The sequence below is a fragment of the Armigeres subalbatus genome, chromosome 3 (assembly GCF_024139115.2).
Source record: "Armigeres subalbatus isolate Guangzhou_Male chromosome 3, GZ_Asu_2, whole genome shotgun sequence".
Lineage (NCBI taxonomy): Eukaryota > Metazoa > Arthropoda > Insecta > Diptera > Culicidae > Armigeres > Armigeres subalbatus.
This window is the reverse complement of record NC_085141.1, coordinates 90,331,795-90,403,883: the sequence shown is the minus strand read 5'-3', so window position 1 is coordinate 90,403,883 and position 72,089 is coordinate 90,331,795. Positions and strand designations below refer to the sequence as shown.

The 72,089-nt window shown below is 42.4% G+C and overlaps 2 pseudogenes; both read left to right on the top strand.

The window, feature by feature from the left end:
* The first annotated feature begins 16,182 nt into the window (after positions 1-16,182).
* Positions 16,183-19,940, top strand: LOC134227906 (leucine-zipper-like transcriptional regulator 1 homolog; annotated as a pseudogene).
* An 8,775-nt stretch (positions 19,941-28,715) lies between these two features.
* LOC134227898 (uncharacterized) lies at positions 28,716-51,368 on the top strand (annotated as a pseudogene).
* Positions 51,369-72,089: the final 20,721 nt, after the last annotated feature.

Below are 72,089 nucleotides of genomic sequence, written 5' to 3'. Positions count from 1 at the left end.
GTCAACACAATATCGTATATGATGCCGTATCAGATGCTAAAGTGGAGGCGGTATAGGTATGTACTTCCCCATACAACATGTTCTTATATCACCTTCACTTTAGCATCTTATGTTGCATCATATACGATTTTGTGTTGACTTGGAGGCTACTTAGTGAATGTCTGAATTCCAAGTAGTTCTTGTTGTTTTCATGGGTTTCAGTTAGTTCACACGCTACATAGAGTCAAGGCTTACAGATCAACCTTCGTAACGGAGGCATTTACTGAAGAAATAACAAGTTTGTTACCCCATCTTGGAATTTGTTTGCTTTCCAAGTAGTTTTTGTAGTTGTTTTTGGTCACAGGTAGACTAAGAACTCCATAGAGTCAAGGTCTGCAGATCAACCTCTGTAACGCAGGCAGTTATTGAATCATAAACAAGTTGTGTGACTCCACCTTGGTATATGATTGCTCCCCAAGTAGTTTTTGTTCTCATTGGTACGAAAAACCGAGGAAAAGTTTAGTTTCAGGACTCTAAAACGGTAGTGTTTGGAATATGAGTCATGTTCGGGATTTGAGTCAGAACGGTATCACATTTGAAACAGGCTAATAGATGTTTAGTTATTCTTATGGCCTAAAGTTCTTACTCCATGGTTTGCTTGGATGACAATGAACATATGCAAAGGTCGTATTCCATTCTATGTGCTACAAAGGGCATACACAGCCAAAGTCGGCATCGAAGGAATCAGAAATATCAAGATGTGGAAAAGAAAATCCTTAGTAAGCTTTTTAAAAGGACCATCACAGTAGTTCAGACAATATTTTTAATACGGTACGATTTGGATCCATACGTCGTTATAGAGTCAAAGAACATTTTGAAACAGGCCAAATTATTTCTGCTTGCGTAAATCTTATGGCACTTCTTCTTCTTCTTTTTATTGGCATTACATCCCCACACTGGGACAGAGCCGCCTCGGAGCTTAGTGCTCATTAAGCACTTCCACAGTTATTAACTGCGAGGTTTCTAAGCCAGGTTACCATTTTTGTATTCGTATATCATGAGGCTAGCACGATGATACTTCTATGCCCAGGGAAGTCGAGACAATTTCCAATCCGAAAATTGCTGGGATTTGGTGATTACGAAAATATGGTCTTGACGCAGCTCCACCCCAGTACCCTGAATTCAAATAGGACACTTCCCCGAAATTCATTACCCCAAATGCATTTCAAATCTTAAGTTTTCCATAATTATTTCCAACATCCACAGATACCAACAAATCGTAGAATGACAATCTGCAAAGATATTTTTATTCTTCGTATAGATTCTGATCAACCATTTTTTTTATTTTTCTCTTAATTAACTTTTTAAAGGTTTTGTTCACACGACACCAAGGGGAAGGCTGTAGTCGGAATGTCCAACAACTTCCAGGAATTCATGGTATTGCCAGTTCCACGCTAACTAATCGATGTATAGTCTGAAGTGCGGACGACAGCCTCCAGTGGCAATGCAACTGGCAATGCAATTGCAGAAATTGGTATCATCCCGCTTGTATTGGAATACCATCAGACAATGATGTCCACTAGGCCGAAAGTTGTTTGGCCGAATATACCATTTGGGCAAACAGGCCATTAGGTCGAAAGTTATTTGGCCGAATGGGTCATTTGACCTGAAGGGTCGTTTGGTCGAAAGGGTCGTTCGGCCGAAAGGCTCATTTGGCCGAAAAGGTCATTAGACCGAAATGGTCATTTGGCCGAAAAGGTCATTAGACCGAAAGGGTCGTTTGGCCAAAAGGGTCATTGGCCGAAAGGGACATTTAGCCGAAAAGGTCGTTTGGCGGAATGGGTCATTTGGCCGAATGGGTCATTTGGCCGAATGGGTCATTTAGCCGAAAGGGTCATTTGGCCGAAAGGGTCATTTGACCGAAAGGGTCATTAGGCCGAAAGGGTCATTAGGCCGAAAGTGTCATTTGGCCGAGAGGGTCATTTGGCCGAAAGGGTCATTTGGCCGAAAGGGTCATTTGGCCGAAAGGCTCATTTGACCGAAAAGACCATTTGACCGAAAAGACCATTTGGCCAAATAGGACATTTGGCTGAATAGGTCATTTGAAATGTGAGAAATTATGAATGAGAAGAGAGATGTCTCACTTCTCACTCTTATTTGTTTTTTTCAAATTTTTTTTATGTGTTTTTTTTATGTGTACTTCTCACTCTTAATTTTTCTCTTCTCACTGTAAAAAGTGCGAAATAAATAGTGAGACGTCTCACTAGCCACTTCTCACTACTCACTTTTCACAGTGAGAAATGAGGAGTGAGAAGCAAAACATCTCACTTGACGTCGTGAGATGCGCTTCTCACTTTTTACAGCGAGAAGAGAAGCGCGAAGTGAGTAGTAAGACGTCTCACTACTCACTTTGCGCTTCTCACTTTTAACAGCGAGAAGTGATAAATAAGGAGTGAGAAGTGGGACGTCTCACTTCTCACTCTTCATTTATCTCTTCCCACTGTAAAATGTGAGAAGCGCGAAGAAACATTGGAAATAATTCCTTATATAAATGAACGCGCTCGCCCGATATAACAAAACTATGCCTATTTCTTGCTACGGGGGGAACTTACTACGAATAGAAGAGACCTTCTCATTCTAGATGCTTTTCGCCATGTCTTTTATATCACAGCAAAGGTTTACCGCCTGCTTTCCGTAAACTGCAGAAGCTACCTTTTTAGGTCTTTATTCTGTTAAACCACATGTTCCCCGTCGTAACGCTCCGCTTTGCCCCGCACACTCAAAGGACAATTTGTAACGGATCGCCGTCACGCTCCCACCGGTAGACAGTAGTTATTTTTGCATCCATCTCAAATGAAAAAAATGCAGTGTTCCTCTAAGGATTCCGATGAGAACCCTTTAGTGATTCCGACGGGAATGTCCCAGAGATTGCAACGGGAATGTTCCAGGGAATCCAATGAGAATCTTTTAGGATCTTCCATCCGCCAAGAATTCCGACGGGAATATTCTAGGAATTTCAATGAGAATGTTCCAGGGATGTAGAAGCAAATCGTCGAAGGATTCCGAAGCAAATCGTCAAGGGACTCCGAATGAATCCTCCAGGGATTCCGCAAAGAATCCTTCAGCGATTTTGGAGGGAATCCTCCAGGGATGTTAAGCAAATCTTAGAAGGATTTCGAAGCAAATCATCGAATGATTCCGAAGCAATTCGTTAAGGAATTCCAAAGCAAATCATTGAAGGATTCCGAGGCAAAACGTCGAGATACTCTGAATTAAATCTTCAAGCAAATCGTCGAAGCATTATGAGTTAAATCATCAATGAATTCCGAAGCAAATCTCCGGACGATTTCGAAACTAATTTTCGCACAACTGTGGAGGAATTCCGAAGCAAATCCTCTATGGATTCTGAAGGGTATCCCTATACGATAACGAAAGGAATCCAGTGTTAATTCTTCTGGAATCCGGTTGGAATACTTCGATGATTCTGGAAGCAATTCTTTAGAGGTTCCAATGAGAATTCTTCTCGAATTCTGATGGGAGTTACTCTCGGATCCTGATGAGAAACCTTCTCGGGTGCTGATGGGAATTGTGGAGATTATCATGCTGCTATGCCAACGGAAGTCTGCTAGAAACCTGTCACTCCAGTCCGTGATGGTTGAACACATGTCTTCGACTGCTGGCGAAAGACCAAGATTGCTTTGATGGATATTTTTTTGGCTCTCTGTTGTTGTTCATATCAAGCTACATTGATGCTTTCAAATCAATTAGATATTGCCTTCGAAAATTTATATCACTGCTAACCAACTTTTCATATCCTAGGAGGGGGGGAGGTGGTAATTTTTTCTAGGGAGAGCCAAGTCACCCCTAGCCCCCCCCCCCCCCTTATTGACACCAATGCCTGTTTTATACAGACCATACCAGTTTGATGAAACAAATCGCAACCGTTGAGTACTTGCGAGTTTTACAACTTGTCAAATAGCTATCAGCTCGGTAAATAAGTACGAATCGACGTTCAAGATTCTCGTAAAAAATTGTGTATTACTCGACTGGAGTCGGCTTGCTATTGGTTAATTCGTAAAACAAGTGTTTTTAATTCACATGAATTCTAAATAAACTTCTAATGATTTACATTTTTTTCCATTAAAATGAAGTACAAATTGAAATCATGACTGATTCGGAGTACAGGCTCATTCGGGGCGATAGCGTTCGGGGTACAGGCCCTCGAGGTAATGGTATTATGAATAATGGAATTATGATTGACGCATGTACCACTTTTGAAACATGCTGGTAGATCTCTGGTTACGCATGTAGACCTCAAGGCATTATTCCAAGGTTTCCTTGGATGACCCTTAACATATGCCATGAGTATATTCTATTCTATGTATCACAAAAAAAAAGATCCAAACTCCAGGAGCTTGTCGAACAAAATTAAATACTTGAAAATGGGGAAGAACTCCTTATCATACGGTAATCTTTCAACATCGATCCGGAAATGCCTTCAGTTGAACAGGTAGATCTGAGATTTCAACTCTATTGAGTTCTTGAATAACCTACACACTTAAACTAAATCGCCGAATTCGGTAAAATTTTACCGAAATCTCAACAGCAGAACTGTTCGGTAGATTATTTAACTGCTTTTCGGTGATTTTGACAGTTGGGCATTGGAAAAACTTATAAAAAAACTGTAAAATAAATCACCGAACACTTCTGCCGTTGAGATTTCAGTAAAATTTACCGAATACGGTGAAATGAGTTAAGTGTGAGTATACAAAGAATGGGATAAAACGGCTGAATATGTTTTAATCTATATTTATATGGGGTAGAGCGCTTGTGAGTTTGCCGAAATGCCTTCCGTGTTGGCTAGTCGATATGAGGTCAGAAATCCATGGAATTCTCGGATGACCAACAATATTTGAAAATAATGTCGTTTTCGGTTATTGCTGGGTCGAACCTAGTTCTGCCCCGGATCCGCTCTAACAGCTGTCAAAACGTTCGGTTATTCGTTCAGGTTGGATCGCGATCCGCACCAGATCCGAACCCAAATGAATGAGGTTCGCTCTGCCGATTTATCGAGATCGAACCTAGGTTCACCAATACATTCGAACACAAACTGTCAAACAGGTGTTTATGTTTACGCTAAAGGAAAATGAAAACATGAAAGACACGGAAGGGTGCGGATGGGTATTTGACTTTTAATCGTTTTTGTTTCATTTGTTGAATTTATCAATTTTGTAAATATGGATTATTTTAATTGTGTGTTGTCTTCAAGTTTCTCTGATGGTGAAATGGATTCAGATACCGACATATTTTTTTGCTGATTACTTCAGACGGTAGCTCCGTTATAAACAAAATGATGGTTAAAAATGTTGATGAAAATGTGATTGATAAATGCAGTGACGAGAAGGTAGCTGTAGCTGCTATTTATTCACTATTACGTTGTGTATTCGATTATATGCTTTAGGTATAATTGCTCTTTCAATGGGAAAATAGCGTACCGGAGTATCGGATTAGTATTTATACCGTGGACCCCCGGTAATATGACCGCTTTTAATCTGAACACTTTTTAATTTGAACCCCGTTCGTTTGAACATCGTTCAAATTAAAAATGGTTCAAACGTCATTCAGCACGTGGAATCGAGACAAGCATGGAACATCGTGATACGGAACGCAGAATCAAAACAGACCAGCAAAGAGAGCAGCCAGAAACCAGTTTTTCTGATGCAAATAGAGTAACCAGAAGTTCAAATTAATAATGAACCCGGTAATTTGAATGAGGTACCGTTCAAATTATCGGGGGTCCACGGTACCAAAATGTTCATACCAGTATTTTATTCGTTATTGCAGCTCTGTGAATAATTTGTTTAAGGTTACGGATTTGAAGAATATAAACATACACACTTTATAACGCAGTGATAACTATATTGCCAACAACAAATGATACGTTTTTCTGATTATTTACAATAGTTTTATTAATTATTCACCTTGCAGAGGGTATATTTGCTACCTAGTAACACTCCAGATGATACTTGGCCAGAAAATAAATTCAAATGTAAATTTAGGAACATTTATACGAATTGAGCATAATTTTAGAGTGGAAGAAGGATTTTTAGTTGTAATTCGTTAAAAAACCGACAAAGACATATTTACCCCGTTGATATTTATTATTTTGAATCTCCTGTTATGTAGTGGAAAATTATGTAGAGAAAAATTATTCGCCTTTCTTGTATATTTGGTTTTTGCAGTTTTGGCGAAATCGCGGTTTATCTCAAAGAATCCCCTCTTGGGAGGAAAATACAAAATGTTAGTCAACTCTTGTGCGATTTGATTCTTTGTTTTACAATAAAAGGCCCCAAATCTCAATAAATTTTCTATTGGATTTTTTACAAAACATTTCCATATTTTCTTGTTCTATTACATTTGAATGGCATAATTGATAATTCAAATGTAACAGAATCACTGTTATCCAGAACGCCACTTAGAACCAGTATAACAGTTTATCGGGAAACACGGATTAGCATAATTACCGGAAATGTTCCAGAGCGCCAAATTCCTTCACGGCAATCCACATTGCCGTCGTCATTCATCACAAGCTTCTAATCACATAAATTTATTGATGGATTAACTGTCATTTTTAAAATAAACAATTACCAGAAGAAAAACCTGACTTCCCCATTCAATTTATATAAAAAGAAACAAAATAACACTAATAACAAAATTCAAAAGATTAAATCTGTATAAAATCTGATATAATATTTATATTTCTGCCTATCAGCTGGCAGTGCGAACTGAAAACAGATGATAGGGCTTGAGATCTCACTAACACCATCATACTGACTCGATCCCGATTCGTTTTTCGTTCGGTTATTCAGAGTCGGGGTCGGACCTGACCCAGGTCTAAAACCGAAAACGACATAAGGGAGATATGCTTATATCTTATTTATTTGTCCACAAGAACCTATACACATACACACTATACACCGGCCTCGGCGAAAAATATTAAGTGTGTAGCTCTTGTTATTTTACTTAACATACATGTTGTTTATTCGCTAGACCTTTAAAATTATTTCAAGTTTTCTTAAGGCCCTATAATTTTAACGGTTGAACGTCCACCGAAAAGAATTTGGACGACTTTAATAATGAACTTTGGACTAAGTTGTAGATCAGCAAACGACCCGTTCGGCCAATAGAAATGTTCGGCTAAATGTTTTTTTTTCTGTCAAACGACCATTTCGCCTAATTACCTTTCAACCAAACAACTTCTTCGGACCATTAAACAGGTCATTTGACCGAAGAAGTAGTTTGGCTGAAAATCATATAGGAGGAGTGCACCGGTTTTGGCCAACTTATTGCCTAATTTGGCCAACCCTGAAAAATACATATTTTTCCAAAATAATCGATCAGTTGAAAGCAGCGTTGAAGCATGAGGGATATATCTCTTGTTGCAACTAATAACACCATTGCGAATTGCTTTATTTTTGGAGTTATTCGAAAAATTGGCCAAAATAGGAACATGGCCAAAACCGGAACAGTTCCCCTAGCCGAAAATTTCTATTCTAAACGATGTTTTCTGCCAAATGGCCAGTATCATTGATTTCCCTTTGAGGGTCTTTCTTTGTTGCTTTTGGAGTGGAATGCTCAAGTTAGGGTCCTCTGGCATCCATTACAACCGCTTATATCGGAACAAATTTCCCTGGCTTTTCGTTTGCCGACATTCTCTTTTCGAACTTTCCATGAAACAGTTTCGCCGTCTTCCGGTTTACATTTTTGGTGTTTCCTACTGCACTTTTTTGCTCCCATTTTTGACCAATGGGTCTGGGTGGTAAGAATGGGTGAGCGCCTTGTCCGTCAGTTTCTAAGTCGGATAACAAAATCATTTGAATAGGTTTTCTTGTCCTCAGATACATTAAATTTATTCTATAAGCCTTCTATGTAGTTGAAATGGTAGCGTATTCTCCCCAATTGACTCATTGTCACCCCCGACGACGGTACATAATTTTTTCGAGCTCGAAGCTCCACGCGCTTTTTGCGCAAAATACTCTTCCTCTTCTTCATTTTTGGCTTTCAGTAAGTTCCTTCAACAATATTTTTAACTTTCCCTCAACTGTACTCCTAAAGGCTCCGTCACGTCTGGCGGAGATGTAAATATCTGAACAGTGACTTAACATGAATAAAGTGAATCAACCAAGACCAATCAACTGAAAATAAAAGCATGTCTTGTGTAAACGTATAAACTTTCGCCCCTATGTACCCTAAAGTGCAACCTTCCGGCATTGTCTCATTATACTATCGTTATCGTTTTTTTCCCATGGGTCGTGCTAGCGGCGAGGGTGATGTCTACCAACTAAAAAGACTGCTTGGAACACCGACCCGGAACCCGAAGACGTATCACTCCGCATCCATCGGTATTTATTTCGGCCTAGTTACGGTATTATGGAGATAAGGGAAGGATCTACGGTCTTATTCGAATCTCGTGCCCATTACCTTGCTGCGCTCTGGTGCGGTGTTTTCCTGTTGCTCGTCCGAACCCGGATTGAATTATTTACCAAGCTTTACCATTCCATGGGAGAAGAAATAATTTCGTAATATTCGGAAGATTTTGGAGAATTTTCGTTCCGTAGCTAAAATATATCGATCATTATAAGCACACCTCTAAGATATTTTCCACAAAACTTATACAATATACAAAACAATATCTTTCATTTGCAAGAGGAAAAATATAGAAGATTTAATATTCTTTGTTCGTGTAATGGCTGCATAAAAAACGACCGGATGGAAGATAAATTATTTTTCCCTACCGATGTAATCAATGTGAACCTGTTTTTAGCTTTAGTGGATTAGATTTTATCGCTCACTATAAACTGCTATACCTTCTGATGAAATTAGTTTACGGACCCAAAATTTCTAGAAAAAGTGTTCACCTCCGCGAGTCAAAGACCTGAATCTGAATTTGGATTTATTTTGACAAGCCAAAAGCACGTCATTCAAATGCACGGCGGTGAGCAACATGAATTTTTAATTAATCACAATGAACTTTGCTCCGCCGAAAAAGTTTCTCCAATCACGAAATGTTTGAATTGACAAAACATCGTCAAAAACATCTCAATGTAGGAAAGCGTAGCAGAATAACACCCATTTGCTCTGTCATTCCTGTCGACATTTCTTGCTGCCAGTCGGTAAGATACGTGCTGATGCACAACACGACGACGACGATGATGATGACGATGCCTTGCTGTATTATTGATCCCTGGGGAAGGATCGAACGCCCTTTCCCCTTGTAAAACCGACATGACGATATGATTAATCACTGTTAGCTGGTTTTTTGGGGGTTCTTATTCTGAACACGTTTTCGATATTGATTGAAAGCATTGGATCCCGAAGGGCAGGTTCATAAACGCGCCACAAAACTGTGTAATAAACATGCCAAAAGGGTAATATCGTTCTTTCAATAATTATTTTGAAGCACGTACTCTTGGAAAATGCTGTGGCAATTAATAACATTTGTGGTAATTGTTTTTTTTTAACTAAAATTATCTATCCCACGAAAAACGAATACATTTCATTTAAACTTCCCGTTGCTCGAAAACGAACTTTGTGACCGAGCCATGAAAAAGCGAACCAATCTATTCCTATGCGGCAGAGGGGTGAGCGGCGGCGCCGGGCATTGGCTTTTTGTGTCCCGAACGGAACTCTTAATTCCTTTTTGTCGAGTCCACCTCCATCGGCTTCGATTCAATTTTACTGATTGATTCACCGCACAGCTGTGGCCGCTTCCGCACAATCGAATCCGATTCCGGTCACCGGGGAAAGATTTTGCTGTATCAATTAGTATCAATTCATCTTTGGGAGAGTGGGAGTTGCCCCACAAACGGTTGGATCGAGTTTCTTATTCATTTGGTCTCAATACTTCACCTGTTCTATTCTGTTTTTCGCCCTCCAAAATCAATCGTATTAATCTACGGAATTTGAAAAAGCAATCAAGTCAACCGAGTTGTTAACAGGATTAAAACTTTTACGTAGACGCATTTCAGCTCATGGAAGTGAAGAATGTAACTTAAAGATATCAGTTACTTAGATATTTCGTTATTTGCGAATTATACAACCGGAAATTACTTTAAGGGATCTGCAAACATAAAATATTGCGAAATACTCGACGCACTTAATAACTTCTTAATAACGTGTTTCACGTCTTTCAAATTCTCTTCAGAAGCATGGAACCAAGGCGAAGCGCATCCGCCCTGTCAATAATGAAGTTTTATTAATTATCCGACCGTTCGAGGGTGGCGTTGGTTGTCTGCAGTGCTGGTTATGGGGCAGACCAGATGCATTGAGTTTTGCTTTCTTGACCGAAAGCCTGTTGTTGTCAGTCAGGCGTAATCGGAAGCAGCTGGTCCTTTCATTATCGTCGTCTCTTCAGACAGCCATATTAAGCTTTTTCGTGGCGTCAATAGCGACGGTCTGTGATGCCAGTTCAGTTAATATTTCCGTTGATCAGTTGAAAAAGTAAAATTTCAACTAAGAAACGTATAATCGTGTACTTCGTTTCAGTTACGTATTGCTCAACCATGCCGCATATGGCACTATGTTGACGTGATTCAAACTGGCCAACATCTTCACCTCGGCAGATGCCAACACGTTTTGGATCGTAGTCGATCAGTTGTAATCTTCTTCACGGCGTACTGGTTCCGTCCAGATTATTTCAGACGCCTTAAACCTTGCCGAACCCTCCTCCGGCAATGAAATCAATTGATAAACTCCCTGTGATAGCGGGAACCCTCCCAGTCAAGCGATGGCTGCAATGGCTGAATGTTTCTCCGATGCCACCGCCATTGAATTCTGTCCCCTTGCAATACTGACCAACAATTTTAAACCTTCTGATACTCTACACATCATTTCAGATTCTCCCTCAGTACGTTTTTCATCTATCGATTGACCCCGATGTAGTCGCTCGCAAAGATCTTTTTGTACAGATCCTTCGACCGCTGCGGGTCCGCCTCCAGGAGGAGCGCACGGTTGCTGCGCAAACTCTCCACCAGCAGCGATACCGGCGTGCTCGCTTTGGCAGCAATATTACGACTCGGAGACCGTTGTCCATTAGTCTGGTTGAGGCACGGGTCACCGACGTGAGTTCGTCCTGGGATCGCACTGTAATATAAAGGAGCACCCGTTAGAACAATCGAATATTCCAGATTTACTGCTTACTGAATTTCAATTTCATACCTCCAAGTAAAATTTGGTTATGGTTTGAAGATTGTCCCACGTCTTGATCGAAACTGTCGTCATCTTCATCCGAGTCCATTGCTGTGCTTCCGGAATTTACAGGAGAGGAACATAAATTTTAACAAACACTGTCACACGATAAATTTGTAATCATTTCACAACAGACAAAAAGGTTTCATATGAAACGAAAGAATCAAAATAAAAAGCATCAAGTCTTGATTTCGCAGGTCTTGTTTTGAACGCTTTTCGCATCTCGCGCGCCGCGCACGTGATTTTGACGTTTTTCTTTAGATGCGTCTTTCTTTGCGAGAACAGCTGTTTCGCAAAGCATCAACCAGGGTGGGAAGCCAAAGAGAAGTCAAATATCTATAAGCGAACGGATTCCATTTTGAAGGCAGCGTTGCCAATCTCTTGAAGAGGAATGTACAAAATTTTAAATCAAGCTTCGCTGCCAGTCGCTTGTTCCGATGATCGGAATCCCTCAGAAGGGCCGGGATGCAGCCGGATAGTTCACCTGGTTGAGCGCAGGAACACGATTAATTTTCGACGAGGTTCTGAGTAGCCTTCCGGATATTCTTTGGAACTCCGCCCGCTTGGCATAGCAAATGCTGGGTAAAGCTTGTGCATTGGTACTTCGCGTACGTGAAGGAATAAAATGAACCCCATCTCGCGGTCCTTAGCCTCTTAACAACTCCTGTCCTACCTCCCCGCGGTGCTGGCCGGGATTACGAAACAACCTTAGGGAAGATCGGGTAACTCCAGTGGAACTATGGTCGTATGCTGACAGGGAAGGAAGAGTTTGCTCCTCCGGAGGTGCAAATCTTATTGAGCGTCTGTTCTCCATGTCAGGATCGACTCACAACAGCGTCTATTCTCCATGTTAAGGGCAGCTGATCATCGATCGAGTGCCAACTGAGGGACTCTAAAGTGAAAACTGTGCACCCGGTACCGGAAATAGGAGGAATGGTCCTCCAGCGGAAATTTAGGGGTTTGGTGTCAGGCCCTGCAAGCCAGCCAAAAAAAACTCGCAACGAACAATCAACAAGTACGGACCGGAACCATCGGCGAACCACTGCGACAAAAAGGACTAGCGATTGGAAACTCGGATTGGAGAACTGCAATCTCAACTTCATCAGGAGCATCGGGGCTAGGAACCTTAGCTTTCATAGTGATGGGCGACATTACAAGGCGCGGCGTGATCGGGTGGTGGCCGATCAATGAAAGAATGTGCAAGTTGAGGATCAGGCCAGTTCTTCAACTTCAGCACTCAATCAACGTCCAGCACACTCCCGGAAGTACTGATGATGATAAGGACGCATTCTACGCGCAGCTGGAACGTGAGTACGACATTTGCCCAGCCACGACGTCAAAATCATCATAGAGATTTGAACTCCAGGTTGGCCAAGAGGAGGAGTTGGACCGACTATTGGAAAGTTCAGCGCTCACCGGGTGAAGAACGAAAACGACCTACGACTAATTGAATTCGCCGCCTCAAGAATATGGCCATTCGCGGCACCTACTTCCAACACAGCCTCCCGTATCGGTACCTGGGGATCACCGCAGACAGATCACCGTCGACCACGTTCACAGTTGATGGACGGCACTTCTCGACATTGGCTATCGACGTCAGGACCAGGGAATCAATATTTCGAGCAACGCCTAACAATATACCCTTTGTCGTCAACAGAGTATGTTCGACAAACGCACCTAACGACAAACCTTTATCAAGAACCCGAACACAATATGACCAAGAATCATTTGCCTTACCTGCTCTGATATTTCCGAGAATGCTATGCTAATATTGTAATCATTGTTCGATTCTCAGATATTTCCATAAAAGCGAAGCTATGATAGCATAAAACCGAAATTTGCTCTACGTAATGAAAAATAACGGGATTAAAAGTGCTTAACAAAGTTGTCTTCTTTTTGTTGCTGTGGCCGAAAATTCGGATCTTGTCATTGTATCTCAGTAAAACAAATCTTGTCGTTAGTTCTCTTTTGTCGCTTGTTTCCATAAGCGCATTTCAGAAAAATTGATTCCCTGAATTCGGGACATATCAATGGCGCTAACATCGACTCGACCACTATCTGGTGATGGTTAAGTGCGCCCAAAACTATCATCAACAATGTTCAAAATTTACCGACGACCGCCGCCGGTACGACCTAGAACGACTGAAGCAATCTGATGTCACTGCATCTGCCGCAGCATCTCGAGCAGCGTTGCCGGAGTGTTGGAATATCAGGTAGTGTGCGACGTTTCGCTGTAGATCGAAGATGGATAAGCGGGCGCCGGTTAGTTCTAATAGTTGCTCTTTGGTATAGATTAAGGAAGTTTGTTGCTGGATTATTGTATATACCTATTGTTGAATAAAGAACTGCAGCTGCTGGCAGGGTGTCAGTCACTAGCCTGCGTGGTGAAGTGAGGAACTCTGTTGTTTTGTTCTTCTGGGGGTTCCTTGTCTGCCAACAGGTTGTGGGCCCAGGAACGATTCCCGTTCTTCATCTTGGTAGGATGTTATGTCGTCGACGTTATCGCAGTGGGATCATGGATCGGCCGCATAAGTCGCGTGGCGCAGTGGGATCATGGATCAGGCACGTAAGTCTTGGGTAGCGCGGAAGGAAATCATCAGGAGGTTGGAACTTTCGGTACAGGATGCTGGCTGGTCGCCTTGATCCCGAAGGAGCGTCAGAACATTCCAGGAGATGGTCAACAGGGTGCTGTGCAGAGCATCGAATAGAGGCCATTTGTACGGGCAACCGGATTGGACCAAGGAGGAATTGTTCGGCGAGGAGGAGCTCTGGACTAAGGCTCGGTGTTAGGAGGCCGAGAGGTGCGAGCGTGCACACCCCGGGAGGAGTGTTGGAATATCGGGTAGTGTTACGACGTTTCGCTGCTGGTGATAATGGGACGAAGATGGATGAAAGCGGGCGCCGGTTAGTTGTAGTTGCTCTTTGGTATAGATTAAAGTTTGTTATGGATTATTGTATATACTGTTGTTTGAATAAACAGAACTGCGGCTGCTGGCAGAATTATCAGTCCTGCCGTGGTGTGGGGAACTCCTAAATGTTTTGTTCTTCGTGAGGGGTTCCTTGTCTACCCAACAGGAGAATTGGCTCGATGGGGCCCTCTTGAGGACTGCTGGGTCTGATCAAAGCAGCCATTAACGACGCAGCGAACGTGGGTATATGGGTGAAAGTCGACGGAACGATTGGTTCGACGAAGTGGGGCAGATTCGGAGGAGAAAGGACGCAGCGCGGGTCGCCTGCAGCAAGGTACCAGGCAGATGGAACGTTATGAGACGGAAGCGCAGACGCAGACCCGCCTTTTTCGGAGAAAACGCCGCTTGGAAGAAGCGGAGTGCGAGAGATGGAACAGCTGTGCGTTTTCAAGATACACGCAAGTTCTATCAGACTCAACGCATCCGCAAGGACTTCGTGCCGCGAGCCGAAATGTGCCGGAAAGGATGGAGATCTTGACGGACGAACGTGTGGTGATCGAAAGGTGGAAGCACGACTACGAGGACATCTGAATGGCGCTGAGTACAGCGAGTGAAAGTCAAGGCAGCGGGGAGATGACTACGTCAGTTCAGCGGACGATGAAGCAACCAGTCCCCACTGGGGAGTTAGGATGCCATTCAACAGCCAATAAGCGGCTGGAAGGATGGCTCGGCTAGCTCATCAAGATGGCCCGGAAAGCCTTCCTGCACAACTGATAGTCAGAATCTGGGAAACCGAACAGCTACCGGAGAGTGGAAGGAAGGGGTTATATGCCATCTACAAGAAAGGCGAAAAGGCGTTTCGACTGATGCATGTAATTCCGCCTACAAAGTGATATCCCAGATCATTCCGTCGTCTGTCACCAGTTGAACGAGTTCGTGGGAAGTTATCAAGCCGGTTTCGTTGACGGCCGCTCACAATGGACCAGATCTTTACTGTAGCCGGATCCTTCAAAATACCGAGATACCGGTCCCAATTGATTCGTTGATTTCAGGCGGCATCCGACGAGTATAAGACCGCGTAGAGCATGGAAATATGAGACGAAACAGCTTCCCTGGGGCTTACCAGACTGATCAAAGCAACGGTGGATGTGTGCAAAACTGTGTAGAAGATTTCGGCGACCTCCGATTCGTTCGAATCGCGCCGGGAGACTAAGACAAGGTCTTGAGCGCTCGTGACGGCATGATCAAAGCTGCAACATTGCGCAAGAATGGATTGTTCGATTCGTCCGGAGAGCATCGGATGGTGCCGCCCTATATCCAGCCGGTGCTACGATATACGTACAAATCCTGGCTTCCCATGATATAACTGCAATGTGTGACTTGCTCCTCATTGTCGGGATGTAGCGAGAAGAGGACAAACGAGATCTCTCCTTTGCTAGAGGTATGCGAGCGTGTCGCATTTGATCCGATCATCATATTGCTCGGATACAGGTAGATGGCAATGAAGGTGCCTTACGCCCGCCTACAGAGCGTGAAGCAACGAAAGTTGGACTGGTGGTGAATACGTCAAAGACCAAAGTACTGTACTTGTGGCGGAACCGGGCGACGGGGCCCGCGGAGAAGCAGTCGTTACGGTAGACAGGGATACAACTGGTGGTCGAGAATTCGTCTACCTCGGATCCGCAACGGCTGACACAACGTTAGTCGTGAAATACGAAGAGCGCATCATCTTGGCAAGAGTCGGGCTACTACGTGACTCAGAAGAACTGCGGTCGAAGTATTCGCACTTCGACGAAATGTGTCATCGACAAGAGCAGCACTTGCATAAGACCAGGTTGTCCTCTACGGACATGAAGCATGGACAATAGCTTGAGGAGGACTACAAGCGCTCAGTTATTCGAGACGGTGCGTTGCATCTTTGGACGGTGGTAGCGAAGACGGTGTGTGGCGGCGAAGAATGACGCTCGCTCCTAAGCTCTAGGCACGAACCAGTATCGGAAGGTAGCGCGACTAGCGGAAGGGTTGCGATGGGCGGTGAATGTGCAGAATGCCAGAGCAACCGCTGCAAGATGGTGTTGCTTCCGATCCGGCAGGTACGAGACGGCGAGTAGACAGCGGCGAGATGGGCAAGCCAGGTGCAAAACGACATGACGATAAAGATTGTCTAACTTCGGATTCCCTTTGTTCTGCTGTCCAGGTTATGGTACCGACTGTCCAAATCATTAACAGATTTCATATTCTTTGACATTTAGCTCCCCTATCCTCGCCAGGTTCCGGACAGCGACGGCATCGGTAAATCGCACATCTGGCCTTCAAAGCCTCTTTGTTTATCATATCAACTGTCAAACTTCACCGGTACAGATACAGCGGAGTTAAATTGAGCCGAAAATGGTGACCGATACGGAAACGAATGACGAAACTTAATGACGGCTCTGCGCGGGTGATTAAAATGCTCGCGACTTATAATGCAAACGCGACGTTTAGTCATCCTTCTCTTGTACGCACATAATAGATGGATTTTGTTTTCATCGGAAACGCTGAAGCATTTCCCGATGAAAACAAATCCTGCGTGCAAGAGAAGATGATTAACTCAACAAACAAATGCTCTTATTCATGCAATTTACGCAAGCTGGTACTTCCGTTCGTGGTTTGAAAACCATGGTCGATGCCGTTTCTGTACGGTGACCCGTCTGTTTGTCTGCTGTATTGATCGAAAATTTGAGTATGATAGTAAATCACCTTGAATCACTACTAGATTTCATTATTAAGCACAGGAGTCTGTCTCAATTGGATAATTAAGCTGAAATTAGCAAAAAGTAGCATTTTAATAATTATCAAGGCCATTCCTGCTCATGAAGCAAGATTTAACACAGGCAGATATCGAATCATTTTCCATGTTACTATTAGGTGCTGGGTAGCACCAGCCAATTATACCAGGGTGATTTTTAATTTTCGAACTGTGCTTTTAAGTTTAGAACCTCCCAAATGAGACAAACCTTGAATCTCTTTCAATCAATGCTGCTAGAATGCCTTCGAACAAGTTTGAATCACTATTGGTTTAGTTCAATAAGCAACAAACAGCGTGTATGCTCTAAAAAAGTAGCTAGGTAAATTGCATGAGCCTGAACAGAAATGAAAAACGAAAAAAGCGCGATTCCTTGTCCGGAAGTCAGGAGCAGGAATTATTGGTTGATTTTCATTAAAATTTACGTCAATGCAAATATATGTATCTATTAAGCCCAATACGTGCTCCTGGTTTGGTGTGACGAGCAGTACCAGATCACTGGCGACTATAGCCCAACATAAATCTTTACTTCCTTACGCCTCAACTACTGCTTTGGTTGTCCGGGCAGCAGCGGTTCCTTATCGGACCGACACCAGGACCGTCGCCTAGCATATAAACAAATGAAACACGGCGCTGGTATGATGAGTTTGTTGGGGCTCAGCGCTCAAGCACACAGTAATTGCCTACAAGATACCATTTTGTCTTCAGAGGAGACAATGGAAAACTATGCGGTTTTGATCCGGTTCGAGGTGAAGGATGATCCTGGGCACAGGCATTTTCGACAGGGTATCGCCGGCACCGCGTTACTTACCATTCGGCGGTTGTCCACGGACGTCGATGTTTATGACGGGAGGATACGGGGCGACATCCATTCCAGCTCGAATTTGACTAACAAGAACGTTTGTTTGGTACAACCAAGATGGGCAAATGGACCGAGTGGAAGTTTGTCGGAAGGACGGTGCGAAATTGCCCATGGTGCAGCGGTTTACGATAACAAACTTTGGATCTACGCCGGGTACGATAGGAACGCGGTTGAATGATATGTGGACGAATTCGGTTGACCGGCGAAACCCACCAGTGGGAGGAGAACGGCAGGGGAGACTAATCCGCCGACGTGTTGCAATTTCCGGCGTGGCTCGTGGATGTATCGTGTTCTCCGGCCAGGTGGGCTGGGTACGAACACGCTATTTCGTTCAATTTTGCAAAGATAAAACGTAAATTCAGACCTCTTTTAATTGAAACCACATTTACAGGTAATTTACAATGATTAATTTTCCAGATGGCTTGGATCTCAACTGGCATATTTTGCGGGGTGCTCCTCCGCCACCAGCTCGCCGTTATGGGCACACCGCGGTCCATCGTCGGTTCCTGTATACGTGTTTGGCGGGGCGGCTGATTCTCTACCGGGCGATTTGTACTGCTACGATCTGGGCTCGCAGGTTTGGTGGGCGATTGTACCGGCACCGGAATCGCAGAATCCCGAGTGGAAGGTTGTTTTGCTGCGGCGTGATCCGGCAGTACCGTAGCCCATCTTCGGTGGAACCATCGATAATAATGTGCGCAGAACGTATATCGGTTCCAATTTTCCAACTATCGAAATGTACGCTGCGAGACGACTTTGGAATGTTTTTTGCAAAATCGTCGGACCTGCGATGTGCGGTTGTCGTTGGAACGGATTGAAGTCAAGTTCCGGCGCACATTGCGATGATCGTCAAAGCGCGTTCGCAGTTTTTGAGATCTAAGATGTTGTGAGTGGCTGCAGTGCCATTTTTTTCAGATGATTAAAATGAAGTTCCTTTTTCTAGAGCGGCTCGTGATGCAAAGCTTGCATTTTGAAAAAGCTAGCTGATTGAGGAAGTTCCTTCCATTTGAACGTCCAATATTGAGTTCAGCTACCAAACTTCCACCCCTGACAGGGCTTTCGAAATGGTTCTCAACTACATCTACACAGATCGAATTGATTGTAAGTGCATATTTTGTTTTTTTATGTTTTTATTTTGGTAGGACGAACAATAATCTGTTCTAATTTGATTGAGATCCATCTTAACAAATTAACGCCTTATGATGGACGTTTATCAGCTTATCCAATTTTACATTTAAGGTTGGGGCAACTCTGCGTGCAATATCTAGGTTCAAATCACAAACCAAACGTCTGGACGCTCTTTACAATGCTGATCGAATGGGTCTCGCTGAGTGGGATCATTGCTTTGGGTTTCATCACCAAGAGGATCACTTCTACGATATCGTCATGTCTCCGGAGTTGCTGCACTGGAAAAGCCATTGATTGTAGAAATCATCCGCAAGCGCCTGAATCCAAGCAAACACTCCACCGATATGAAGAGTACGACAAGACAATCAGGACGTCGCTGGAAAACGACATGGCAGTTTTCTACGAAGTCTGGCGGAAAAAGAATTTTGCGATATCAATCTGATCCTCGAAGGTGTTATTCAACACAAATCGATTCTCGCTGCCAGATACCTACTTCCAGAAGCCATGTTCCCGCTCCTTTGTGCCAGCAGACAACACCATTAATGTAGAGATTAATTTTATGAAGTCCCTAAAGCAGTAGCACACACCTAACAATTGCCTTTTCAATTAAATCGGAGATATCCCCATCTCAAGAAAGCGTTCCAGTTTCTCTCCTGCGCTACATCTACTACGGTGACGAAAAATGCCCCCGGAGGACTAACTATTACCTCTTTCCAAGCCCCGTGCTTCTACGGGTTTCCACCAACAACCGACGCTGGGCCTGCAAGCACCAAATCTGAAGAACAACATCACCTACGACAATGTGCCCGCAGGTCTTGGAGGCGTCCGACAAAATGAACGTTCCCGACATCAGGAACTACGCCCTGCGGATGGTGGTGCACAATTTCTGGCAGGGTCGCGCGGTTGCCGAAGATGCAGGAGCTAACGCGGGGCTGCTGCTGGACGTGATCGCCTGGCGGGGAGACCAAAGGGCGACGCTTGTTGCATCAGCCACGATTCAACGTTTATCAGTTTATATAGCGACATTTGAAGGATGGCGTTCCCTGCGGCAGTTCTCAGTATTTTGCTGGCGTGAATTTTGGAACAATAGCGAGCTTCATAGGTCAATGTTGCATGTGGCCTGTTAGATTGTCAAAAGATCTCTTTAGAAATGAAAGAACCATCAAATGGTAGATCAATGTGGAATTCAAAGTTCAGAAAACGTACTCCTGTGGTTCAAAATAATGAATTGCTAACCGATTTCCTAATCAATTTTAGTACTGAATCATTCTGGGTTATTTATTAATGTTATAGACTATGCATACTCTAATTGAAGTATTAAACGCATTCCTTATTTTATTGTAATCTAATTGTCATCAAACAATAAAGTATACGCATGTGTTAAAAGCTAGAAACGCTTACAGGTCAAGTACAAGACACTGAAGACAGGCCCGTGCCTCCGGGGAACCCACTCTGGATTTTGATTTTCTAAAGAAATTAAACAGAAACAATAACAAAATTTGAAAACAAATTTGCCATCCAACTATCAACAGGCACCCGAATGAGTGACAATGGCGTTTTGATAGTAATCTACGGCATAATTCTTGTTGCTGTTTTTATCTTATTGTTCTGTGTAATACGAAGTAATAATAAGGGGCCCTCCTTAGCCGTGCGGTAGACGCGCAGCTACAAAAGCTAGACCATTCTGAGGGGTGGCTGGGTTCGATTCCAGTGCGGTCTGAGCAATTTTCGGATTAGGTGTCTCGACTTCCCTGAGCATAAAGTATCATCATGTTAGCCTAATGATATCCAAATGCAAAATGTTCAACTTAGCTTGAAACCTCATAGTTAATAACTGTAGAAGTGTGAATAGACACTAATTGCGAGGCGGCTCTGTCCCAGTGTGAGGATGTAATGCTAATAAGAAGAGAAGAAGAAGGGCCCACGAAGCTAAATATTCGGAAGATGCTCCTGACGAACCGCTCAGAGCCCGACGCTACGCCATACCGTTAATGACGTCAAATGCCGGATGAGCAGCTGTAATACACTCAAACCTAAATCCCAACCTATAGACCGTCACGAAATTCCGCAGCCTAACCAAGGTCGCCTCAGTATCTTGGTCTATACCTTTCCCCTTACTAACTGTTGATAATAAAAGATGATATCGATTGTAAGTATCGCCAAGTCTCAGCTCCGTTAAGTGTTATACGCCTAAGCCTGTCAAATAAACGCAATGGATAAAAAATCTTGTTGCAAATGCTTCCAAAGTGAAGCTGATTTGTCACAAAAGCCCCCGCCGACGGTATTTGGTCTTATGGAGCCGATTAGGTGTGAGACCCATTATAAAGAAGGTTTGGCCAGGGCTGACATTTTTCAAGTTCCTCATATTCTCACGATCATGCAAAAAAAATCTATGGAGGAATTCTTGATTCGTTGAATTATGAAATGTTGGTCTAGAGTTGATGCAACGATGCGTGGAGGTGGAAGGCACCAGCTTCGAAATCTTTGTTGAAATGCGATCGACCCTGGAAGCCCTGTTGGATTGGATTTCATGCTTCGGATAGTCGCTTCAATCTTCTACTTCTTGATGGGGCTTCGGAGTTGATGCGACTAATGCGTCGCACCGTCGCACCCTTGGCGGGTCATGCCAAGATATTTGGGGTTGATCTGGTGTCGTAACTCTTGAAGGGGTATACTCGTTTTCCGCTATCCGCGGGGATATACGACCATAGCAGATTTTCTTGGGACCCACCCGACCATTTTATCCTCTGTTTTGCTCAAGGACAGTGGATTCATCATCATGGCATTAAGGTAATCATACCATTACCATCTACAGAGCTTTAGCAATAGATCCGGCTTGGGGCGTGGAACGCTATAGACAGAGCGGAAACAGCCAACCTGCCTTTGTCAGGGAGAAAAACGCCGCCTGGAAGAAGCGGAGTGCGAGGAAGATGGAACAGCTGTGCCGTTCTCAAGAAATACGCAAGTTCTATCAGAAGCTCAACGCATCCCGCAACGGTTTCATGCCGCGAGCCGAAATGTGCCGGGTATAGCATGGGCGCATCTTGACAGGACGAACGTGTGTCCATCGAAGGTGGAAGCAGTACTACGATGAACATTTAGATGGCACTGAGAGTACAGGCGAGTGAAAGTCAAAAAGAACAGATCAGGGAAGTGCTACGTCCAGTACAGCGGAAGATGGGTTGGGGGATGCATCCAACAACTAAAGACCAAGATTAGTAGCTGCTAAGGATGATATCGAAGCTGGAGCTCATCAAGATGGTCCCTGAAAGGCCTGGCAGCATACACAAGCTGATTGTCAAAATCTGGGAAACTGAGAAGCTACCGGAGGAGTGGAAGGAAAGGTCATATGCCCCATCTAGAAGGCGACAAACTAGAACTTTCGAGCGATCACCATTTTTAATGCCGCCTTCAAGTGATATCAGGAATCATCTTCCGTCGTCAGTCACCAATAGTGAATGATTTAGTGGAAAGTTATCAGCCTTACAAGCACTCAGGTATTCAGGAGATGACCAGCATCAGAAGGTAGCTAAAGCCGAAAAGGGTACGATGGGCTGGGCATATTGCGAGTACGGACAACAATGAAAGTAGTGATTTGGATGCTGGTCTTTGGCCACACCAAAACTCAGCGTTTGTGAAAATGATGAATAAATTAATGAAAATATTAACCTAACCAAATTTTAACACATCCGTGCAACCATCTCTTTTGCCTCACAGCGCACCAAAAACAACCGCTTGATGACCGGCAATCCGCCGAAATAGAGAACAGCAGCAATCGCAGCTACCAAGGCTGCCACAGGGAACCCAACCTGAGGCAGGAGAGTGCCCGCCTCTGTTTGCGCCCGAAAATTAGCCAATTAATCGCTGAAGGGCTCAAGTGTACATTTCGCTCTGCAGCGAGGGCGTGATATAGTGATGCCGGTCAATAGGACCACCACAAATCCGTCGTGCGAATTCCTCGGTCACTCATACTGGCAGTGCACCAGCGGCACCAATTTCAGAGCACAGCACAAGACTTGCCGCTTGAAGCCGCTGCGACAATTGTGGCGACCCATCCCATTGACAGGTGCGACAAGATGAAGGTGGCCGATCCCGGTGCGCCAGCTGTAGCGACAAACATCAGGCCACCACAAAGAAGCTGCCCAAAGAAGTTCACAGAAATCCGGAAAAAGGCTACCACCGGGCCGCCCGAAAGAACCGTGTTCCTGCAATCATCGAGTGAACTTTCCAGCCATACCGGCTCCCTCGTCGCGTGATTCCAATACTCCCATCGCTATAGCCATACTGGCAGCTGCGTCGTTCAAGCTCCTGCATCGTCGGCACCATCCGCAGCGAATGGCCCCACTCCTCCTGGGTTCCGTCAGCAGAACAGGCCGTCCACTGGAAGAATCTGCTCCGCTCTACGCTAGGAGCAATTGATGCCGATCCTTCGCGCAGCTCGCCACTCAGCTGTGCGGCTGCAAAACCCAACCGACCAGGTCTTCCTCTTAGCATGTTCATCATTGAAAATGGCTGCTAGGGTGGGCCTGGTCGATAATTGCTGCTTCCTAAAGAAACTTAAAACAATTGAGCCAGTGGTTTCTTGAGAGAAGGTAATAGACGTGGCGTTCATCACCGAAACGCACCTAAACCGGAAGTTAAAGTCAACATCCCCGGACTTTCGCATCGTGCGACTCGACCGGCCGACCAAGGGGAATGGTGTGGCCATAACACTTTACTGCAACATCAACTGTCGCCTGCTGCAAAAGCTTCCGGCTGCGCATCGTTGGAGCCATCGGTGTAGAATTTACATTTGTCAGCACAATCGCGCCCATCGCGGCGTACTGCGGCGACGGATCATCTCGCCCCCTTCGGAGGACATCATCAGGCTTACGCGGAGACAAGGTCAGTTCATCATTGCCACGGTGACCTGAATGCCAAGCATCAGGCCCAGGGCAACAGTCGCTGCAATCAAAACGAACCATTTGGACCAACGACATGGAGGAAGAGGTCACTATGGTCCTGAGCTCAGATTCCCCCACTCGGCTGAGTCGGTCGGCACCGATTTTCCAAACGATGCGGTAGTTGAGCGGATGTCATGGGGTCGCTTTGAGCATCTCGGCTGATATGCGGTCGACCCTGGGGCTTTATTCAGATTTCACATGCTTTGGATGGCTGTTTTTGAATCTCAGCAGTGATATGGAGCTTCGGTATTGGCGCGTGTTATACGTCGGATCCTAGGCGGTCATGCCGAGGTGGTGATGGCCTGGCTGGTGGCGAAAAGAGATTGTTCGGAAGTGCTCGAACCAGCGTTTCCAGCTGGTCAGTTACAGGTCAGTCAATAACTGAGAAGAGTCATTCGTCTTTCTGAGGCATCGTTGCATTCATCTTAGCCCGCTTAAGCTTCGTGAGATATCGTGGAAGCGAATGTCCCCGGTTGCAGCGGCTCTCTCCTTCGTCGGCCAGAAGTCTGTCCACGCTCGCTTGTCCCGTTGACATAAGGCGTTTTCGCCTTCTCAGGCCGCGCCGTTGACGAGCTAAGACTTTGGCTCACCTGGTTTTCGATCGCTCGCTATATTTCTCCAGGTCCTCATCGGCGATCCATTGTTTTCTGGGTGCCAGTACGCCCAGATTATTCTCGCTGGTGGCGATGAAGACATTCTTGATGGCGGTGCTTGGTGCTTCCGCTGCCACCTTCCGGAATATCTGCAGCACGCGTCTCAGTTCTTCAACGAAGAGACCGTTCTCCGTGGCATCTTCAGTCGGCGTGTGTTGTTGAAACGTGTGCGCTCTCCTCCTGCGGCGGGTGTTAGCGCAATGCGCAGGCGTATTTCACCGATGAGCAGGTGATGATCAGACAAATATCAACTGCGTTTATTCCATTACATCAAGAAGGCTCCGTTTCCATTTTCGGCAGATGCAGATGTGGTCGATTTGATTTTATGTAAGCCATCACGAAAGACCCACGTGACCTTATGAACTGATCGATGAGGAAGAGTCAATACGATCACCATGTCGTTAACCTACAAAAGTCTGCGAACAGCTCGTTTTCGCTCATTTCTTCAGGCCCATGGCGTCCCCATAATGCGCTCATGGTTGGAGTTATCCGGATCAAATCTTCGCATTGAAGTTGCCCAAACAGATCTTGATATCACCCGCGAATTCTATCTACGACGGCATTGAGTTGACTGCAAGTTCTCTTTGTCTTGCAGATCGGCAGCGTCGGTTGGCGCATAATATGATGAGTTTCGGACCCGTGTTCTAAATCTGGCAACGTTATCCTTTCATATAGGTTCCCATTTCGCAAAGCGCAGAGTGTGCCTGAGCGCTTAATGAAGCAAATCCCCGATGCCGGGGGCGTGTTCACCTCGTAAACCCAGAGTATAGCTAGGGTGACCATATGATTTTTTCCAAGGAGGACAGATTCACCCGCATTGGAAAGAAAAGGAGGACATTTGGTTGAAAAAGGGAGGACATTAAAAACATCGATCGATTTTAATATGATTGATTTTAATATGATTAAGAATATTGTATTTTACCGTTTTTTGGCTGCAGGAAGTCTCTGTTGGAAGAAGTTTTGTAAGTCGAGCAAACACAACGTCTTCTACTATTTTATTAACATAATAGATTACTTTAATAACTACCAGATGAAGCGTTTCCGTCTATTATTACAGTCTACATGAAACTAATAATAAACTACCAGTAACATATTTTTTAAATGGAAAGATTGAAGCTGCAACTAACTTTAAAATCAGTAGTGCTGAATGTTGAATATTATCTTGCTGGAATTTTCGGCAATATTAAACTAATTCTAACAAGAATCATTGTTTACAATTCTGAATACTTTATTGCAAACATGAACTGACCGAACATTGAGTTCTACAGTCACGATTCGCTGGTTGGGCCGACCTCGACGCTTCTAACAATTCTGTGTTTTAGTTGGAATTCAACTGACAGTCATTTTAAATTTTTGACATTACAGTTTGCTTTTAGTTGAGCAATGACCCAAACCAGCAGGAGACTGACCTAGTATTAAAATCCCAACCAACAAATCCCGACTGTATAGGACCCTATTAAGATGTTTAGTTGTCCAGCGATTTTTTTTCTGCAGAGTGCAAGTCTGATTTAAGGCATGTGAATTAGAATAATACCGTGCTTGATACAAAGTTCTCAATTGAACAAATTTAAACTGTTTTTCCACTCACAATTCCCAAGCTTCTGATATTTTGGCACTGTATTACTTCAGCTCACTGTTTCTATATTTACATAATTTGTTCAAACTTAAGGAAAATGTTTTGAGACAAATGAAACAACGTATGCAATGTTTTGTTATTGTTTGCATTATTAAGTTCTAATATTGTATGTCACTGTTTTCCAATTTCCGAAGATGTTTAACAGGAACGTCAGTTTTGTGAAAAGGAGGACATCCTCCTTTAAGGATTATGATCACTAATTGTTCAAAGGAAATATATTAACGGACTTCCTCAGTCCCAGGATCTCGAAGCTTCATACGGCGTTCTGGTTTTTTAGCTGTTTCAAAAATGTAGTAGAAGATGTAATCGTTCCAGGTGCTGATGGAGTCTTTTTTTGTGTCTGAAATTTCAAGTCTATACTAATGAGTTTTTTGGGATGTAAACTATTATTATATGATATAGAATAATATATTTAATTTTATCAATTAAGATGATTTGATTCTTAAAGTTCATTTTAATTCTTTTTATTTTTTTTGTAAAGTTATCTATGCATTAATTTAGAGATTCTCAAAGTTAAATTTTCTTTATTCTATTTACATCTATTTTTATTAACTAGTTTAATAGCTTTTCTTATTAACTACAACTTGGCAGATGGGATGGGTTCATAATGTCTATTATTTTGAATGTGACTATTATGATTATGGCTCCTCTAAACTTTGTTCTGCTGGTGGCTATTTGTGGTGTAGCAAGAGTTAAATCTAGTGCTTGAGGACGGGTATTTGGTGTTTTAATTAATGCGCGGTGGTATCATTCATTGTTACTAGAAGGTCGATATCGTCGAAGACAGATTTACTAAAGAGATTATGATAGCATGCAAAGCGACAGTTAGTACTCTTTCAAACTGACTGCAGCGGAAAGGCTGTATATTGCATTCGTTGGGCAGTTGTTCCACAGGCTATACTTCCAACTTATTATCACAACGGTTGCCGAGGAAGAATGTGCGAGCAAGACATTGGTAGATGTTTTTCGGTGTCACTTTTAAAGTTGACTCGATTTAAATTTACATTCGGATATCAGCTGAGCTAGACCAAGTGGTTAATTGGAATGATCTAAAATTATAGAGAATTTTATATTTGTTTCATGAACGTGTTCCACTGATGTATCACCCCTCGTCTTCAATGTTGTTTATTTTGCTTTTTATTTCCTTTTGTGGTTCATATCAAATAGGTATAGACAATAGACCTGTGCAGGGGTTCATCAAATTCCACTCACCCGATGGATTTTGACATTTGAGCAGGTCGTCTTCTCGAATAAAGAGATTGTTTGGCTGTTATTAACCAGTCTTATTTTCTTGGGAGTTCATTTTGCGTTAGTCTACTTTGAAGATCTTGATCTAACCTCACTTGTTGACAGTTACAGAGCTTACATTTGGTGTTAGAAGAAAAATGATGAGGAGAAAATTAAAATTCATATTTTAGTTTAAAATTGCTGCGATCCGAATATTTCATTAGCATTCAGCATGAAAAATCAATCGCAAAGGACATCTACATGCGAATAAAATGACGAACAATTTATCGGAAGCTTCATGAAGCTGGTCAGTAAAAAACTCTGTGAACTGTCAACTTCCATTCATCATGCACTGGTCCTGTTATGGTCCCTTCTCCACGAAATATAGCAGTAAACAACGTAAACAGTCATTCACAAGATTAAACCAATAAACAGTAAAATCATACAAAAATAAAAACACACCTATAATAATTTATAAATCTAAGCCTTGGTGATAGTCGTGTCCTAGCAAAAGTCGAGAACATTATCAAGCTGACAATATCCCAGGAGGATTTTCCAGAAAGAACACTCCGTTTTAGACGTAACAAACTGCCGACAGATCAACGACAGGTAATTGAGGGTTTGATCTTTAATAAGTGAACAGAAAAGGCCATGTAACGAAATTGTTTAATTATGAAGTCTCCGTTGGTCGTGCAGCTACTGCAGAGTCATAAAGTGCCACAGTTTGTGAAAAAAGCTAAAAAAACCAAATTTGTCTGGGAAAAGATAGAAGATGTATCGTCGGACTTTAGTGGTTTATATTCCGGAACAACTACGTAACACTTCGGACAACTATTATCGGATGCTGTCATTTCATTAAAGTCTGATTTAAAACTTTGATCAGTTTCGCATTATCATTAAAATGAGTGGTGGTTATAAAATTCATCGCATTGGGAATGCTAATGTTTATTCCGGAGACAGAATCGCTTCATATCTCAGCGTGGCAAAGTGGTTGTTGAACCGTGACAGTGGTTAGTAATTAAACCTGCCCGTGTTCAATCTCTCCTAGCGCTAAAAACGCAAAATCTGCTACTTATTGAAGTGGATTGGCTCGTTCAGGATGAGAGATAAAATAATCGATGCCACCAGCGACGACGAAACAGAGCTGACTCGGGGCACAAAACGAAGAGATTTAGGAAGGGCCGGGGTTGGTACGCATCTTGAGAATGCTCATCTCTTAATAAGCGCGCGGTTGTTTATTTTTTAGAAAAACGGCTGTTTGAGGCTGTGCGCGATATCGGCGGCTTCGCCATGTCATAGTCCCCCATTCGGAGGTGGCGGTTATCAGGACAATCGAATCGGAATCAATGCAGGTGGCACCACCTCAATGGGATGAAGGAAGGCGATGTCTGGTGTGCGTGCCGCCTGATCATCGAGGGCACAGTCTACTGAAATCGGTTGAGAGTGACGGCGGCCAGCGAGAAGAACTGGGAAATGCTGGTTGGTTCCGGAATTTGATGTTAACGAATTGAAGCAGCGCTTTTATATGTTCATTTAGCATTCCACCATGACCGTGAAAGTTAGTAGCAGTCGATTGATCGATCATGCTGGACCAGACAAGAATAGTAACAAAAGGGCAACACTTGATAGTGTGGATTAACGATTCCATCAGCATCAAGATCAAAATAAGTAAGTTGAACCAATGGAAAATCATGCCAAATGAGCTACACTTCTCTAATGATGCTAATTATTCTTTTAGTTCTTGATTCATAGCTTTGTCAGTTAATGATGGCTGTCTCTTTAGAATTTACCATCCCTCCTCTCCCATATATGGTCGTCTCAGTACGAATTGGTTATGAGAGCCGTACAAAACATCTCCACTGAAAAAGGATTCACAAGCGCCGCAAGGCATATGCCGGTGCATGTTAAATTGTAGCGGAGCTGGTTGAATGGAACAACAACGGAACAAATCGAACTTGGTCTGCGAAACAGGTATGCCTTTGATGAGTTGATTTGGTTGTCAGTTCGACTTTAGCAGCTCCACTACAGCCTCGTTAAAGCGGCCGACCACGTGGCACAAAACAGATTCTAAAATGAAAACACTTGAGCAAGCTGAAATGGCCGGGCTCTACCCACGAAATGGTGTGTTATCAAACGCTCAAACTGCCCTTCAGAACTCACTATTCCAGCAGTCTGTACGGTAGCAATGACTGCAGCAAATCGATGGCGAGAGCTTCATTATGAACAGCCGTTGTGCAGTGATATTTTAAAAACCACAGTTTCCCAAATTTAAAACAAATCGCAATATTTGGACGATCTGGTTGCCACCCTCGCTAAGGAGCTCCAAAACCTACGAATTTCGTGTTCTCCAAAGGTGTGTGGAACTGTCGGCGAAACAATTCGCAATCTGGGCATCCATCACCAAGAGAGAACATCATCGGAATGGATGTAAACGCCGTTTCTGCTGACCACCAACGACGATCCAGAGTGCTGCGTCAAACCACATCCGATGGGGAGCAGTTCCCCAGAATGCTATCAACGGTGGAAGAAATAAATCAGAAGTTGATGGATCAGCTGGAAATTCATCACAGGAGAAGATTACTCTTCGAGCGAAACAGAACGCTCAATATTGTGGACGCCCAGTCAGGCTGGTTCCGGCGACTGGGTGGCGGCGAAGATCCGAAAGTGATATCGTGGAAAAGGATTCAAAGAATTCCTTTGTTCAACTCAGTATCGGTGCTGTTGAATCGGGGGCAAATCTTTCGACTTCGAATTCTTTTGACGGTGAAATTGCAGCCAGGAAATTTAGTATTGTTTGGTGAACGCGGTAATTTGCGGCAGAGTAAAGATAATTAATGTGTTCAGGAGAAGTGAAAGACCTGAACGGGTAGTTCCAGTTAAGGAAGATGAAAGAAGAAACGAAGCCGGGCTGGGTGAGGTTGAGTAAAGCAGGTGAAAATTGAAAGTTCAGAAGATAGTGGATGACTGTATTACTGGATCGGCTGATTTAAAATTGTGCCTTGATGAGAGGAGCACTGTGAGGAAAAGCTACAATGTGATTATTTGCAGGTGAGTTGAAGAGGCGGAATTCCGTCATTCGATCAATCGATCTTGGCAAAGATAAATCTAACCTTTATTCAATCTTTGATACTGCTCGTCTAACTTATTATCGACGTATTTTGCATAGGCGTCGCGTGACCAATTCTTCAACCTGTGCCGTTTGATTTCAAGATTAAATGTTTTGAGAGAAACGCGGATAAAATGAACCTTAAACGATACATCCCTTATAAACGATAAATCTTTAAGCGTGATACCCATATGTTTGCCATTATCAATCCCACGTCCCATTTATAGAATTAAAATCAAACTAAACTTAAAGAAGCAGGACGTAAAATCGAAAACGCACCAATCATCTTTGACTGACTTGTAATATTTTTGTTCGTAGAATGAAACTACAAAAAAATTAAATTTTGCTGTTCATACTATAAACATCTTATGGCCAAAACGCTTTGTTATTCATTTATATTCTATTTCTTGGCTCCGTTATTGGTCATCCTGAAGAAACCTTCCCGCTGGCCATGACCGGCACTGGTGAGAATGCTGGGCCGGTGGGAAAAATGGCTGTTATTCGTAAGGGCCCCATACACGCTCCGACGTGTTGTACAACTTTGACTCCACCCCGAAATTTGGTTCGGTCGAGGTAAGTCGGACCGTCTGTGGGCGGTGTACTGTCAAACGGTCGTACAACTTGCCCACGGACGTCGACTTTACCGACATTCATACAACAAAACTAAAATCTGAAAAAACAAATTGCGCATAACCAGCGCCGTGGCGTGTGGTTGGCCTGGTTGGTCCCCGCCAGGGCGCCTGGCCTAGGGGGGCCAAAATCAAATTCGCTATAGGAAATGATGGCAGGTATTCAAAATTCACTGGTTCAAAGTGATACAAATTTAACCTTTTATTACGATTCTCTCGGGACTACATACATAATCAATCATTTGACGGCATGGTGTTGGAAGGCCCTGTTCCATTAATAACTGATACAGGTTGTTGCAAATGGTTTCACTTTGTGTATGAGTGTTGGAATGCAGAGAAATAATTTGTCAAGTTAGTGTCTAATCGTAATTTTAAAACAGGTGAGAATCGGTGGCAGACAGGCCGGTTATCAAAAAATATGTGCTCCAGTCTTCGATGAAGACAGGAATAAACGATCAGTGAGGTACGAGATACTAAAAAAAAAAACCTGCAACCAACTCGCATCTTTGAAGTTTATTCCATTCGTCGTGAAACTCGTAATTTGATGATAAGTGGTAAATCGGCCAAATAGACAGTCCGATAGTTTTGACGTTTGGGAACAGGAAATAATTAGGAATCCTTCGTGCGTGTGTGGTGATTGCACCTTTTTCGACGCCTCTCACCAACTGTAGGTGTGTTATTAACACGAACGCCATCTTGCAAATCGGCGTCCCTGTTGCTGGTAGTTTCCGCGTGCTGAGCGATGTGATTGGCGATGGGCGTAACGTTTGATTGTTCGTTTCTGGGGTTGACAACTTCTTTAGGCCCCAGTTCTGAGACGACTAGTGGTTAAAGCTATCGGTCGGCAGACGACTTCCGATGAGCAAGTGCGTGAGTGCAGAAGCCGATCGTCTGGCTTGGCAAGACCTATGGTGAATCACGAGGTTGCTGGCGACTACCCCAGAGGTGCAGGACATCGTATTACTGAAGAATTACTTTCTACAGGCGGTACCACGCAACGAACGCCATTTTGTCACTTTGAGTCCTGATAACCACAGTACAGCTATTGTTCGTCAACTTTTCTCACGTATCGATGCCATTACTAACGCTTCGGCTCAACGGATGGAAATTCGATTTCAGCCGCCAGATCGATGAGAAGCAACACCTCGTGGACGCCGGGTCGTTCGACGACCATCAAACTACACGTCGCCGTGCTTCTTTTTCATCCTGCGATAGTGCCACTGCCCAACTGACCGAAGAAGCCATTGCGCTGTATCTCATCGCCGCCCATACCGCTGAATAAACCATTAAAGGTAAAGTAAAAGAATAAAAGTCCTTGGGACCTGGGAGAAAGGAGAGGCATTTGCACTTTGAGCTGCAGGCTGCCGTTATTCAGACCAACAACGGGTCTGAAGCTATTCTCTTTACCAAGAACTCCAAGGGTCATAACATTTCAATATATCAAAACGTCAATGTCCCCAGATTTAGGAATGTCTTTTCATTATTTACTTGATGGAAAAAAGTGGAAGGAAAAAGGAAAGACAGGAAATGCAAATGGGAAGGAGCATGAAACAGCTGAGAAGAAGCCCTATAAGGACTTCATAAGCCAAGGCAGAAGCGTAAATCAAATACAGTCGACTCTACCATCTCGTTCTATGTCGATATCTCTCTATCCGATGGTTTCCACATGATTCCTTAGAATCTACTAACATTTGGGTTTCTACATCTCGATAACCCTCCCTATCTGATATCTCTATCTCGATGTGTTCTAATCATTTGTTCTGGATTCACTCTTATATCGAATTTTTTAGACCACTAGACCATTTTGTACAATAACAAACATATCAACAACAAAACTGGCAATTTATTTTATTTGTCGTTTCATAACGGCGAGCTTTTTGGATGCAAGTACCCATTTCAATTTTCATACCATTCCTCAGTCTCCCCCCTATCTCGATAGTTCCTTCAATATCGAGATGTGGAGAAACGACTGTATATATAGTTTGGTCGCGATTTAAGAAATGCAAACCGTTATCTATTACAGGTCGCCTCTCACGTCTCGTGAAAAGGACCATCAGACAAAGGAAGATCGAGAATGAAAGAAAAATGAATAAATACTGGGTAAAAAAACGATAACCGCTCGGCGAAAGTCTTTTCCTGTTGTTGATAATGACTGTCAAAAGATAGTCTAGTAAGCTAAGAATTGAACATATCGAAACGCAAGAGAAGTGCGGCAATGGGTACATCTGCAAAATATGATCAGGGCCATCGGATAGAAAGAATATCAGTGAAAAGATTACCGAATGTTTATTGAAGGACTGAGAATATCGACTATAAAGAAATATATCCAGTGCAAGAGAGGCGACTATAATAGATACGGATCATACAGTAAGAAATTTATTATGAATTTGGGGCCAAATTCTCTCATTTGTATAAATAAACTTTCATGCGATCACTTGATTCAGTATAATCTTACCTCGCTGAAGTAAATCTTTTGGCAGAAAAGTATTTGAGCTGATGGTATGCTGAATATGAGAATATGCTTGTCAAGGGGATTTCAGTAACGATAGCAATGATCAAAGATTAGGAGGGAGGGAGATCAGTAACTGACTTTCTTTAGTAGAAATTTATTGGTTCTTCCAACAAACGGGTACCGCAAACTGCAAATCAGACCCACTCCAAAAACTCATATACCTTGATCTGAATAGGGCTCTGGTTATTCGAGCCATCCATTCAACCCACTCTAAATTCGTTTTGATTTTCTTGATACGACTTGGACAATCTCTTCTCTCCACAATCAACCCATTGCTCCCAGTTAGAGTTCATTGAAAGATCAATGGTTTTGCAAATAAAGCCCTCCGAGTGATTTTTCGTCGTGAAGGGCTAATGGCGGTTCGGTGGTCATCCACTTCATATAGGGTTCTTCTTGGGTGGCTAGGTTCGATAGCGTCAATCAGATATAAGCACAAATTGAGGCTAATTTATTTTTCTAATTAAATCCTTTTTTTGTCAGCGAATCCACACTACTGGATCTATTTTTTTTACTTTGATTAGTTTACTAAATTTTTCAGAACATCGACATTAAACTGTGGATTTGAATATTTGGTCTTTTAATGCCCATTCTACTATTGAACACCATACCGGGTTATGAGGCTGCAGATTCATAAACAAAAATTCATTAGACCAACTCACAAAAAAAAAATAAATCTCCCTGCTCATAGCATTTTTTTAACATCTGAGTCTAATAAAGGTTTTGGCGCCTAATAAAAGTTTCGCCAAAGGGCGCTGGAAGTCCACGCTTTGCAAACATAACATCGTCACAACAAATCGACACTATTGGAAAGTGCCAAATTTCTGAGGACTCTGTGCAGACAACTCCCAGTATCAACACTGGGGATGATACGATGCATGATACCGCACCTGCAAATCATCATCTTCTACTTACCTACCGGTGTTTGCAGTGTACCAGGCAAGCGCTCGTGCCAATCGCTGTCCTGAAGTCTTGGATAATGGACGCAACTTCAAACGATGTATCACAGTGGCACCATAAATCACTGTACTAGTTCTAAGGAAAATACGTTGGCCACCGATATTTTGTTTACGATAAAACGGTTGCGAACTGAATCGTGCGGGCAATAAACATTAGTTAAGATGATTACCTTCTCCGAATTGGTAATACACAAATCACCATTAAACAAAACTTATTGCTGAACTGCGAGCATAGCATTGTTCCATCGGACGTCAAGCTGCTTTCTGCGTCGAAGTTCTGGCGATATCGCTGCGCCTACCTGCTACAATTTCCACAAGGGGCTGCCCGAATAAAATGAAATTATACAACTATTCTTCTAGTTATCGTTTCAGAGTATAAAGAACTATAGTTAATTTTATGGAATCATAGAAAATACTGTACGCTTATTATTCCATGAATGATATTTACGGGCCTTATAATGGCTTTAGATTTTGGATGATACATTGAATGGGTTGTTAAGTATCATTGCAAAATTCAAAACCATCAACTTTGCATGTATTATTACCAAAGCAATGTTACTGTGAATCCTTGGTTTATCTGTTTTTATTCACGCGATCATTTCGAGTTTGATTATATTCAACAAAAATAATATAAATAGTATGATTTTTCAACAGTTCAGCTTCTAATCCAAATTAAACGCTGTGCGATGGTATTCAATTATACAATTACATATCTTTTGATGTATAATATTATTTACAACCTTCAATGGGATAATATTTTGTTTTTTCTTCAATTTTGTGTAATAAAATAAGCCAACACTAAAAGTTTCTGTTATATTTTATTTATAGAAAATATAGCTTTTCTAATCTTCTTAGTACATATTACTTTGGTGGCTATAATAACAGTGTCGTCAAGTGTCAATTGGAACAAAATCGTCCTGTCAGTTTCATACAAATGCGCGTTCAAACGAGCAGGAGACCTGTCAAACTTGTGTACATGACGTTACTCTTCTTATGGGACTCTACATGCTGTATTTTTTGCCACATTCGCCGCCATTTGCCGAGCGCAGCAGCAAGCATAAGCTGCGTTAACAGGACTCACTGTTACAGATGTCACTCAACAACTCCACCTGTAGAAATTATATTGAAAGAATGAATACATTGTAGTGGTGATGGAGCATTTCTATATATGTATGTAATATATATGCGTAAGGATGCGATAAAGCGATGCGATAAAGCGAGAGCAGATTCGACGAAAGTATTAGACAAAAATTATTTGTTAGCTCTCAATTTAGCTCCTCATATTGACTCGATGTCCGTAGCGTCTTTCAGCAGTTAAAAACGCTAAAAGTGAATCGGGAAAAGCTTTGCGCTGATGTCTACCTGGATTATTTTAACACTGGCACGTGGCGTTGAAAATACGCTACGTAGTCATCTTCTACAATGATCGAGATAAATACATTATTAAGGTACCCCAGGCAAGTGGGACCTAAAAAAACTAGTTCAGCAGCCAAGGTATTGCGCATACTTAGAAAACAGGGTATTTCAGGACATTAACCACGGATACATCATTATATGCTTCCGGTGTTGAAGTGTGAACTTGTTGTAAGCCATTTATTCAGTTACAACAATATTGGTAGTGGCAGAAATAAATTTACCTGTGGGACCCACTTACTTCTTCAAACAGGGCAAGTGGGACTATTCTGTTTTATACTGTCAAAGGCAAAACTAATTTGAAGAATGTAGATATTATTCTGTATTCCCAAGTCGCTAGTATTTCAGATCACGAATGGAAGTTTATTGCTCGTCAGACTTTTGTTTTGCAAGAAAGAAAAGGGTTACAATATTGTAGAATATAAAAAACAAGACAGTTGGTTCCTTATTTAATTGGCTGTTGGCTCGATGTTTCCTGTCTTTAAATGTGTTGATGGAAAGGATAAGCAAATCTTTGTTCACTTTTTCGAATCAATGTTTCTCTATTTAGAACACAAATTGTTATATAAATTGGAACTTCAAAGGAAAGTTTATTTAGGTGATTATTGTCTTAGCACTTTATTTATCTGAAAATCTGTAAATCTGATGCTGCTGAAGCAACTGAAACACAGGCAAACTATTGATCTATTGCAGTAATGATTGTTGCACTGTAATAAGAATTTCGCATAGTTATAACCACATTGCTTTTTTCCATGTGCAGGTGATAATGTTCAGATAATTTACACACATTTGGTAAATCAATTGTACACTACTTCTTAACTACGAAACCAAGCGTATCGAACTGCAGCTGATTTGGTCCATATGATATATATAGGCCTTAAGGTTATTTTTTCTGAACAACAATCTAAAACAGTTAATTGATTCTATCGATAATGTTGTTCAAATATGTCACTTGCCCCACGTATATTAAAACTCAAGGGTAGAAAGTGAAAACTGCAAGAATTTTGGCTTAATCAAAACTTTTAAATCGTTTTCGATGTCACCCCAACTATTTAATTGCTCGAAATATTTACTTTTCCACATCAATGATAGTTAGAAACGACTATTTTGTTAGAAATCCATTGAAATAAATAAAATAATGGCTTTTGCCGGTAGTTTAAAAGTCATGATTAAGCAATACCATTAGTATGAATTGCGCAAATGGTTTTGATTCAAGTATTTTGTCAGGTGAATTTGTTGATAGTTCTGCTTCATCTTTCTAGAGAACATTATTTACCCGTAAAACGTTCACCGAGTTAATCAGGCAATACCCACTTACCCGTATTTTCACTTGCCCCGGTACCTTACGCAATGTTCTGTAAATAGAAGCGTGGAAATATTAAAAGTAATAAATAAGTAAATTACTAACTAAGACAGAAATTATATTATAAATATTTGTAAAATAGGTCCATTTAAGCCAGTGAATTACCTGTTCTTAAAAAGTAATTTCTATTAGATTTGTTTCATGGCTACTACAACATCAAATAATAAACATTGCCTAACCACTCGTGATACTAAAGCCCTGAACGCAATAAAATGGAACGACTGTAATGGCTGGATTTGAGCTTAAATATCCTTGATACGATCGTAGATTAAGAGCGCAATATCTATGAAACCAACGTCCACCACTAACTGATATCAAGCAATAATTGAAAGGTTATTGCGATTAGTCAAATCGCAATAAGAAACACTCCGTGGACTTTAATGATGGTCTAGTGTATTCATCAGAGTTCCCCAAGCCTGACAAGTTCTTTAAAAGAGTACGTTTTCGCTTAATCAGCTCAAGCAAGCTGATTAAACGAAAAGCATACTAACAAATTTTGATTTATGGGTCCAACATCTACCTTGACAATACCGTTCCAGTCATTGTACTAACACATGGCCGTTTACAACCCGAGCACCACATACATTGAAAGGGCTATACAGCGAATATACCTGCATAAACATGGTCAACATAAGCATGTCTGTAATGAAATAAAGGGTGCTTCTTAGATAAACGAACATGTGGGAGAAAGAAAAATAGATTCAAAACATATTTCATATAATAGGTTTTTGACTTACACCCAACATTTTAACCACCACTGAGATCGCCACCTCCGATCACCACCGACTTCATTCAAAACTACAGAAGCAAATCTTCCTGACCAAGTGCGTCGACTTTAACACTGAAAATAAAAATACTTCTTTTTATGCAGTCAGGTGTGAATAGCTACCCCAAAATATATCATGTATGATTTTTCTCTTTACATATTATTTTCATTTCCATTCAGTAATCTTTACTATAAGATGTATAATCTACTGTCAACAATTTGGTATGATCAGCGTTGAAGCCAAAATTAATCATATGATTGTACGTAGATCGTACAGCTAATATTGATCACATGCGGAATGGAAATCTTATATGTAATAATAGCCATTCGATGCACGTTTTATTTCTATGCAGATTGCAAAGCTCCTTGCTCAGAAAACGATTCAACGGCGTTTCAACACTTGGAAGAAGATTGACGCTTCAGACATAGATATAATAATCAAGATGTTAGGTCAGAACAAATTGAGTACTCATTTTGTAGTTCCATGTACTAGTTTCTTACCCAGTAAAACAAAGCAACGCTTCAGCATAAATTCAGATAGTTATAGTTTTTCACTACGTAGGCAGGTATTTTTTACTGTTGTCAAAGGTTGTCATCCAGCTTGTATTTTATTATTTTTATTTTTTCAATGGTTTGCAGAAATTTACAATATTTTTAATTTTCCTTAACTATAATATTTTCAATTGTTTTTTCAGATTCGTTAGAACTCCTTGAAAGGCTTACAAGAAATTGCTTTGGAAAATTACGTTTGCACATTTTTTGCATGAATTTGACCAAACTGAATCTGTTGGGGATGAACGGCATAATAGCTGGCGGCCGAGGATGCTCAAAAGTTTCAAGGACCGTGCGTCCGCATGTTATCGGCAGAATCATGTATCCCTGATAGCATTCAATGGTCAATGCGGATTCATCATTGACGTTTGAGACGGGCGCTGTTTACTAAGAATGAATACTTTTTCATTCATCGAGTTCAATACAAGTGTTCATTTTATTAAACAGCGCCCGTCTCAAACGTCATTGTGTTCATTCAGTGCATTGGACCATGGTCAATGCACCAGTTCATGGTGACGTTTGAGACGGGCTTGTTTACTAAGATGAATACTTTTCATTCATCGAGTTCATGCAGGGTGTTCATTTTTTAGTAAACGGCGCCAATCTCAAGCTGTCGATATCATTCGGTGCATTGGACCCTACCTCGATACCGCTCTTCGGCAGACTTGCAAAATTTCGAACAGATCAGATTCACTACATCCTTGCCTACATCAATATTGTTCTTATGATCGTGATCAATTCAAATAATGAAAAATAATTTTGCTCTAGAATGGTGATAGATAGATGTTTCGTTTCTTTTGCGAATTGTTTCCCGATTTACGTGCGTAGTAGAGATCTGCAGCAGGAGCGTCGCAAATGGAAAATCCTTGTTTTTAATCGAATTCCAAGGAAAACAAAAAACTAAATGTTACCGAGTGGTAACATTTAGTTATCTTCAGATGATCAATTGAAGCGTGAAGGCTTCTTACTTGTTTTGTTTCCTAAACAGTAAAATTAAATTTATACGGTGGTCGTCAAAATGCAAACCAGGTGATTGACGACCTCCTAACGGTATGAAAATAGGAAGATAAAAAAGACGCGCTTCCGTGAGGGATGAGTACTTACTCAAGCCTGAGGCGGTGGGACAGAGAAGCCCTAAGCGTTTGGTCGTGAGGTTCTTGTGGGAAAGTTAAAGACAGAGGTGCCAAGTGTTTTTTGCGTATATTTATATCTGCAGTTTCTCAGAAAGGACACTTGACTCGACCTATCTGTCCAAAGGTCGCTACGACCTGTATTTACACTATGGGATCCCCATACAAGCGAGCAGTCAAAAATAAAATTGGACTTTTAAGTTTTCCACTTGCGTTTTAGCTGTGTGCTTGGTCGAAATAGCATGAATATGCAATTTCCAACCCCTTTGGGGATCGTCTATGAATTACGTAATTATTTTTTCATAGGGTTCGATTAACGTGACAAAGCAAACCTATTTAGGAAGTTGAAATTTCGTGCGTTTTCTTAAGGAGAAGGAAGGGGGCTGTACAAAACCAGGAACAGCAATTTATAGACTATGGCGGCGATCATGTTAAATGACATTAATTTCGCAACTTACGTGATATTTTTTTGTCTCCTCTCATGCCTCACAATTTTGTATTTCAGAACAATTTGTTTGACAAAGTACTAGGATCTGAAGGATCATAAGCATTAAATGTTAATCAAATAATCAGAATTAAGTAACTTTTGAAAAAGGTGTATGAAATTGAAATCGCAATCCCATGACATTTACGTGTACAAATTCAAAATGAGATTAATATATTCTCCAAAAAATGTGGACATTCATTTGTGGAATGTAAGAATGCTCCATTCTTTGAAAAGCAAATTCTTTTAATTTAAATAACAACACTACTTTGAATTACTTTTGATTTGTTTTCATAGTTTCTACAAGTTATATACAGCATCATTCTTTTCTGTGTCAGGTTTGAAGTCTTCAATGATATTTCTTCAAATTCCATCAACGTTGGAAGATGAGATAAATTCATCTAAAGTATTGAAGATAAAGACACTGAAAATCTTCAAATATTACAAAATTACGCATGGCATGAAATAACTAAGTGAAAAGAATTTACCAACGTCTCCTCGTTATCCAAATCGAGCTTAAAATGGATCTGATTCATATAAGGCACGAAGGAAAATGTCAACATTGCCTCTCTTGATCATTTCTTGCATTATGAGTTCAATTTGCTTCAACTGTTTATATTGACTTTCCGCTGGTTGTTCGTAGTGAACCTCAAAGGTAGATGAGTGAATAAATATTTCCCTACCATTAGCGGGCATTCCTTGAACACTGCTTGGGAATTTCATACGCTCCGTTCTAACTAAGATATTCGTCTTTTACTTTGCAATAAACATGTCAAATTAACAGTTCAGGAATTTATAAATATTTACATATTATGAAATCTCTCGTATTTAGTTCTCCATCAATAGCTAATGAATAGCTCAGAAAGTGGGTTTTAGAGGAATGGCTCAAACCACTCAAGCCCCAAACGCATTTCAGCGGAATGGCGACGGAAACATTAAATTTGACAGGAAATATGTGGGCAGACGCTGGCCCCAAATCCTTCCGTTACCGTTGTGCTACGTGCATTAGGGTTTATTCATTTACTCCTTTGAAAAGTTAATTAAATGAGCTCAAATGGTTATACAAATAAAGTCGAAATTATTACCAATAAATGTATTTTGACCAATATACCCTTTGAGCGCATAGTTCAGTCTGACCCATTTCAATGAAACGATGGGACTAGATTTCCGTCGAATGAAACTTATTTTGAAAATCGGACACAAATAAGTGTCTAAATGTACGATTGCGTTCTTTTGCGCACATATACAGACGCGCATGCACACACATACAGACATCACCTCAATTCTTCGCGCTGAGTTAGTTGATATATACCACTAGAGGTCTCAGACCTTCTATCAAACGATTCGTTTTTGGAACGAGCATTAACGCCCAGGTACGAGAGAGGCAAAACACGGTAAAAACAAATGAAAAAAAATCAAGGTAAACGCTCTGTTAATTGCAAAATACTGGCAAGAAATTCTTTCTCAGGACATTTGGCATTGAAGCTTTTGTCATGATGTATCATAAAAAGAACCCAGAGTTCCTGAGGAAAAAAAAGTTCTTCACTATCAAAGTTGAAAAATAGCGTCGTTTTGAAAAAATATTGCTTCCGCATTTTTTCAATTTTTTTCACAGTGTAACCATTAGTTTTTTTGCACACCATTTAAGCTTAATAACCTTTGTAATGATGTATTAACATTGAAGAAAAACATTTAAAAAAATATTTCAATAAATAGTTGAAAATAAAATATTTTTTCAGAGAAAATTTATTAACTTTTTACCCATTTCTGACTTGCCACCTTATATCACTGGAACTAAGTGCCTAGAACTTCAAATTTAGAATTTCTCTTAATTAGAGTATTATTAATGGAGAGAAAATATTTTAAAATAATTCAGAACTTGACATTTTCGATTAATGCCAATCCTATAGTGCAATGGCATCCTGCTCGATCGCCATTCGTACCCTGGATTCTGGTTAGCTCAGTTCGTTGGGGCCGGCTACGTTATCGTTTGACCGCAACATCGCTCGGCCACTTGTCGGAAGCTGTTGTTTTGTACGACATTCAGCTGCTTGCCTTATCAGGGTTTAAGGTCCTCCCACCACCCTTCGGCCACCTGAGACGGCTGCGTTCCCGTTTGGCCTCCATGGGTGTCTTTGACGACCAGATATAAATGGGTGCATCAAAGGCACCCGACCGTCGCGATATCGTCCGCGACTAACCGACATATATCGACCAAGCACCTGTTGGTAATTTAATTACTGTTGAATAAAACTCTCAGTTGAAATCAAAAATTTACAGTTACCTATATTCACACTTCCGATAGCCTTGCCGAAGCTAAGCAAAAAGAGGCCTTCTGCAATCTGCGCCCACCCTGAACGGCTGCCATGTGTCTGGCAGTAGCTGAGGTCTGTGATTCCTTCCGGGACTGAGCGGTTCAGGAGCCATAAAATTAGAAAGTCATACTGTTATTGTTAAAGGGATATGGCTTGCGATGCGGAGTTTAAATTCACTTTTCTAAATAAAGTTCAAATATAATAAGTTCTACTTTTTAATCATGTTCACCAGAACACTTACAGTTTCTAATAGCTTTAAATAGGTAAACTTCACTATAGTAGTATTTTTTCACAATAATTAACTGCAAACGTTACGCTTCATTTTGTAGATTGTTTGTTTGAAGAAAAACATACAAGAAATATTGCTATAACAACAGGGATGCCAGAAGATATTTTTCATATGTCTTCACAGTCGTTTAAAATGTCTTCAAATGTCTTCAATATTAAAATTACGATTATTAGCAATTTCCAAAATCAATAAGGTTTATAAATTCAATAATCTCCTTGTTTACTGATATGGAATAATGTTTATTTTTTAACATACAAATTTATTTAGAATTCAAAGAGGATATTCTTTGCTTTAAAAATTATTTAATTTTTTATTATAAACGAAGTTTCCCCTGGATTTTGTACACAGGTCATCTTTTAAACTTCAATTTTTCGTGGAATTCTCCTTAACTTTTCAAAAGGACCTAAGTAACATTTATTTCATGAATTAAGTTGAATAGCACAATCAACAGAACAGAGAAACAATGATATTCAGGTGTTCATGAAAAATATTAGCAAGTCACTGAAAGGATAGCGAAACCTAAATTTAAAAAGAAACCTGTTGGGATTCAAAAATTTACTGTGAAATACTTGAAGTAACATCAGAGAATTTTCTGAAGGGCTTCAGTTAAGAATTTCTAGATCAACTTCCGGATAAATTCTGATGGAGCTTCTTATAACTTGCAATAATTTCTTTTGGATGAAACTAGTACTTCTGGAAGTCTCCTGAAGAAATTTACAAGGGAATTCCTGTTTGGAAGATCCAAAGTTTACTGAAGAAACTTCGGAAAATGTTCAGAAGGAACATCGGAGAATTCTTGAGGAACTTAAGAAGGAATTTACTGCTTAAAACTTCAGGGGTTAATTCCGGATGTTTTTTCTGGAAGAATACGAAGGATTTTCTGATGAATTTTTTAAAGAATATTCCTGAGATTACTAGGAAGCAATTTCCGGTGGAATTCTGGAAAACTTCTGGAGGAAATTCTTGGTGGTAGTTCTGGATGAATTCTTGGTGGAGCTTCCTGATGTATTGCTGCAATTTCCGAAAGCAATCCTGGAGGAAATACCAGATAAATTTCATATTATACTTCAGGAGGCATTCTTGGAGAGAGTCATTCTGACAACTTTCTTAAAAGATCTTCCAGAGGAAGAACTTCCAGGAAGAGGATCCCTTGTGGAGCTTCCCGCCGCAATCCCAGGAAAACTTTCGAAAAAATCCTGGAGGAGCTACTGGGAGGAATTCGTGAACTACCGAAGGTTCTGGAGAAACTTTCGGAGGATCTTCAAATGAATTCCTGGAGGATTTTTCGGAAAAACCCTGAAACTTCCGGACCAATTTCCTGGAAAGATTACCGCAGAAGAATACCGGATGATTTTTAAAGGAAATTCATAGAGGAATTTGCAGAGAAAATACTGGAAGAATGTTTTGAGAATGTTTCCTAGAAGAATAATCAAAGGAATTCAAAAGAAGAATTTAACAAGAAGTGTGTAGCAAACGGAAGCATAAAATGTCATCTCATGTCATTTGACTAATTTATTCCATAACTAATTTTGAATGTATATAATTTGAATATATAACAGCAGGTAGGGTTATATTTTTTGTCAAGGGTACATTGCTCTAAGTATAACATCAAAGGCTGGAAGTGGCTCCTTAAAATGTCACGACAATTTGACATAATATATTGAATGACATTTTGCCTCCCACACCCCAGATTACATATTTACAGCAAAGTCATTATACAAAGTTGTCGTATTTAACCGCTATAAGTTCGTCCTTACCAACATAAGATTGTTGTACCTTCTGAAAAAAAGTTCTGGGAAATTATACAAACGAATGCAAATGACATTTCACAACACTGGTAGCAAGTTTCCTCAATTTCTTCTGGGTAGATTTTTCCTGTGAAATTACTTAGAAAAGTAAAAGAAATATCCATTTAACATAGCATAATTTCAAATTTCTTATTGACATTCAATGAATTTTTTATGAAATTATTTGGAATGGTACTGTGGAAACTAAAAAGGGATTGTTAATGGGAATCGTGGAAATCCAGATGAATTTTTCGTTTACTTTTGAAGTTTCCTTTAATAACTTTCTACGGAAGTATTAAATATTAATTTTGCTGCTGATTTCCAATTTCAATTCTGTGAATGTAGACGAAATTCCTCATAATTTTCATCAAATTCTTTTAAAGATTCTAGAAAATTCAAAAGAGTTTCCCGTCGAATATTTAGAGGGAAAGTCATGGACATGAAGGGTCAAATGAATTCGTAAGGAATTTAGAAAAAGATCAGGTTCTAGCTCAACGATTGATTAGATTAAATCAAGTCATAGAAAGAGTTAATATATTTTTATAAATTATATCGGCCATTTGCGTTCCAATGTAATGATCGAAATACCTTTTACATACACGCCACAGGTTTTTAATACCAGCGCCTAACTCCAAGTTAGTACGTATAAAGTCTAAAATGCGTTGCGTTTATCAATGACTAGTGTGGACATAACTTGTATTTGGAAATTCTAAGCCCCCAGACAAAGACTATTATAACTTTTGTATTTTTTTTGCATAATTTACATATGGTTAAGTTCAGCCAAGAGAAACCGCACCAACGGCACGACTAACAGCGATATTTTGTTCGCAAAAAACAAACAGAAAAGTATTCATGTTAAGTCAACGTACATTTGTTATGAGGATCCTCAACTATGGCGTTGAACGATGTCGATGCGATTTACATTAAGTGAATCTATTACATAAAACCTTAACTTCAAAAATAGTAAATTTTCATTAGCGCTTGGTAGCGATTTGGCTGAACCCCGACTATACAGAAGTCATAGGTTTTATAACTAAGAAATAAAACTATTTTTCTCTCCTTTGGCTTATTGATTGTCTTCAGTATCTGCAAATAAGTAGATAAGTCTTAAATATTTTGAAAAAGTCTTCCGTATCTTCTGCGAAATAAATGTCTTCACAGAGATTCAAATGTCTTCAAATTGAAGACATGTCTTCAAATCAGCATCTCTGATGAAAGCAGCATCAGTCACTAAAACTTGTTCTAAGGGTCCATCAATCGATTACGTACTGCAGCGACGCTTTTATTGTTGTGTACCGAAGACCGTTCATAGCTTATAAGCTTGGAACCTGAAAAAATATCCAGTTTCATATTGATTGTTGCTTCAGGTCGCAACAATATGGACATAGTATGCAAAACTGCAACCTGCAAGCAGGAAATGTATCCGTGGAAGCTCCACACCAAACGAAAGAATGCCAAATCCTGCTAAAGCAGACAATGATCAGCGACGAACAAATTAAAAGTAAAACTGTAGTCAAAGATGCCTGTCAACTTCAGAGGATGTCCAACACACTTGTTGTATCTGAATAAGCGATAGGGAAAAATCTAACCACTGTGGGCCGAAAGACCCGGGTGTACAATCCCAAAACGATGAGTTTACCACTCCAACAGCCCAATGTGTTTTCAATTGACAAGTGAAAACGTATCTCATGCCACCCAAGCTACACACGGCAATTCGTATGATTCGCCAATACACGAATGCAGACCGTGGTGGAGGCGTAGCTATCCATATAAAGAGAATTCTCCTACAGTCAACTGGATTTCTAAAACTACATTAATCCATATGGTCTGGCAATCAACACCGCTGTCGTCACTGAACATTGGCATCTCTATCCAGTTGAATAAAATGCGCTTCCACACCAGATTGGCGCATTATACGAATGTTATCTTAGGATGTTCTGTTCTTCATTATTGGAATTTCAACGCTCGGCACACGATGTGGGGTATTATTTCGACTGACGGGTAGTATTCTCTCGCGGGAGTACATCATAGTTCTGTAACTATCGAAGTCTTCAACGTCACCCACCAGGGAAGGATGGTCATTAATATTAGATCTCTTGATCTAATCAAAATGTCAGTTCAAATCGTTGTCGTCATTAGCCGTGAACTGTCGTCGGATCATCTTCAACTTGGTGCCTCAGGTCGATGCTACAATGCTACAGTTCTCGGTGCTACAACCAAGCAAATTGAGTCTTTTATGGAGACGATCAACGAGAATATCGACCACAACAAAATAGACGAATCCATCAATCTGGTAAATATCATCCTGCGTGCTGAAGACGCAAGCGTACCGGAAATAACAATCGTTCCTCAAACTATTGTTTCCAGATCAATAAAGCTGCTTCTCCGTTTAAAAAAGGTAAAAACGACGTCAGTACTTGCACATGAGACCCGAATGCTAGGGACAATTGTGTCTCAGCTCAATAACACCTTTAACAAGTAAAAGCGCGATATCGATTCGAATTTAAAGCAAATCTCCCGGAATAACGTGAAGCTTTAGCCCTCCCTTGAAGTTGATAGCAGCCTGCTAATGTATCTGCACAAGCTGAAGCATCAGCTGCTACCTTCGTCGCAGCACACAACAATGAATTCACTGAATGGTGATCGCGACGACGGAAGTGAAGTGATTGGGGAAACAGGAATTGCAAGCATATCTGACAGCGACAGCATTATTACGAACATAATGTGCTTGTTAGACCAAAGATGTTTAAGAACCCAACAGGACGACGTCAAAGAGCTTGACAGACGTGGTGGGGGTTTTGTGATGATACAAATCACTCCCAAAAACCACAAGTGTCGAAAGCGGAGCTATATCAAAACGAGCTGTGCCGCCGCTTCAAAGCATAAGCCCAGAAAGTACCATCGGCACATCAAGGTTCAGATGCTCTTTCCTGACTAAGCGCTGATCTGGCACTAAACACCAAGTGTCAACCCTCGCGTAGCTCGGGCCAGACGATGGAAGTGATCACGGATGTATCGGGCGTGATCATGTCGTTCCTGGACAACCGTGGTTATCACAGCAAGAATCTCAAATTTGGTGTACAGGCGCTTTTGTGCCCTAGTAGTGGAGGCAAATCCCGGTGGAGGACCCTACTAGAGGCCAGTAAGAGTGCGGAGCGAGAAATACTCAAACTTACGAAGGAACGGAAAATGGAGGAACACCAGGTGGAATAAGAGGCTGAATCGAAGATTCATCCTGTGAAAGGGAAACGGTGGCGGAGAGGCAGACCGAGGAACTCCTAAGGAGGATGATGACCGTGACAGGGCGACTCGAAGCTCAATGAGTTACGCAGGAGGCGCTACCGAGAAGTCTGCAGACCCTAAGTGGGAAAGACAGGGAGAAGGTTGAGCGGAAGGCCGGCCTCCCAAGCGGAGAAACCAGTGCCTCTACCAAGATAAAGCTCGCCGGGAGAAAAGTCCTACCTGGTGGGATCGTGAACTAGAGCGAGGAGGAAACGTGTGAGCGCAAAAAGAGTGCGGCAAGGTGGAACAGTGCGCACAACTTTGCAGAAAGGGGAGAGTCAGGAGGAAGACGGGTGCGCCTTCAATGGCGAGTGGTAAGCGTAAGACAGAGGCAGGGGCGATTATCATCAAAACTGACGTCTAAAAGCTACGCTGAAGTCTTGAAAACCATGAGAGATGATTCTCGCCTTGAAGCGGGATGTTGCTCGAAGAGTTCTGAGTACAAAAAAGTTGACGGAGGAGGTCCTGGGGTTCCAAGTATGAGCCTTATGCAGTCTCGAACATCCAGTGCAAGGGCCTGAATGAAGTAACAGAATTTGAGGCCGCATTGACACTGAAGATCAGTGCAATGTCAAGATCCAGTAATCTGCGGTTCAGTTACCGCCAGCTTCTACTGAGGAATGCAGAGTTACGCATTTCCAAGTACCTTGACCTGAGCCAAAAAGGTAATAGATGAGGCTAAACTGAAAGTGGATTGGTCCCGGTATGTCCACGCTAAGTATAAGCCAACCGCTTCAGCAGACCTGCTTCAGGTATTGTCTTGCAACGGACATATAAGTCATATGACTATCTAAAGGACCACAATCGCAGTAAACCTGCTGCCGTAGGTGTGTGGAGCTGAAAGGCCACTAAGCTCTCACTTTTCAGGGGCTGCCGAGTGTCTGATCTGTCCCAGGTACAGACAACAGACACCTTACCGGTGTCTGAACCTGTCCGGCCTCTAGAAGGATCCATACACTCAGGTAACACAGCTAAACCCTAAACTGCTGCGCTGCAACGGTCGGTAATCAGTGTAAAGCTGATGTAGCTTTGCTGTCTGATCCATACCGCATCCCTGCTGAAACGTCAGTTGGATTGGATGAGTCTCGAACGGTGGCCATCTGGACTTGCAGACGTCCATCCAGGAGATATGATCACCTGATGATGAGGTTTCGTCATAGCAAAGGCAAACGGTCTTTACTTTTGTAGCTGCCTGCTGTCCTCTCCACGGTGGACGTCTTTCCACTTGCGCTAAATTTCTGATGATTAACTCATGTAGCTATTTGCGCATATACGATAACGCCTGGATGTGGAAGCGGCGGGTAGGAAACCAACTACTGTATGTGATTCTGACTGCGCATTGGCGCGGTTGCGAGTAAGACAGGTTATACTGCTGAACGAGAATTCAAATAACTATAAATTCATGGCACACATTAAATAAGTGCACCTCGTTAATTTAAACCATTAAAAGCTTTCAAGCAATGTTTAACAGAATGGCCTTTTAAGCGAGTAACACCATAGCAGTATTGCATGGCCCACAAAATAAAGGAAAAGTTAATTCACCCAACAAACGTGCGGGAGCTCATAAAGCGATTTTTCTACCAAAAAGCAATCTTCTTCGACTGAAAAACTATTTATTCAGCTCAAATTGTTTGTTGGGCATGTTATAAATACCATTAAATAATGCGTTATTTTTGCTGATTGGCCGAAAATGAGATGAGAAACCCTATTGCTAGTCGGAGAATGGTGGACAGTTATCTGGGGAGCCCCAACTTTCGTGTGGATCCTGGCCTCAGAAGGGGTACTTTTTATCCTCCAAAAACGTGCGTTTCTCAGAATAAAACACACGCTTGTGTTAGCTGAATTTTTGCATCTCCTTTCAGGTTCCAATCAGGTATGACGAACCATTATCAAACGTTCAATCGGCTAAATGAAGCGCCATATCATTTATACAAACACCTTCCATTGCTCTAAACTTCAAGGCCATAAACCGGACTCGATACAGAGATCTTCGTCACGCTTTCTACATATGCGCCATTTCCACGGCAACGTTACTGGCATGCTGGAAGAACTGAACGTCTAACGCACAACCCCGGTGATCAGAACACCAAGACGCCAGAGTACCACAACAAGTAAGTTGCGATCACAAGTAATCAGAAAAGCTTCGTAACGTACCGTTCTTTCCAGGTGTCCAGATGTGGTGCAAACAGATCGAGGTTTGGTGCGATACGATCTCGGTGATCGCCTCAGTCGGCAGCGTTGCCAACCTCAACCGGAGGCTGTACGCTTCACGGGGATCTCACCTGTTCCACAACCTGCAGAAGGTTCCGTCAACAAGACTGATAGGGGAAATTGTGATCAAAGTTTGTTCGTCTTCGGCAGTGCAAAACTGGAAGAAGATCAACTGGAAAGTTGGCCAACAAACTGGAAAGGATATTCGGTTGGCAGTTTGGTACAGATGGTTGATCGTGCCGTATTTCGTTTAAAAAAGTAAGTTCAGATTTTCTGGCATCAATAATATTTCCATTAATGACCCAGATTTTTTATTACGTAGATTTTAAATCTCCAGTAGTGACGGAAGAAATGATTAGAGTGCCTTGGGTGTTTACAAACAATTATTGTTTGCGAGGAATGAAAATCGTTCCGGTAACTTCTGGATGACGGGATGTGGGGATCAAATTCCAGGCCTGGAAAATGCCATCGACGTCTTCAGGAAATTGATGTGGCTGACAATTCCCGAAAAATCTTCGATGTTCACCGCTACGGAATCAGGCCGGGATATTACTGTTCAGTCCTCCGGCACTGGAAAGACTTATTTAAAATTGGGTACAATGTAGAAAAAATGATTTAAGACTGTTCTCTATTGAGTTTACGGTTTCTAAGCTGGCGAAACCTGGAACCTTCGGATGATATCGGTGGTCCAGAATTGTTGGCGAAATAAGCCAGTCGAGGAGAATGTACGCAATTTGTTCGACCGGCACGAAGTGCCAAAACCTTGTGTTCCTGTTACTGTGATGGGTTGACAGATTGCTTTTGAAGAACACGACTCAACAGGAGTTACGGACCGTGTAGTAGACAATTTACTCACCGGGCGGACGGCGTGGAAGGCCTTCAAGGGTGACGGTGATCGGAGCCACTTCGAGACCAGAACCTCGATCAACATTGCTACGATCCGGTCAGATTGATCGATTAGTCGAGTGCAGTTACCAGATGAAGTAAGTGAAAGTATCTAACAGTATCCTTGATGGTTTCTAACCCTTCTTTGTTCTGTTTCCAATCACGTTGCGATTTTCAAGGCACAGAATACTCTTTGGACTGCCGCTGATGTGCAACTTCAATATTTTGCCAAAAGAGTAATGCTTATACCGGAGCAGACATTCAATCCATTCTGACATTGGCTAATATGCCGTTCAAATTGCCCTTTCCAGTGCCGTAGACGATGAGGTAAGGGTGAAATTTCTTCGGTGTCTTTTTCATACCGCGGCATGATGATAAATCTCTCTGTTCGCCTGGAAAACTAATCCAGTGTACAGCTCCTGGTGGTGTTTTTCAATCCGTGCGAACAAACGCCGCCAGAGAATGAAACGCACAGATTAGCGTTAAATTACAATCAGATTTTTAATTATTGTCAGCAGCCATCGCAGCGAGTGGGAGATGATATTGCCTTAGAGCAGTTAATTACTGCTCAGTCTCCGTTCGAGAGTCCATAAAGCATAAGGCGAAAGCACACAACAGTAGCGATGTCGCTCGCACCGCACCCACAAGGCAGCAGCGATAAGATATTTCCGCGGCATCCGTTTTGCGTTTATTGCATCACGAAACGGAAGGCGGTACGAACCTGAAGGATTTAGCTGCTCTTGTTGTAGGGGTTGTGGTTACTCGGAGGGCATCACTTTGTTAGCACATGAATGTAGGCGCTGTTGTGAAAAGGAGTCTTTGCCGTTTTTATAAAGGAGAAAGGAGAACAAAGTAAGGATGATGATTTCTGCTAGTTCCGGTAACAACGGTAATGACTAGCAGGAGTTTGTGTTTTATCATTAGCTGCTGATATCGCTAATCGTTTTGCATTGATACATACATCAATGGCTTGGTGATAAGTAATGTTGGCGAGTAATCAAGTTATTTTATTATTTTTTGTCGCGATAGTTTTGTATGTCAAGAATTTAAAGTTTTGAATTCTTGTTTGGCGATATTAATATGCATAATATCTATTTCTAAATATCTCTCATCGATCCGACTATAAAGACTCGCCATACCAACCACGCCAACGCAGCATAATTTAAATTGAGCATCAGTGGCCGATGACGTACAACACGTTTGTAGCAGCCAGTTTATCCCAGATTAGTTACGGAAAAAGATATTTTTAGTTACTAGATAAAAGATTGTCGCTGTCAAATCGCTGTCCGGAACATCTTTTGCTGGCGAGATAGGGAGCTAAATGTCAAGAAAGGAAAATCCATACGAGTTGACAACGATGCCCAGCATGTTCCGGGCAGCGAGAACCACAGGGAACTGAAGCGACAATCTTTATCCTAATGCTTTAATCTCTTTTTATTACAAACGATAAGTACTATTTTGTCCCCGGCAGTTACCTAACATTATTCATTTGATCTTTCCGATGGCATGAGACCATACACTTACGTTTATTTTTCGATTCACTTGATAACCTGGCTGTTTTCCAAATTATAAACTACGGATCCAGTTTTTAAATTGTTATTTCTTTAATAAAAAAAGTCCAATGCAAAGTTATCCTAGCCTGGTTGGAAGAAGATCGATGCTACTCTCCACCGCTGGCAGGTCGGATTACGCAGGAAGTTTTAGATACTTTATTATAGTGATTTTCAACAGGTGGTGAGGTTTGAAATCAGCAACTGTTTGAAATAAGCATATTTCTTTTATGTTTCCTGTAAAATATCTGTAAGCGACTGTTACTAAAATTAACTTATTCCTTCATCAGAACCACTGTGCGGAGACTCAGGCTATCTTACGGCATCAATATAGAGGATAGAGATGATACCTTCTCATCTCTTTTGCAATATTCTCTGCCAACTCTTAGCTAACGCGAAGGGAGAAAGTCGCCTAACTCTGTAATTAGTCAGTTTCAATCTATAAAACTAACCGAGCCGAACGGATAGTTTTTTCTTGAAAGCGTCGTTTTAATGTACTTCAAAGTATTATTTATTTAAAACCAGTGCTGCGAAAATCAGGGCCAGGTATTTGCATTTGGTCTTGGAAGCGGATATTGAAAAGTGCATATCGTGAATATCAGCGCGGATTATCGATAGTAAATTGTCAGGTTACTAATTTCCGTGCGGTATCCATATTATGATGTGATACGCTATCCGTCTATACCGTATTGTTTAACGAACAGTGGCTATAGTTCAGGTCTGAGACCTACTGTGAAAGTGCCAGTCCAGATTGAACAATAAACAGAGATCGAATCAGTGCTTTATGTGTACTGGCTTTGTGGACATTTGCATAATTGCTTAAATGCCTAAAGAGGCAAGTTCATATGCATTAGTAGTTTGTACGGCCAATCAAATAAAATTGGTGAAGATAATCATTCTATTGGACGTGAACTGGAAAAGAAAGTGTATCTGTTACTTTTTTAACGAAGACTATCGTGCGGTTTATCCCTGTTGCTGCTGTTGTTGATCCTGGCCTGTGAATACCGAATGTTGCTGATCGTCACTAAAGAAACCATCGAGTGCTGCTGCTGATGGAGTTGGAACTGGATGTTGCCGAGCGTTTGTACCAAGCTGATTATGTCTACGAAGAAGCGATAAGCAAGATAAGTTGCATGTTTTACTTTGGGGTATCTATTGTTAAAACAGACGAGCATGATTGCATGCTGCTAGGCAGCCGTCTAAGAATCGAGCAAGTTATATGTTGCTTGGTGAGGGTATAGGATTTTGTTTGATTCGCTGGTCGGTTTTCTGATTTATTAGGGTTTGAAAATCGCCCAGGTGATCATAGTTTTCATTTCTATTTGTTGGGTTTCTGTCAATCGCTATTCGATCAATCAATCATGAGTCGCTGTGGAACTGTGAATGTGAGTTAGTGATAATTAGATGAGTGCAAGTGCAAGTAGCCACCTTGGCTGATAATAAGATTGCGGAAACTATCAAAATGGGAGAACAAATCAAGATTATCGTCCCCTTCAACCAAAGAGTTCGTGTCTAATTGTAGGGATTCTCGTGATGGGGATACACAGTTCCATTTAGAATCACAAAACTTGACGAGGCTTTCGAGATGTTCTGCTTGACGTTCGCACGCAAATCGAAATGCTGTTGGAAGAGATGTTGAAGCTCGATGAGGGAGGAGGGCAAAGCAGGACAAAGCATCCGCAGATTCAGAAGCGGAAGCAGAGCCAGACACGTTAACAGAAGGAAGTTTGTCGACGAGTACTTCACGTTGAGACGACGATTACAGGCCTGTATTCCGAGTCCTAATCGCTCAAAGCTGCCACGGCGACGCAACGGCTATCCATGAAACTGCCAGCTGAGAAGCACCGTTGTTCAAAGGAAACCTGCGGGACTGGTTAACGTTCGCGATTCGCTTCAAGAACCTGATAGCGAACAATAGTCAACTATCGGTGACAAATTCACGTATCTCGTTCATGTGCCTTTCCGGAGAAGCTCAAGAGATAGAGTCGATCGAGATGACTGGGTAACTATACCATAGCGTGGGCTCTTGAGTCACGGTATGAAAACAAGCTCTTGGTCAAATCAACGTTTGGACGCTCTTTTTGCGTTGGGCCAATTTTTATAAAGGAGTAGCTGATTCACTGAATCACATTTAAGTGAATTTGATAAACATCTTCAAATGCTTTGATAAGCTGGGAGAAAAGCGCTAAATGGTGCGTTTGGCATATTTGGCGAACAAGTTGAACACTACAACTGAGACTCTGGGAAACCGGGCATCGGTCACAAGATGTTCAACCTGGGACGGGACTTGCAAAGGGAAAAATGTAACTTCATCTGCAACCAACCAAGCGCTGTCACAGATTATCCAGATGCAACAACCTTTTGTGTAAAAGTATTGGTAACCATCAAAAGTATTCGAATGATTTTGTTGCTACAGTACTTTTCACTTTGAAAAGTATTCCTAGAAAAAGCCGGACGACAATATTTAACAGTTATGAATACGTGTTTTTATTTCCGATAGGAAAATCTTTTATAAAATAAGTTTACAAATCCGTAAATCACAAACACTTTTTATTGTGCTCAGAAGATTCTACCAGGATTTAGGTGAAACACTCCAAGGGAAACGGTGAGAATCGATGATCAACTGTGATGAAAAGAAAGAGCAGAAGTGTCAAAACAGGAAAAAAGCCGTCTTTGCAGAGTCTCATCTCAGGTTCAACGTATAATGCTGACTAAAGTTCCTGAAAACCACTGTATCGTTCTCCGGTGGTTTTACACCAACTCCGCTCCGCTTTCAGTCGGATCAGAAAGACAAGAAACCGACCCGGCAGCTACACTGGAATCCAACTTCAAGCTCAATCCGTCTGTCCATTCTGCGGAGGAATCAGCGCCGCCATTCCATGGAAGTTGACTCAAGAGTTTGAAAGAAGAAATGCAGTGATGATGATGAACCGTTTTGTACTTTAGCAGGTGGTGGTCACGTGTCTAAATCATGCAGTCGAGTTCGTGTCGCATGTGTAGTCCAACGGCATCATTCTATGTTACATCAAGCACAGCTCAATCGATTCTCCCCGTCAGTCAGTTCCACAACCGTTCAGAAGTGATTCCAACGTCCTCCTCAGAACCCACAGATACAGACACAGGGAAGTACAACACAACCTCAGGAACAACCACTTTCACAAAATCCCATCCATCTCAGCGATCAAACATTTGCCCAACAATTCCAACCTCACAAGTAGAACACGACAGGTTCAAGGTCAGGTTCAGGTTGAAATTTAGAACAATGTCAGGTTCGGGTCAGGTTTGAGTTTGTGAGATGAAAAAAATGTCAGGTACAAGTTTGAGAAATAAGTATTTTTCTTTATTCAAGAAATTTCAGCCCCTGGACTGGTTCTTCTCTGTGGAGAAAAGAAGGGCATTTAACCCCCCTGGGCAATACTAGCAAGCAAGAGTTTACAATATTAACTATATTAAATTCAAATAACAATAAAGAAATGGTCATGAGATGATCGAGGTGAGTTCGTGGAACCCTTGTTAGGCGTTATGTCTTCTCTCGTTGCCTATAAACTTCTGCACATGGTGGCTTTGATTAGATGCTCTGGTATAATCCAGTATATTTCAGGAGATTTATCAGCCGGGCTATATTATCCAGGATCGTTTGTTAGTGCGGTCGTATGCTACTTAAACTCGTGGAGGACTCGTGCCGCTTCATGTGGACAGTTGATAATAATGAAATGTTCAACCGAATTTTGCGTGCCCCATGTTATGGGAAATTTTTTGTACCCAGTTCTCAGCTGGAATGATTTTTGCTCAGGTGTTTCTTTAGGTCTTCAGCGACAGATATCATTTTTGATTTTCCGTAGAAAATGGGATGCTGATTATGCCAATTTAATGACGCGTTTCTAATAAAAATGACTGATATCCATTTTTCCAAATCCACAATGAGGACATCCTTGGTTAAATGAATTTGAACGTCTACAAAAGCTGCTAGATGGTCGGCTTCTTCGTGCCGCGAATCTCCCACAGTGCCCTGGTATCAAAGGAAGACGGTATCAGAAGGTGCTTGTAGTTGGATCTCCTATGAATCCACGGATGGCGTGCTACGTCGGAAGATAGCGCTGAAATGGCGCTGGCGGAGTCATCAGTACGACAATCCAGTTTAGTGATGGTGTAGTGCAAGCAAAGAGGATTGCAGCAACTTCTGCCGAAGAAAACTGGTATACTCTGGGAGACGGAAGAAATGACATTACTGCATCATTGACCCTATCCCCTACCTTGTCGCCAGATTTGGAACCATCCTGTGTATCGAAGCGTAAGTGCGGAACTTGGTACCAAGTAGTTCTACAACACATAGGCGGCGCAGCAGGATTTCGTTCCTGCTCAGGTGGTTTTGATTGACATGTCGAAGTTCAGTTTTGGCGAATTCAACTTCTGACCATTCAATGAATTTCGGCCACCAGAGGAGCACCTTGTTGCGGCATGATTTTCCGAGTCGATTCGCCATCAGGAGAAAAACTCACCCTACATGGTTCGTTTTCTCGATAAAGCTAGTAGCTCGTTTGCAGATGGTATCGATGCCAGGTAGCTTGAAGGGCAACCTCCACTTTCTACGCATGTAGCATCAGAAGGTGTCGAGGCAACAGGCCGGTAATCTGGTAGCGATGATATACGGGTGCGAGTGCTGTTGTCAAAGCGTCAGTTGATGACAGGTTAGTTCAATACCGTAGAGTAATCTGCTGTTGATGATTGCTTCGGATACTCGCCAACCGTACATCGCGGTTGCTCATTTGATAACGTTTGATAAGGTGCGTAAGAGATTCAAACGTAGTTTAATTTTGTTTACTTGCTTGATCTTGGAATGTAAGACGGCGATCAGTTAGACGCGGTATTCAATCGATTTTTCAAAGAGTTGTTTGTCTATTGGCGCAGACCGTTGAACACATGGGACGGTGAATGAACTGCAAATGTGCATTATAGCACTTTTTTATCGGTGGCGATATCCAGAGCCTTCTTCGTTTGCCGTTGGCGCTTAGCGTTCACAGCAACTTGGAGCTTGCGCCGCAAAACTTTCTCAGTTGAACCCACAGCTGCCAAACATGATGTCATCTGCATATACGAAGATGTATATTTCTTTCGGAAGGTTAACGAAGATTTCCATTAATTGCCTGAAGATCGTGACGGCAGCGCTGGCACAGAGGCCCTGTGGACCCCAGTATCCTCAGCAAAACATTTCGAGCGGTAGTTGCCAACACAAACTTGGAAGGTTCTTTACGGAGGAAGTTTCGTAGGAAGTGGAAGTGTGTCCTGATAGACCCCCATTTCCTGAGCTGCTGTATAACACCGGGTGTCCAAGCTCGATTATAGCTTTCGCCAGGTCAATGTGGCAAAACCAGTGTGTTGATCCTCGGATTTGGCATCGCATGTAGAACTTGAAGCTAAGGTTGCAAAATACGTACCCGTTCGGCGGAGCGAAAGGCGGCGTGCTGCCTGTGGTCGAGATACCCATTAGATTCGAGAAGAGTGATGAGCGACGATTTACCATTCTCTCCATAACTTTGCTGATGCAGCATGTCAATGATATCGATGAAAGCTTTTAGGTGTTCTTGAAGACAGTCCATCTGTTTCGGAATAGGGATTACAAGGCTGTGATTTCCAGTGGTTTGTGGTAAGGGAATTGTCGACCATTCCTTGTTTAACAGTCGTAATAGAGTCGCCTTTTTCATTGGGGTGAGATGCTTCAGGGGTTGGGTAGCCTATTTCGTCAGTCAGGCAGATTTGCCTTTGCACCTGGATAGCGCCATTTTCTAGCTCATTTAAACAGAGCAGTTCGTTAATTGCTTGGGCACGTTGTATCGGTCGGGATGAGCATTTTGTCCAAATCATCTGTGGTGGCATTTTTCCGATGGATGAAAACATCGCTATATGTATCGAAGGATGAGAGAGATGAGAAGTACAGACCAAGCTCATCAGCTATGATGGCAGGGTCGATGGTGAGTACACCTTCAAAGGTAGATTGCCATACCATGACTTTTGCGTTTCCCACAGGAAGCGTGTAACTTTTATAGCACTGTCGTCGATTGGTGTATTTATTCCATCTAGGAAATGCTCCCAGCTGCGATCTTTGGCATCCCGTATAATTTGTCGGCATTCATTTCGTTTTTAGTTTGTATAAATCTGACTGCATTTCTTTTGTTAGAATTGATCAGCAGGTGAACTTTTCTGCGTAGGGCTTTTCTCCTAGCTTTAGTTGCTTGGTACGGTTTACCGGTGACCACCATACCCAGGGCCCTGCGCCCTGGTTTTGGACTATTGATCGGAATCGTTATAGTTTTTCTTGTCAGATAGTCTGTAAATCGGAAATACTGCTTTGTTCCGGTTGTGTTAAGACTTTCATCTATAATAGTCTGGAAAGATGCCCAATCTAGCATATTAGCCATCGACGGGCGACGTGTGATTTCTGGTATTTGTTCTGGGTGATATTGATTGGATGATGGTCGCTTCCAGTGGGTCGTCACCGACACGCCAGAGCAGCCGATTTACGATGCAAGAGCTTGCTAGTACGTCGACTGAATTCGATGGCCCACTAAGTGAAGGATTATGGAACCGTCATTGAGTGGTACCAAATCTAATTAGCGGTCTCTGCCGTACTGATTTCACCACCATTCCCGAAATGGGACTCCCACGAATTATGATGTCCGTTAAAGATATAAGACTAATGTTGGTCCTTGTATGGATTTCAGTACTTGGAGGATTTGGTTTCGTAGGTGCAGGTATCTTTCCGCATGGTAGTACACACTCGCTTCTATCGATACGAAACGGATAATTAATTCTCACTGCTACGATTGATGGCTTGTGCAACTGGATGCTAAGAGTATTGGAATGATGCCAGGACTCCTATAGCCACCGAGTGATAGATGTTTGCGTTACTTTTATATACCCAACGGTACTTTCCTCTAATAACGATCGGTTGAGTCTATCTACACTGGAACAGTGGACTTCTTGCTGAAAACCAGGACGACTGGTGGATTATTTTGGATGAGCCATTCAAGGTCGCTGATATTGTTGTTGAAACCATTTATGTTCCACTGTGGTACGAATGAAACTGCGATTGCGCTACGTGGTTTGACGATCTGTTGGAGGTCATGGTTCTGCCTCAGGCAAGTTTTTATAATGTGTTGGCGACGAGGAATATGCCTGAGAGAACCAGCTGAAGAAGGTACGGCGGTGGGGAATGAACCTAAACATTCGTCACGGTCGTAAGCTTCTAACGATGAGTTGACGGTTGATAATATCCTAAATCTTGCGGGTGGTTGGTCTTTTCACTTCCTCTGGTTCTACTTCTTCCAAAATGCTTGGGATGTAGAATGGTTCGCTAGTTCCGTTGGTGATTCGGTTTCCAGACCGGCGGGTCCTCCATTGTCGAGGGGGTTTTTGGATGGGTTGTGTTGCTGGGATGATGGATGTCAGATTTAAAGTATTTCAGTGATTGAGCGACCAGTATTATCTTCTTTTGCGAAGCGTAGTTTTTATGCATTTCGGGGCCCTTGGCAAAATAGAAAGTATGATCTTCCGAAAAGACCAGAGGATCAGTATGAAATTACTGGGGCGTTTCCTCCTTCATTCCGACATGCAAAGTCGTCGCCGTTGTAGGTGGAAACGTCAGCGTGTAGATGTCACTGTCGGAAGTGAGGAGCTTTTAATTTTCAACGACTGGAAGTCATCCAGTCAGTGGGAGGGGTGATATTTTGGGGTTCTCTACCAGTAGTTGTATAGCAGGCAATCAGGCTGGTGTCACTTTCAGTACATTAGGGGTAAGGTTTCCGTTTCCTTCTTCGGCTTCGTGTCCTTTTTCGTGCGGACTCGTTCTTCGAGTTGTCGGCAGTCAATCTTACTTCTGCCGCTGCTGTTTGTCCAAGATTGCTTGCAGGAGTACCTTGACTTCTTTTCCGCATCAGTTTGGTCCTAAGATTGGTGCGCAGGATAGGTCTTCGATTATGCCGTGCTTGCGGACAGGTGAAATGCAGAACTTCACTCTGCAGGAAGCTGTTTCAAAGGCACGAATGCGTTCATCTGCTGCTTCATTGCCGGATGTAGATTTTCTAGCTTTTGTAGCAGGTCTTCGATCATTTCATTATCGGATAGCATTTAACGATTCAAGAATCTCGATCTTTATTCTTCCTTTCAGCATCATGTTGGTTGTCTGTAGAGAGGATAAATTCCGAGTGATTGTCCTGGTCTTTCTGCTGCTGTAATTTTGGTAAGCTGTTTTGTCCGTGAAGGTTTGGTCGTAATGACGTTTGGCTTGCAGTAGGATATACCCAAATTAACCCAGATTCGGATCTCGGTTTTCCTTGCAATACGTTGGGCATCTTTTACACTGGATGGCGGGCCGGTTGTGTGTTGGTCGCAGCGTTTAGAAATCTTCTGCAGCATTTAGTTTCCTTAATCAACGGCATGTTGCACGAGCAAATTCCACAGGTAGGTTTAGAGTTGTTTTACAACATTTGCTATTATGTCGAACCCCCAACGAATTGTAGCATTGCATGTGGGGTGGGATAAGCTGTATGGACGAGTTTGCACTAGTCAGCCAAAATCCACGTGAGAGAATCACGGTTCCACTGATTGTGAGAATAATCGTTGACGTGTTTTCTTCTTTGTCTCCAACTCTTCGTTTGATACGACGATACTTCGGACATAGTTACTTAAGACGCTTCAAGACAGTTTCATCATTGGGCTTGAAAGCAGAACAGTTGACAATACAGCGAGAGGTGTTGAGGTTGGGTGCTCGGAGATTTTAATTTCAGTTATCTGATAAAGAAGTCAGCTTCAGCAGTTTTGCTACCTGTGCTGAGCTGCGAACTTTTAATGCGTATGTTATTCCACCTCGTTTCCTTTGGGCTCCGTATTTTCGTACCCACGCACATTTCAACAGATTTACGGCACTTGGGAAAGGGTCTTGGTAGTGATCCATTGCGGCTTCAGTCTTAGGACTTGGATTGCTCCAGATGTTCCATTTTGTCAGATAGCTTGAAGTCGTGCCAACCAAAGTCTCCATCGAAGAAATTAGTTGGACATCCACCTGGATTACTGATGGAAGGCATCGGTGCCCAACTCCATGGTTGTGGCAATCCGGTGAGTAGTCGGAAGACATCTCCCCTCAGCAGGAAAGTATTTCCAGCTAATACCAACTATGAACTATGTTCACTTTTGGTGCAAGTTCAGAGGTACACTCCACATTATCACGAAAACATAACACTATTCGTTTGACGTTTGCAGCTGGCAATTAGAAAAAAAGCACACTCGCGTCGCGTCAAGTATTTTGGTTGAAAAACGACTGCAGTTTGATAAAACGTCGGAGAAGCAGGAACACGCGGACAGATTTATGTGCCGGTGCTGAGAACCGATGGTAGCGATCTCACGATTGGCGAAAGGCGAAAAAAGACACCAAGACCTACGTAAACAGTGGCACATGTACTTAAGAACAAAAGCTTCTGTTCGCACCGAGACCTAGCTTCTCAACGAAATAAGTATTGAATATTGTTTTTATTCGTTCTGGTAATTTTGAGCTTGTTCGTTGTTTGGGCCTATACCCTTTTGGGTGTAAAGAGAAATTTAAAATATAGTTGATTTTCTGCAAAAAAATATTCAGGTCAGCTCGGGTTTAGGACTGCACAAATTGTCGGATACGGAGCCGGTTCGGGTTCGATAAAGAGTTTTTCACATTCCAGGGTTCAGGTCGGGTCAGGTTGAAGAATTTCGTCAGGTTCAGGTCAGGTTCCGGGTTTGCAAAATGTGAAACCCGACCATCTCTACTCACAAACATACAAAACGCACCTTTGAAACACCACAACGACACAACTCCAAAGTACAAGTTACAATGCTCTCTTTCTGACAACAAATCAGATCGACCAGCTCTACTTGCAGCTGCAATAGTTATTGAAGATAGTTTCGGCAGTACTGTATGCTCGCTCGAGCCTTACTGGATGATGGTTCCCAGTCAGTTTATGTTGGAGAACCTGTCGCAGAAGCTGAAGTTTAGAAGAGCCAGGAGTCTTTTCTCGATGGCAGCATTGGCCAGGCTACGGAAAATTATAAACAATCGGTCATTGCTCACCTTCCTCAGAATATCTGAATTCCTGGGAGGAAGTTCTACGTTCTTCCGCAAGTGACAACCGTTCTACCTAGCTGAGAATCTAGCCGTGAAGTGCAGTTACAAGACATCGGCAGGCAACTTTCTGCGTACCTAATGTGGCGTGGACATCATCGTGGGTGCAGGATTGTTTATGGGTGATATCAACAGAAGCTGAAACCTCAGCTGGATGGACCTTTACTGCTAAGCTGAGTTGGGATGGATTGTATGCGACAAATTACCAGACGAAGCGAGTATTGTGGGGCCAATGGACGCAATTTTTGCACGGACCAAGTGGATCAGTTAGTCAAAAGCGTTTTGGGAACTGGAAACCTGTCGATCGAATTCGCGTTTATCAGTCTGCGTGAAGGATCAATATGTGAGGCCATATACGACAGAACAACAATTCGCTATGCAACCAATTAGATTTGTTGTAGCACTACCAGAAGAAGGAGTTTCTATCCAGCTTGATTGGGAGACTCAAGAGACACAACACTTTCAGAAACGTTTTTAGGCTAGAAGAAGAGACTGAGCAAGCCCAGAAACGAAAAAGTGTGAGGAATTCATCATGAGTATCGTCGACTGGGTCACATGGTAGAGCTGAATTACGAGGAGGAAGGACACATTCATATCCTGCCATCCTGAAGCCAGATAGCACCACAACAAAACTGAGGTCGTCTTTGATGCGTCTTGTGCAACGACCAGCGGTGTCACTCAACAATGCCCATATGGTTGGGCCCGCAGTACCAAGATGATCCCCAGTATCCATTGTCACACGCTTTCGAGTGGAATCAATACGCGATAGTGGCCGACGTCGAAAAAATGTACCGTATGGTACTAAATTGCAGCTAGTGATCGTAGATCGCAGAGGACTTCTGGCGGCTCTCCTACCGATCCATCATCGCATAAAATGCGATTAAATCGTTTACCGATCCAAACATCAAAATCCACTGTGTGCAAAGCTCATCTATTTGTTATAAATTCTTTCCCACATGATGGCTATTTTACGAGTTTATTAGCTTCTTGTTGAATCGCATATTCCTGCAAACAAACTCAAATGAAATCGGATTATCTATAACAGAGTTTTTATCACAACTACATCGCAATGTATAACAGACAAAATCGCATAAAATTCGTGTAATCGCCGCCTACTACGCGTCAACGTCGGATAAAATATGCTATATCGCCTCCTCTTTTTCGCGCAAAAACGTTTCCGCGACTGGTGGCGATGAAAATTGTGCGCGATAGGCATCGCATAACAGAAAAACAATTTTATTATGCACGCATTCTGGTTGTCTGGGGAAAAAGAACTTTCAGTTAGATGGATTAAAGTGCAGCAATCAAGACCTTGGGGCTTGTGTGAGGCCTCAATCAGATTTTTCAACCCAAAGCACCTGAGTGGAGAATGAGTCTGCCATAACAGAGTGCCGTGTCCCCTCTGACCTTGCAAAAATTTTCGTTCAGAAGTGGTGTCATTGGGCCCAGTGTGTGTCCGGAAAAACATTCATTCAGCATCTGTGGATGATTAGATATCATGGTACGAAAAGAACTAGCTGCAGATTCCTTGATGGATCAGTTTCATCGGAACTCAAATCGGTCGAACTGCATGGGTTTTGCGATGCCTCCACAAAAAGCATACGGTGCATATATCTACATACGATGCGTACATTGGGATGGAGAGATATGCTGATAGCAAAATCAGAATTGGCATACTGGAAAGAGTTCAACCAAGAAGAAAAGCTGCAAACCATCCCCAGGCGAACTGTCATCCCCTACCTTGCTGCTAGCCAAATGTGCAAGCAGTTCAAAAAGTATTTGGGATTCGTTTGAGGCCTACTTTTGGACTCTATGATTGTCCTGTGCTGGCTGGATTCTGTTCATTAGAGCAGATGTTTTTTAGCAAATCGAGTGTCAAGAAATTGCAGCACTTGACGAAAAAAGGACAGTGGAGCCACGTCCTTGGCATGAATAATCCAGCCGATTTAATATCACGAGGGCAACTCGGAGCAGCTCAAGAACTGTTCCCTCTGGTGGGCGGCTCTGGCTGGATCCACTGAGAAAGACAAGTCAGGCTGGCCAACAACTATCGCAGTCTCCAGATCTGAAGTAGACGCAACACTGTTAGAGGAGGGTAGCATCATATCAAACTGTTGCTGCTGTAGTCGCGTGAGGTTTAACGCTATCTTCTCGGGCGTCGTCGTTCCATACGCTAGTGAATATTGTTGCATATTGATTCAGATTCAAGGACAACACGCTCCAGCTGATCAACAAACAGACGTATCGGGCCACTTACACACCGGAACAGGGAGGAGCCATTCGTAGACTCACGCTCATCGCTCGGCGAATGTTTTGATCAAGAGATTATGGGATTTGAGGCAGAGGAAAGTGAAATCTACGCCCGTATCGTTCATTACGTCAAAGACAATTCAGGTCGGCCGGCTGGAAAATGCTCCAATCTCGGCAGACGACATCCATCTCATATTCGGCAGTCATCTCTATCATTGCTTATAATGCGTCAATACCACAAGCAACTTCTTCATACCGGTCAACGGCTATTGATCGCCAGCGTTAGGAGAGATATTGGATTAAGCAGCATCAGAAGCTGGCATGCAGTCATTACGATTGTGTTACATAACGCAACAAACCCAGCGTGCGGGAACAGCTAAGCAAACAGTTGCCGGCAATTCAGTGACACCTGCGCCACCACATTTTCTTCGAGTTGGCGTGAACGGTTCTGACCCCTTCGAGATAATTACCCATTCAGGAGAAATTCTTGGTTCAATATTTACGGCAATTTTGTCTTTCTGATGACTAAAGCGGTTCCATATGGTGGTAGCCGATTTGACTTACGTTATTTTATGGTATCTGATACGATTCACTGGCAGAAAAGACGCCAGAACTTCATCGCAGCCAATTTTGTGGGAGCGAGACAAACTAGATGAACTCAGCAGCTCTTCATGACCGGAGCAAGCGCGAAAGCAATCGTGTCCCCAGCAGCCAACAAAGGAATCCAGGTGCCTTCGTTATACAAATCAGTTGAATTTTGGTGGCCTCTGGGGAGACTACTTGCAAATCGATGAAAACACCATTGAGAAGAATGATCGTTTTGAAAGATCGTGAGCTCAAGGAACAGAACTGATTCATTTGCGTTAAATCGAGCGTGCCTTAATTCACGGCCTCTTACACCGTGTAAGAAACGATCCAGGGACATGGATGTGTTGACACCTGGACATTTCCTCGTCAGTGGTCTGTATCAGTTCCGAGCCTGAACCGTACAACTGCCAAGGTGAAATAGCACAAACCCGTTTGTTCAACGTATCTGATCAAAAGTAATTACATATTGAATAAAACGAAGTGGACAAAGAGAAAGAGCAATTTGGTGCTGAATATGAATTCTCTTAAAGAGACAACATTGCATATAAAGCTGTTTGCTCGGTCGAGTGGTACTGGTCACGCGGGCGGATGGAAACATAAAGGTGGTGGCGGTAAAACGAAAAAGGACAGTACGTTTACCGGAGCAATTTTGCAAAATATGTTTTGCCCATTCACGAAAACACTAACCTGTCCTGATTAGAGGACTCCGCGTTTCCTATGAAGGCGCAATAGCGCCTGCGAAAACCAACCGGTCCCACACTCCGGATAAAAATATTTTTGTTCCAATGAATGATGAAAAAACTCAAAAAGAATATTTCAAATCACCGCCATAGCCATCTACCGTCTACAGGAGGGTACTCACTAAGATGTCCATCAATTAATCCTGGATGTCATCATCAACATAGGTGCAGGTGCACCTGCGAGACCAACCGGTCCTGGTCATCATTGTGACTTTAACAATTGACAAAAAAAACATGGAATGCTTCGTCCGCCATAGCTGCCTGCCTGCTCAGGCTCTGCGACTCTACCGATGGGTATGAACCGCTCGTTGCAACTGATCAATTCTCGGTGCGCAGGTGACTCTTCCGCTTCCGGTTTAGAACCGGTTTGTTTCCATTGTAATTACGTTTCATGTATTGATTCGACAATCAAGGCTAAATAACTCGTCATTACGAGTACGCTGGAAGGATGATGCAGCAGGATGATCATGCGAGGTTACGTCAATATAATAAATCCGCCATAGTTACTTCCATATGCAAGAAAGGATGGCATTTATTCTGTAGATTACACGGGCCGTAAAGTTACGCGAAATTCGCTTCTGCAGCGGGTCAACAACATCGTCAACGGGAGTCGTAACAAGCAGGTCATCTTCTGGAAGCACTAAGATCATATTCGTGTGAGGAGCAGTCTCAGCTAAGTGCTTTTGTATCGTTTAATGTATGAAATTTAATGTTGCAAAGCTTTGGAATTGATAAGTCAAGATGTTATCTATAAGTTTAAGTTTGAAATCCCGCGCGCGTATTTCAAGGCGGCCGACGATGTAAAATATCTGTAAAGCATTGTAACTAAAGTGCCATTCCTTCATCAAGACGCTGCTGATTTAAACTTCCACAAGTTGTGAAAATCAAACTGTCTTACAGCATCCAATGTAGGATAGGAATGATACCTTCTCCTTCTTCTTTGATGTTTCTCACAACTCTTAGCTAACGCAGAAAGAGGGGAGAAAATCGCCTAACTCTGTAATTAGTCAGTTCAATCAATAAAACTATTGGACAGATGAGTACCTTTCTTGAAAGCGTCGTTTTAATGCACTTAAGTATTGTTTTATTTAAAACCAGTGCCGAAAATCGAAGACAGTATTTTACATCTCCTTTAATGCGAAGATTTAGACATTTTGTCATGCTCTTACCCAGGTTTTGAAATTTTGCGTTATCGAGAATTCAATAGTTTCATACAATAGTTTAATTTGGCCAACATAGTTGCATGGGCTGCAAAATGGTGGGTTGACATCAAGGAAGGGCGCCCAACAAGGCTCTGGTCCCCCTGAAGTCCTATCTCACGCTTCCGGGTCGTCCGATGACAAAAGACCGCCAGCTAAAGGGTTGCCAGCTGGTAGTGCAGCCCTGGGCACTGTTGTCCTTTACAAGCAATAGAGTGAGAAGGTACGCCTCCGAGCGTCTATTCATCAGGGTGCAGCTCCAAACGGCGTCTGCCTGGTACCCAGCGGCTGGTAACTGAGAATGCTGTATCACTCCGGCTATACCTGAGTGGCAACCCCATCATCGCGATGTAGGTAACGCGACCCAGTAAAGGTGGCACTGACCTCTCAAATACCACGAAAATGGAATGAAAGAAAAGAACGTTATTTTGGCAGCCGACGGCAACGAAATAAGGACTATGATTGGAAACTCGGTACCTGGGTCTCCAGGACTCGTGAACCTTGGATACGGTGACCTTCTGGCTCGTGAACTTACAGAAAGTTGGAGTGAACGTGGCTGCTGTTTCAAAGTCCGATGGCTGGATCCGGGGCAGCAGATTCCGATGGTTTACGACCAATACTGCATTCAAGTATCAACATCTATCACAGCGGCGTGGCAGAGCATGGAGTTGGTTCGTAGTGATGGTGACAGATGGGAAGCAGTGATGGGGTGGGGAAACGCCCATTAGCGAACGAATCTGGCGTGGGCGAGAGATACAGGGCAAATTCTTCAGTAGCCCTAATCAACGTGTACGCACCGATGAGCGATAAATCCGGTGAAGGACCATTTGCGGTCTCGCCAGTAAAGCCTATGATGCCAAAGCATTTGTGAAGGTTATTATCGGGCCGCGCTCAGGTCAGTAGAGGACTTTTTTCGTCCATAATCAGTGGGGAAGCGCTATACCTGTATGGCATATACAGCTAGTAAATTTGCTGCTGCCAGAGGGATGGCCATCGAAGTAGCACCTCGCCGCACGAAAAGAACATCCGAAAGCACACCTGGGGCACCGTGGTGACTTTACCTTAGATGGAGCCATGTTCCGGTGGATGGGCGCCATTTATAAAGGATGTTATCGATGTGCCCCCGGACATTCAGAAGGTCGAACGACCCGGCTCGTGCTACCTCACGTTGTCAGTAAAATTCGATCACGGTTCAACTGCATATCGAACGAAGATCACAGCGAACGATGCGTTATTATCCAGCGATTGTCGGCGGAAGGTCAGCGTAAACATTTCGCCAAGCTCGACGGTGGATAAGTGCAATCAACGTTAGCGACAACATCAACGATCTGGTCGATCCATGGAGCGAGTGGCACAACAACACGAGTGGTAGGCACTGCACAGGAGGACCCCGGACAGGATGGTTTCGATGTGGGGAGTGCCAGAAATGACGGAAGAACGTTGCCAAGCCGGATGTTGAGTATCGGGTACCCGATCGAATAGAGATCAGTACAAAGGAAAGCCAGAGCAGCCGAAAAACGAACCACCGCAGGAAGAAAAAAAGAGTACGAAAAACAGAGTGATTAGTGAGGCGCAGGAAAAAAAATGGAGCAGAACGATATGCGGAGGTTTTATGAGGTCTGTCAATGGCGTGCGGAAAGACAGCGCCATCTCCCGTCATATTTAACGACCAGCAAAGGGAATTTGCTGACAGATAAGCAAGTGGCTGCCAGGTGGAAGCAGCACTTCGAGACTTTGTTGAATGGAGGGGACGATGCATCGAACAGGGCCAATATTAGCGACGATGGACAAGCTGTTGGAGTCACCTACACCTAGATGAGGTTAAAAACTGTCAAAAGGCTGAAAAACAATAAGGCTGCGAGGAAGGATCAGCTCCGGCTGAACTTCTCAAACATAGCGATGAGCAGCTGGAAATTCACCATATTATGTCGAAAATGTGGGAAGACGAAATGCCTGCTAGCTGGTTGGACAGCCTCATTTATATTTAAGAAAAGGGCACGAACTGGAGTGCGCCAGTACCGAGAATAGCATCGCTGGTAGGCGTACAAAATTGTATCCCGTATTGTTCCTGGTTGGGCCTCCAGAAAATTGGCCCGTCGTGAAATACCAAGCAGGTTTTCGTGAGGGCCGATCAACGACGGATCAAATGTACCCTGAGACAAATCACTTTGACAAGTTCGGGAGTACAACTTTGAACACATCATCTGTTTATTGATTTCAAGGCGGCGTACGACTCAGTGAAGCAGAATGAATTATGGCAGGTATGGCAGGCATGATTTAAACGACCCCATTTTGGCTGATTCATTAACGTTGGACAGATCGAAATCAAATTATGAGATTGCGGATGAAATATCGACGTCATTTGTTACCTTAGGTGGTTAAAACGGTGATGCGCTCTCCAGACCTACTGTTCAATATAAGCGCTCGAGGGCGATTAGGAAACTGGTGTGCAAAAGAAGCGGTACCATTATCACAAAATCGCATATGCTCCTGGGATTTGCGGACGATATCGATATTATCAGATTGGATCGCCGCGCCGTGGAAGAGGCTTTGCGCCTTTTAAGAGGGAGACAGCGAGTTGGACTCACGATCAATACCAGCAAAACGAAGTCGCTGAAAATCAACGATGGAGTTCATTAGTGGTGGTGGTAGCAGAAATAGTGCTTTTCAGATGACGAAAAATTTGATGGTAGAAGAATTTGTGTATCTTGGAACGTGGTGACGTGCGGTATTGATATTTACGCGAGGGTGAAAGGCGTGTGCAGCTGCAAATGGGAACATGCGGACTTCGTAACCAGCAAGTCCATTCTGGCGAAGCACCAACACCACTATATCCGGTCTTCGTACTGCAGCCATGAGACATGGACGTTAAGGAAGTGATCAGAGCTCTCGGAGTGTTTGAGCGTAAGGTGCCGGACAATACTCGGCGGTAACAGGAGAACGGTATCTGGCGGCGTCGCATGAATCACAGATTGTACCGGAAGGTGGCAAAGGGCTGGATATTAAACATACGGCGGCGGGGCTGCGTTGAACAATGGTTGTGCGGTAAACGAAGATAATGTTAGTAGAGAACCCCAGAGAGGCCGCAGAGAAGCTGTTGGAAGAGCCGCGTACGCGATGACGCGTTGAAGGACTGGGGCGCTCAATGTTCAGGGCGACTAGAGCGATTAGCCCAGGATCGAGTCCAGTGGAAAGGATACTCCATTCGGCGGCAGACGTAGAGGCTGTAGCCCATCAAGTAAGTGCATATTTTCCAAAACTATCGTTGATTTTAAGCAAAGAAGCATAAGAATATGTCTCCTGTCCATTAAACCCCCGAAAAAAATCTTTTCGGAGTTAGGAAGAAACTGAATTGATGCAACATGACTGAATTAACCTTGTTGAAATTTTGACAAACCTAATTTGAAAAAGTTTAAGTTGATGACGTTATGAGATTGGATACCGTTTTTAATTTTGTTGTTACTAAAAAATTATCTCAAACTCTCCAAGCCATACCAGCTGGCTGCAGAATGGTTTTGCCCTCATTTAACTGTTTCCCCGTCTCTAACACCCTTCTTTATTTCGTACAATGATTTTGTGGCAAATCATGAGCAGTACTCCTTTACCTTTGCCTCCTTTACAGCATGTTCGAGAAAGTATGGGTCATGGCAAAGGCATTTGTTGGAAGCCTTTGCCAGCACCGCCGTCATTGAGCCCACAGGACGATAAATGCAGACATAGTAGAATTCACACGTTAAGCATTCTTGCGTTGCATCGCAATAATGGTTCCTCGGCCCATGAGTTTTCTTATCCCACATTACACATTTCAGGTTATCAGTTCTATTGAGCCTCATCGAAGTTTTGACATAAGCAGGCCACCCTCACTTTTGGAAGGTTCTTAACACAAAAACACATTCGCTGAGCAGGCTTGGAAATGGTTATTAGGTTGGTAAGTTGGTTTCTGTTTTGGTGGGGCTTTTAGCAATGCAGTTGTTTATGGTTTCATAAAAAGACATGCAATTATTTTTATATTACAAACATTTAGTGAGAATTTATTCGCGTTGTCATCCTTTGAAGTTTGATGAAACCTTAAAAGTCTATTCGTTAATAACTGTGGATTCTAAGCTGAAGTTACTATGTAATATATGATGACTTCGTATATCATGCGGCACAACATTGACAAATGTCGGTGCCAGTATCGGGCTCATTAATTTCCTGGGCTATAACTAGATTCCAAGTTCAGCCAGTTCATCAGAAAAATCTACTCAGGAATCAAATTATTCTGGTTGATTTTATTTCAAAACTTAATAATGTTTTATATGATACAGATTTAAACTTCATCCATCCTTACTAGATCATTTTGTTTCTGAGATGTTGTACATTCGTGTGAATAACCGCATATGGCGTTACGTAATTTGTGAACCAGCTCTTTCTGCAACAATGTATATTGAACTAAATGCAAGAAAATGAAAAATTAGTATAGTAAAGCACTTTAAAGCCTCTATATAATAAACTTTACTGAAAGCGCCCATCATTTATTTTTATATTCTTAATCACCACTTCAGTAAGTCGGTGAAACACATCTCCTCG